This window comes from Haliotis rubra, unplaced genomic scaffold, assembly GCF_003918875.1.
Source record: "Haliotis rubra isolate DU_JTF1 unplaced genomic scaffold, ASM391887v1 Scf1514, whole genome shotgun sequence".
Taxonomy (NCBI): Eukaryota; Metazoa; Mollusca; class Gastropoda; order Lepetellida; family Haliotidae; genus Haliotis; species Haliotis rubra.
The window spans coordinates 29,180-86,578 of record NW_025765464.1 but is presented as its reverse complement, the minus strand read 5'-3'; the positions used below and the strand labels follow the sequence as shown (position 1 = coordinate 86,578).

The 57,399-nt window shown below is 41.2% G+C and overlaps 1 protein-coding gene across 1 annotated transcript; it reads right to left on the bottom strand.

Annotated features, from left to right (window-relative positions):
• Positions 1 to 22,511: 22,511 nt before the first annotated feature.
• On the bottom strand, positions 22,512 to 41,046 carry LOC124270412. The gene is made up of 4 exons (XM_046705452.1): positions 40,501 to 41,046; positions 36,812 to 36,880; positions 25,101 to 25,190; positions 22,512 to 22,900 (listed from the first exon to the last, which is right to left on the bottom strand). The coding sequence occupies exons 1-4, from the start codon at positions 40,963 to 40,965 to the stop codon at positions 22,769 to 22,771; spliced, it is 756 nt and encodes a 251-aa protein (XP_046561408.1). The 5' UTR covers positions 40,966 to 41,046; the 3' UTR covers positions 22,512 to 22,768.
• Positions 41,047 to 57,399: the final 16,353 nt, after the last annotated feature.

The window sequence follows — 57,399 nt, the reverse complement described above, 5'->3', positions numbered from 1 at the left end:
GGACAGGGGCCAGAGGGGTGGAGTCTTTGAAAGGTCGTGTTCCTCGAAATGCAGAGGTTGACGTCCATAATTTTGGCCTTCATATGTGTCACTTCTAAATGACTTTCGAAGACCTTAAATTTGACGATATATCAGCTGGGTTTATTTATCACGATCATTTCATTGCTAGTGAGTTAAACCAAATCGGTAATCGTTAAAAAACATCACTTCTAATTTTCCTCCTACTACAAGCCAACACGAAATGTTGTTTAACGTGGCGTAAAATAGGACACATTTATTGTTTCGTATTTACAGATCATAGGAACTATCATCGCCTATGCTATTGTCATCCAGCAACTCAGCGTCAACAAGTCGGGGACACAGACTCCCTGTGAAACATCACTGTTAGTTCCAGCATTGTTCTGGACACTGTCAGCCACGAATGATCCTTCTGATTGAATCTACTATCTTATCACTCGTTGCATTTACTGAAGTTGATAATTACGCAGCACCTCAATGGCAATGTGCACGTTTTTATATTTAAAAAAACACTCCTGTGTCTGAACAATCAATTCTACGAAATATATCAAATGGTGTATATGATTGCAAGGGCAGGTCTCCGAATACCAAACTGTCTATTTGGTGGTATGGCGGAGTTGTTTCCCTCAGCTCAGCGCTTAGTTTGAGTCTACACACACTCTCCTCATGTACCTACATGTGTTCACTGTTTCAGTACGAAACAATACTCTGTATACAGTGTTTATACAGCCATAAATACCTCGGACGAATTTCTGTCTGTATGAACAATACATCAGTCCGTGCTTTGTCTATTTCTGCGGTTTCGTGTCTTTGTCGAAGAAAAGAACTGTTGAACTGTAGTTGTAACGATGGAGATATATGGGAGAGTCTGTCTAAATAAACAAATACGGCCCGACATTTACGACTTCAAGATGCATGTCACATATGTTTACTCAGTTCGTTTCTGTTACGAACACATACGTTTTGTTGGACCAACTCACACCTGCACTTGTGATGTTTGTGATTAACAACTAGTTGACTTATAAGGCGCTGAATCCACGTACATGGGAGAACAACAATTGTAGCTTGTCTTACTTGAGATCAACATAAGCTCCATTGGGACTTTGCTTGGTCATCTTGTAACTAAAGGGGTAAGTAATTCATTAGTGAGTGAGTGTGGGGGGTTTAATCTGTAACAGTAATTTTCGGGTTCTGAATCTCCCATCTCACGAGCACGCATACCTTTTACAATGTGTAAGGAGTTCTTTGCTATCCAAAGTCTACAAAGTATATACGTTTAGGGACTCATTACTCATTGGATTCAGACAGAATTCATTAAATCAATTATCCAGCTAATTATCTTGTCATGTCGCGGTTGCATTGTTATACCTATGTTAAGTATTCTGAAATGTTTCGAAGGTCAACTCACAACTAGAATTAAAGTATTCTTTGAAACATGTCATCAAAGGGTGTACAGAAACAGAGACCCTGTACATAGAAACCATACCCAATATCTGGTCAGTGGTAAACATAAGTGTTTATGGTGTAAGAATTAAGAAAATGTTAACGCTCAATTTTCAGAACAGGCTGGTTTTTATAAAAAACGTGATTGGATATTGAAATAATCAACCGCAGTGTCTGAAAACCGTTGCGTCATGAGAACTGTAAATTTGTACTGAGTGAGTGAGTTTAGTTTTACGCCGCTTTTATGAATATTCCAACAATATTACGGCGGGGACACGAGAAATGGGCTTCACACATTGTACCCATGTGGGGAATCGAACCCGGACTTTCGGCGTGACGAGCGGACGCTTTAAACACTAGACAACCCCACCGCCCCCAACTTCGTACTGAGTAATGATTGCATTACACTTGTCTGGTTTCTTATCCAGGTACAGTCTGTTTGGGTCAAAGTGATACCGATGAATCACAATGTAACTCCAAACTGGTTCATGATCAAGCATTTATTTCAACGCAGAATATAATGAAAACATCAGACCAACTCTGGAAAAAAAGTTTCATAACGCTTGTCTCCAAAATATATACAAGATGCTTAACAAACTATCATCATTTTGTTTTGATTTTTAGTGTTAAGTTTTACGAGGGTAAGTAACATTAGTACAGTTGCAGGAATAGCCTCAAGGACGGGAAGCACGTGCAGTTTAGGATGTCAACATTTAGGGGTTGTATCAAAACTCTCCCGGACCGGAATCTATCAGTTTCTTGTTATATGGTTCCGTTTTGATACAAACTGACTATATCTAATCATTAGATAAAAAAACAATTTCATGTACTGTCAAAAGAAATCGCAAAAGATACTTTGGTTTGATTTTCCATTGCAATGATTCTCTTTCCTTTCGGAGCATTTTGATACATTATCAAAATGAAATTTTAACTCAAAAACTACATGTTAATCAAAGATTGTATTTTGTACTTCGAAAATGCTTAGAAATAGTTCGTAATATTTTAAATGCAAGTACAATGTATATTCCATGTTGTATCTGGAATGAAACACTTCTGTATTACAACTGCAGCGTTTTGGAACATAAATGTTTCTTTTCCTTTGCTTAGGGCACGGTTATCTTGTCAAGTGACAGAGGTGTCCTTCTGGCCAATCAACAAGGAAAAGGGACAGCACATTCCAGCCAACATCCTATTCTCGGCCGACCAACCTGACCATCAGACCATCAACAGATTCCTTTTTCTCTTGACCATGGGAAGTCGTTTCATTCCAGACTGAAGTCACCTGACCAACATATCCCCCTTATACTCGATGTGCCAACGGTTTTAGTAAGGACTGACTTGGAAACTCTCCTAAGCTGAGAGGAACCCCGCCCTATGTACTTCAGATATATCTAGGGATACATTGAGGACTGACCTGGAAGTACTGATCAGCATCTTGAACATCCGTGTCTTCTACATCAGTAACAGTTCAACATTGACAAACACGCCACATACGTTGTGTTTCCGATCGGCGTAGAACCGATTTGACAGACTAGGGACTAAGCACACAGTGTACAGCGATTGGGCCGCAAAGAAAAGTCTCCCTGTGGAAATAGAATTATTTTAGACTCAACAATAGACCCTCATCTATCAGGACAAATTAATCGAGGAAACATGAATAATCTACAAATGAGAAAATTCAAGGACTCTGTTTCTCTGAAAAGTGAACCCAGCTCTTGTATCAATGAGAAATACCTCAGGAATAATGATAAATTTGCAGTCTCTTTGCAAATGACAAATCTCTTTCTCAAGAACTTGAAAACAGCATATGATGAGCATGGCAGTTTAACTATGGTCGCCATCCTCAACTCCCAGCTTGCACACCTGAAGATTCACCAGGGTGAAAGAGTAGAAAACAGGCTAGTTATCCAGTGTGGAATTGTTTGTCGCAAACTGAAGAAACTCAAGGGAGGGAAACAGAGACAGAAATGTGAGAAAGACATATACACCATGGCCTTATTTGAAAGTGAATTAGTTAAAACCTCTGAGATCAATCATGTATGTGTGGCACCATTTGACAGAGGATTGGTAGAGATGGAAGTTCAGGCTGATGAACCTTAGTCTTCTTCAGCAGATGAGTTCATTAACCACACTTAATGCTGATAGTCTTAATGGTCATAGTCGAGGTTCACACACATTCAAGACAGGTCAGTGCATAGACAGCACTATTTGAGATAGTGTGGTATAACTCAAATTTAATCTTGTGCCTTAAGCATATTCATATATAACACTGTCAACTTGTTTAACAAATATGGTAGTGGACGAATTGATCTATTTATGAAAACCAACGGCAAATTATGAAGTTAAAATTTCTATTAATATGTCATATTTCCGGTTATGAGGAGTGTCCCTTGAATCCGACCAAATGAATTCGCATGCTGTACACATCAGGAAGTATGTATGTCCACTAGTGTTGGGAATTGGTTAAAATCTCACAATTGATGACTGGTTCATTACAACCGATCAATCATCGAATGTTAGGAACATACATTTTCTGGAATCTTTATGCTAAATTCAATCATGACTTGGAAAAAGCTTGTAGTACTTATGAAATGTAACAGACAAAACCAACCTTTTGTTAATGCAAACAAGTGTTCCAAAATTGTTTGTGTTCGATTATGAGAAAACATGATCGATTGCTTGGTCGTTTAGTCATTGCGACCAATCTTCGATTATTTCAATTAATCGGACCACCACTAATGTCCATATCAGGAAGTAGCCATACCCGTGAAGATGTCATGTTAAGTTGGTGCAGGCTATACTTGCCCTAATATGTTATGTTTCTATTAGGTTTTGGAATCTGAGAATACACAATGCCAGGTCAAATGCCAAAAATGTTATATTAAGTACGACACATTCTTAGTAAATAATAACTCCTAAATTCATGTGGGAGTCTAACCTGATCCAGGAATGAAACTAACATTCACAGAGACGGGGATCTGAGCGTCAGTCGACAAAGTCAGCTGTCTAACATCTCAATCATCAAGGCTGGGTTATATCATTAGCTTTGTGTGCTGGTGGTTTGGTGCCTGAATCTGAGAGTGCGGGTTAAATCTCATTTACCTGGAAAAGTACTTTAGTTCTTTAGAGAACTGTAGTAAATAGAGAACTATAACGAAAAAAACAAAACAAAAATTACGCAAATTATTTATGTTTACAAACCGATTTTTTCACATCTTGATTATCTTTATATTTTAATCAGACATTTGTATTCAAATCGGCATCAAACGTATATGCAGCGATCCTCTTTGCAACAATACAAGTTGAGTTTTAGAGTGATGGAGATTGATTGTGGATTCACTTGCCAATGAAGTTGTGTGTATTTAGTTAAATAAACGCCTCGAACGTTCTACCCACCAATGCAAGAACTGTGTGAGCAATAATATCCCCAAAACATTACATTGATTTACGATTTAATTGCAAAGTGTTATATCCCTCGGAAGAATCTATTCTGTGTCAGTCAATAATAACCAAACGACGTGCGACTGACAAAGAAATACGTTGAATAAATCGAAGAATTCACAACAATTTCACCAGAAGCGTATAAAGTTACAACGCACACGGTTCGTGTCTGTTTGCTAAAGCAAAGAAAATGTTCAAGTCGTGTATCCCATGTACATATAATCAATGAATATTGCGTGTCAATTCAAGTTGGAAAACCTTCAAATTATATTAGATTGTTAATATTGTCAGAACATGTTTTGTTTCAGTCATGCATTGGGATAATCTATCATAGGCATTGCGCTCTAGCTAGTGAGACGCTTATAGATCACGATATTTGCTTGCACGTTTTGGGTTCAGCAAGACATGTCTGTATTGTTCTGGTTCATCCTCCACATTGAACTGTGGCGTTAAACGACGAACATAGCAAGCTATAAACCAAGGCTGTCCTGAACACCGAACAACGGAGAATGTGAGGACTGTATGTACTTCGAATACACAATTTCATTCAAAAAGTGGTCAAATGTAACATGTTTTATGTAGGATTACACTTTCTCAGTAAAGTACAGATTCTAGTACTTTTTGATGAGTCAGGCACATAATCGCCAGCACACAAGTGGCTGAGCGGGTTAGACGGCTGGCTTTTTGTGCTTTCAGTTATGTGCCAGACTCTGAGGTTGTGGTTTTGAATGCTGGATGGGAGTCCAACCAAATGTACCAAAGTCTGTACTTTACTGAGAAAGTGCAATCCCGAATATAACATATGTTGCATGTACTTCAAAATGTGTCCTGTTTCAAGTGATGAAAGATGAAGTGACCAGTTCTATCAGTTATACTATGGTTACTTCATACGTTAAGTGTTACTATAGAACGACATGACCTGAAGACATTAAAGACGTTTTTAATAATCCATTGCTTGTTATTATTTTTTGCCAGCAACGTTGATGATATTTATAGTGGAAATCCAAAGTGCCAAAATCTTCACAATGTACTCAAGATATGCTATAGTAAGAGTATAAATAGCTCTCCGCAAGCGATTTTTTTCATGCTTGAAACAAATTTATATGGTCTTGCTTTAGCAACCATCTCATTCATCTCACTTGGCTCCGCCCGATCTGCATCTGCAAGACCATCTACATTCATTTCCATGCATGACGAAATCGCTTGTGGATACCTATTTATACCCCTTCTCTTATCACAGCATATTCTGAGCATATTGTCATAGAATCTCCATGAATGTCGCGAACGTGTTTAAAACATAATGTAAACGTTGTCAATCATAAGTGTCATCTGATTTCATTATACCACGCTCTCTTTGCAAATGTCCCAGTCTAAGTAAACTTAGGCTCAGTATTATTCATTACACTGCTATACTGAGTCTAATAAAACCTTATGGAAGGTCGCGTCAGGTAACCTTTTCAATTGACCAATCAGAACACAGCTTACAAAATCGCGAAAGTTGACATTCGAACATACCTTTTGAACTTTTACCTCGAAAAAAGTTTTGTATCCGAACGATTCCGAATGCTATTTTCTGTACGATCGCTTCCGAGTGATGCACATGGAGCACCCCACAACAGTGAGTAAACAGTCGTTGAAAATAGCGTTTTGTCAGTATTCAGGGATGTCAGCTTGCGGAAGTATTAGCTAATGATAACCAAGTCAACAGAAACCCAAAAGCGTACATTCTGCAGGTCATATATCTGTGTTTTATGCGGGTTTTCGTTTGTTGTGAGATCAGTGTTGGCGACCGGGTAAGAGAAAATCAATTTCGTAAGTCCCGCCGAACCCTAAATAGTAGCCGTTGTCTAATTGGTTAAATCCGTTCTGTCGTCTCGCATTTGATTGGACGGTCATAGGTCGCTCAAAGGTTACATGACGGGACCTTCAACAAGCTTTTGTTAGACTCAGTACAGCAGTGTAACGAATAATACTGAGCCTAAGTTTACTTAGACTGCAAATGTCCATCCATGATTTTAACATTAATGTAAATAATAAGATTACAGCATCATGGACAGTTACCTGTTTCTGACGTTCACCTGTTTGAGTCAACTTTAAGGGGCATATTCACTGTTGATAGCCATGTGCCCTATCAGCACTTGTCAGACATGATCTAATTACCGCCATGTATCACTACGCTATTTGCATCCTGGAGGATGTTACTACCGATACCATTCTGTACCAGGGATGTACAGGCTTATATCTTCACGTCACCAAGTGATATATTTATTCACTGTCATATAATCATTATGTACTTTGCGTAATAACAACGATGCTTGTCAGGGATTATTTTTTGTGTACACTCCTGCACAGTGATATTTATAAATTTTTTACCCTGATAAGCAACTGCCTACTACACTGGCTAATGACGTTTTCTTCTGATAACGTTCTTGCTATATAATTTCTTTCGTTTGAGGAACGAATATAATTGAAATTATTTTCTCCTTGCGTAGGAAAGTACTACTTGTTGATGTAAGAATGTCCGCTAGATGGCTCTGTTATGGGTTTATAAGAAAAAAGGCGGGAGTTCGAAGTGCATTCTCAGTTGCGGTGCGCTCGAGTCTAGTATTAACCTATCAGTTATAACATGGATCAAAACAAACCTATCTCTGACAAGCTAGACGAGATTTGGTTGAAGTTGGACCAATCTAAAGCAGAAATTGCTAAGTCTGTGGAAAATCGATTGGAGAGTTTTCGTGGCGAATTTCTAAAGACGTCTAAAGAACTCACGAAGTTGAAGTCTGCTAAGGACATAGTTTGGAAAAAAGAAGGTAATAAAATTCAACATAGTTTCAATTCTGAAACTTTGGATAGCTTGGAGCAGATTAAGTTTGCTCTTGAATACAATAAGTTGGATTACGCCTCAGATCTGGTAGATACAGAAGTACTACGTATTCAGCAGCGTAATAAACTGATAAGGATTGCCGACACTTCTGATGGTGGATGGGAAACTGTGAAAAATTATGTTTCCCGAGATCTTGCATCTGACTCAGACGACGACAAGCGAATTTCAAGGGCTGAGAGTAAAGCTGTTCGGAAATTCAAGGCAAGGAATGCGCGTTTCACACGGAGTCCCTACAGCAGGCCTCGAGGTGGTCGTGCAGCTTCTGCTACTGTTACTTCTGCTGAATCTGTACCTAGCGCCAATCAGCCCCTTTCGGAGAGTTCTTCCAGCGGGGCATGTTTCTCGTGTGGAAGCTTTGAACACTGGCGACGTCATTGTCCCTTTACAAGCGGACAGCAGCAATCATCCACAGCGGCGGGACGCACTTCAGGGAGTGGAGGACAATACTAGTGAGCACACCAAAGTTAAGTATGGTGTTTTTGATGAAGTAGGTCAGATCGCGCTGACTCATGATTATTTTGAATACGAGCAGGGCCATGCCGAAATCATAGTGAAGAATAGATTAAAGGACAGTGTACAATTTTGGAGAAATATAGGTTGCTCCAACTTTGTGCTTGACATTCTAGAAAATGGTTACAAGATTCCCTTTTATTCTACTCCACCTGATATGGATTTAAACAACAATAAGTCAGCAATAATGCATAAAGATTTTGTAGCAGGGGCTATAGCTGATTTGGTACGAAAAGGTTTGGTTGTTGAATGCTCTCAAAAACCTACAGTCGTAAACCCCCTCTCTGTTTCCGTTCAGTCTTCAGGTAAAAAGAGATTGATCCTGGATCTCTCGGTGGTGAATACACATATATGGAAGGAATCGGTCAAATATGAAGACTGGAGGACAGCTTTGTTATATATACAGAAAAATGATTGGATTGTTAAATTCGATATTCATTCTGCCTACCATCATTTAGATATACTTGAAGATCATGCTCAGTTTTGGGATTTGCATGGAAGGAAGGCACGGTTAGAAAGTTTTATAAGTTTCTTGTACTACCTTTTGGGTTGTCCTCAGCACCATATGTATTTACAAAGGTAATTCGGCAGTTAGTAAAGCATTGGAGGAGTAAGGGTTATAACATCGTTACCTTCTTAGATGATGGCCTCCTTGCCTGTGACTCTAAATACAATACCGCAGATGTTGCGAATATTGTAAAGCAGGATATCATTTCTTCGGGCTTCGCGCCTAAGGTAGAAAAATCACTGTAGAGCCGTGCCAATGTTTAGAATGGTTGGGGCTTATCATTGATACACGTTTAATGGCTTTGTCTATACCACAGAGGAAAGTGGACAAACTTATGCAGTGTGTTGAAGGATTGTTGTCGGTTAACGGGACTGTACCAGTTAGAAAAGTTGCTTCTGTAGTGGGGCAGATAATAAGCATGAGTATTTTGCTCGGATCTGTTGCTCAGCTTATGACGAGGTCGTTGTCCATGCAAAATGTTGATATTGTATCATGGAATGACAGTGTACTTCTCTCTGAACTAAGCATCCAACAGCTTCAGTTTTGGTTAAGCAACATAAGCAACTATACTGAGAAGTGTTTTGATAGAGCAGAATACTGTTACACGGATTGTATATAGTGATGCAAGTAATGTCGGGTATGGTGGATACTGTGTTCAATTTGGTGACGTTCAGTCACATGGTCAGTGGTCCTGATGAGGCTAAAGCGAGCTCTACCTATCGAGAGATAAAGGCTGTGTATATGGTTATGCAGAGTATTGTGTCCAAGTTGAAATCGCAGAGAGTCAAATGGTTTACCGACAACAAGAATGTTGACATTATTGTATCCAAAGGATCTATGAAGAAGCATTTGCAGAACATTGCTTTGAAGATATTCCACTTGTGTATTGAATGCCAGATTCACTTAGAAATGCAGTGGTTACCTCGCTCTGAGAACGAGAGAGCTGATTACCTCAGTAAAATCATAGACACAGACGATTGGGGTATAGCTGACTATGTTTTTCAACACCTTAGTTCCATGTAAATTTATGAGGTAAGACCTGTTTGCTACATATTATAACAACAAAGTCGCCAGGTTTTATTCAAGGTTTTGGAATCCGGGTTCTACGAGGAGTCGATGCATTTACTATGAGCTGGACGGAAGGAAATAACTGGATAGTACCGCCAGTGTATTTAGTGGCCAGGGTGTTAAAACATTTGGCTAGAGGCCACTGTAAAGCCACATTGATAGTACCTCAATGGTATTCTGCAAACGTTTGGCCTTTATTGTGTCCCGGGGGTTCGTTCATTTCACAAGTGAAGGACATTGTGTATTTACCCACTTGTAAAGAGGCATATGTGCCGAGTAGACAAGGAAATGGTTTGTTTGGTATGAGCAATTTAAATTTCCAAATGTTGGCGCTTTGTGTTCAATATTGAATTTTGTGTTTACAGATGTATTTTTGCACGTGTTTTCCGAGGAGATAGGGACGCTACCCCCGAGTGTGAGACAGCTAGCTGGAGATGTGCCGGTTCTTTTGTCTCATGCTAGAGCGTGGTCCACGTGCAAAAAGTACGAGTATGGATTCCGTGCATGGAAAGAATGGGCGATTACTAACGGTATGCCAACCGTGTTACCGTTAAGTCCCTTGCATAGTGCTGTATATCTTGTATCCGTGATACAAAGATCAGAATCTTATTCGCCGGTGCAAATGCCTTTTATAGCATTAGGCACTTTCATAATATTATTGGGCTATCGTCTCCTACTGATAATGCCCTAGTTGTTAATGTACTAGAAGCAGCCAAGCGAAAATTATCGAAACCCGTGAAGAAGAAGGAGCCTATCACGTTAGAATTGTTTGAAAAGATGTTTGATGATAAAATGCGTGAGCCTAGTGTATATAATTTGAGAACTGTATCTATGTGTCTTCTTGCTTTTGCTGGTTTCTTACGTTCCTCTGAATGACTGAATGTGAAAATATGACGATCTCATCTTCTATGATGCTTATATGACAGTTTTCATCGAGAGTTCAAAAACAGATGTGTATCGGGATGGAGCCTGGCTGGTTATTGGTAGAACCAATACAAAATGTGTCCTGTAAAGTGCTTGAAAGGTATTTGAAATATCTTCATTTTGCACAAACGCTGACTCTGATTCCTTTGTGTTTAGGAATATGTGCAAAACAAAAAGAAAGTTATTGTTTTAGATCAGATAACAAATCAATGTCATATACTCGGCTACGAGAAGTGTTTATTGAGGCCTTTAAACCATATGTGCCTGACATTAAATGCTATGGTTTGCACAGTTTGAGATCAGGTGGGGCGAGTGTTGCTGCAAATCGGGGAATTCCTGATAGGCTTTTCAAACGGCATGGACGGTGGAGGAGCGAAGGCTAAAGATGGTTATGTAAAGGACAGTGTAGAAATCAGATTGAAAGTGTCTCTTTCTTTGGGTCTTTAAGCCCCCGTTCTTTGGTCTCAAGAGTGCACCGCACATGACATACCATATAACTGTTGTGTTGTTTGTAGTACTGAGTGGAGAGTAGGAGAAATATAATTTCTTTCGTTTGAGGAACGAATAAGATTGAAATTATTTTCTCCTTGCGTAGGAAAGTACTACTTGTTGATGTAAGAATGTCCGCTAGATGGCTCTGTTATGGGTTTATAAGGAAAGGCGGGAGTTCGAAGTGCATTCTCAGTTGCGGTGCGCTCGAGTCTAGTATTAACCTGTGGTCGGTTTATGGTATGTTTTTTATCATCTGAATGAAATGTGTTCATTTGTGTTCAGTGATTTTGCTTTCACTGTTTGATGTTGTGTACAGGCATATTGTACGTGTCAACGAGCCATGTTAATACGTGTGAGAATGTGTATATTGTATGTGCTGACGAGCCATGATAATACGTGTGAGTACTGGCATATTGTGCGTGCTGACGAGCCATGATAATACGTGTGAGAATATGTATATTGTATGTGCTGATGAGCCATGATAATACGTGTGAGAATATGTATATTGTATGTGCTGACGAGCCATGATAATACGTGTGAGTACTGGCATATTGTATGTGCTGACGAGCCATGATAATACGTGTGAGAATATGTATATTGTATGTGCTGATGAGCCATGATAATACGTGTGAGAATATGTATATTGTATGTGCTGACGAGCCATGATAATACGTGTGAGTATTGGCATATTGTGCGTGCTGACGAGCCATGATAATACGTGTGAGTATTGGCATATTGTGCGTGCTGTCGAGCCATGATAATACGTGTGAGTATTGGCATATTGTATGTGCTGACGAGCCATGATAATACGTGTGAGTATTGGCATATTGTGCGTGCTGACGAGCCATGATAATACGTGTGAGTATTGGCATATTGTGCGTGCTGTCGAGCCGTGATAATACGTGTGAGAATATGTATATTGTATGTGCTGACGAGCCATGATAATACGTGTGAGTATTGGCATATTGTGCGTGCTGACGAGCCATGATAATACGTGTGAGTATTGGCATATTGTGCGTGCTGTCGAGCCGTGATAATACGTGTGAGTATTGGCATATTGTGCGTGCTGACGAGCCATGATAATACGTGTGAGTATTGGCATATTGTGAGCGCTGACGAGATAAAACGTCGAGCATTTGTATAAGGTGTGAGCTGATAATACGTGATCCTGTTTGTATATCACACGAATGACAGTGTCATAAGTTGTATATATTACAATGATCATTATGATATGTTGATTGAGTTTGTATGATGTAGAGTTAATGTTGATGGCAATGATGATGATGATGATGATGATGATGATGATGGAGTTAAGTGGAAATAAACAAGAGTGCACCGCACATGACAAACCATATAACTGTTGTGTTGTTTGTAGTACTGAGTGGAGAGTAGGAGAACAGGAGTGTTTTAAAGGATATTTCTTTTTGTCATTCCTATTTCATTTTCGCTTGGTCTAAATATATGACTGTCATTATAATTGGTATATCAGATGATAGCACAAATTCATGTATCCATCAGATGTTAGCACAAACTTCATGTATCCGTCAGATGTTAGCACAAATTTCATGTATCAATCAGATGTTAGCACAAATGTCATGTATCCATCATATTCAATCTCTTTGGACACTTTGTATAATATATATTGTACTATTACAAACACTACAGTACAGTATGGGTTCAGTGATATATGTTAAACAGAACACAGAGTCGCAATAAAATCTAAAGTGTCTGTGTGTGCGGATATTCATTTCGGTGCACCCCAGGGCTCCGTTTTGGGGCCTGTTTTGTACTGTCTGTATTCGAAGCCGAGATCAATATCTGCCAACAACATGATCTCTCCTATATGGTTTATGCAGATGATCAGCAGATGTACAGAGTGGTTCAACCTGGGATTTCTTGGACGCACACTTCGAGAGCATTGGAAGCCTGTGTGTCAGATGTCATCGACTGGACAAGCAACAATATCCTTAAAGTCAATCAGGAAACACTGAATTTATTATTTTCAGTTCCAAGAAAGTTGACACCAGTGACATGCAAGTACAAGTTGGAGACAGCTCTGTTAAATCATTCTGATTCTGTGAAGAATCTTGGTGTTCACTTCGACCACAAACTGACAATGGAGAGACAAGTCAATGTCATCGCCAAGTCATGCTACTTCCAGATCAGAAGTATTTCAGCCATACCCAGATACATCACTGTTGTAAGACTCTAGTACACGCTTTAGTAACATCTAGACTGGATTATGGAAATGGTATTCTCTATGGACTACCTGAAACGATCACCAGTCGTCTACAGAAGGTGCAGAACTTTGCAGCTAGACTAATTACCAAAACTGGCCGACGTGAGGAGATTATGCCTGTGAAAGAGAAGCTACACTGGCTCCCAGTAAGACAGAGATGCTAGTATAAGATCCTGATGTATGCTTATAAATGTATCCACGGTTTGGCCCCATACTATCTTCAGGAACTTGTTGTGCCATATCATCCAGCAAGGTCACTCAGATCAGAATCTGAATCCCGTCTCTGTCAACCAAAGACACGTACAGTAACGCATGGCCACAGCTGTTTTGACAGCATTTCAGCTAATCTTTGGAACAGTCTACCAATTAGCCTACGAAATTCATCCTCACTGGACATTTTTAAGAAAGCTCTTAAAACTCATCTTTTGAAAAGCTGCTTATTCCACATAATGTATCACTGGTTTTATCACTGTGTACAATTTTACTCCCTCTTGTATGTGTTTAACCATCCTTTTCATATTTTATCTTTTAGCATCACTTGTATACCACCTGTATATCACCATACAGTATTTTATATGTGAAGCGCCTTAGAGTGCTTTTAAATAAGCAAATAGGGCGCTATAGAAATCTTGTGTATTAGTATTATTATTTAAAATACCAGTTGATAAAGAAACTGAATCTTTGGACATTTCAAAAGACGTCGGCCACTGACACTACGCTGGTGTAAAAAAATGTCCGTTTAATTCCATCAAATTGTATCGATGGCCTGATTATTTCTACTGTGTTCAGATTGTATTCGGACATACAGAGCAACGTAAGAACAATTAGTAATCACTTACTTCTGTTATAAATGCAGTGTTTCTGGTATGAAAGCCATCAAACCTGTGTTCTGATTGGCTGAGAAAGGTCACATGACCTGTTAATGATGCCTATAAATTCTATCACTGGTCGAGGTCTGGGACATTCAATTCATACTCTTTCTCTAGACTCCTGCTCTTACTTTCCCTGGTACCTCTACCAACCTTCTATTTATCATTATAACTGCCATAACATGAGGTCAAATTGAGAATTACTTTCTTGATAACATTAACATACTGAACATCATTGAAAACGCACCAGTCTACAATTGTCCATATTTTCATCAAGATGGATTTCAGCATGTCAATGATCAATGAATATAACTAACATGAGGTCGAAGGGCATGTCCAGTTGAAACAAATGCTTTAGGGAATGTGCACTAGGCATGATTCAGGTTGGCACAAGCAGCAGGGATATTGCTCAACAACTTGGACTTGGCCCCTCCACCATCGTTAGGCTTCATAGAAGACATCAGTAGAAAGGCAGCACCCATGACATAATGTATCATTGGTTTTATCAATGGCCTTGGCAACAACGTGTTACGACGCTCCATCAGGATCGCCATATTGACCTTGTCCATATCAGTGATTGAACACTGCCGATTGCAAGGACTGCTGCACTAGTTCAAGGTTGACTTGGGGGTCATCAGCGCTGACTCCATGCTCGACGTCCTTACGTTGGACCAATTCTGACTGACAGACACCGTAATGAGCGTATACAATGGGCTAGCCGGCATTTTCAGTAAAGGTTACAACAATGGCATGGTGTGGTAGTCACTGACGAGTCACGTCTTCATCTACGTAATGCTGACGGCCGAGTACGTGGTTTTTTTTGGCGTAGACGTGGTGAACGTTATGCTGATGAGTGTGTGGTTCAGACAGACCTTTGGGTGGTGGGAATGTCATGGTCTTGGGTGGAATAAAGTACAATCACAGGACTGCTTTCATGTCTGTCAAGGGAGAGTTAATGTCCTTTATTACTGTGAGCAGATTCTTCAGAATCACATCGTATCTGTCTTCAATCACCACCAAGATGTCCATACTTTTTAACAGGACAACGCACGGGCACACACAACAAGACTTTCCATGCAGTATCTGGCCCAGCAACACATCCAGGTTATTCATGGGCCAGCACAGTCGCCAGATGTATCCCCCATGAAGCACTTGTGGGACGAAATTGGTCAAAGTCTTTCGCGGCGACAGCTGATGTGAAACATCCGGGAACTTGAGGCTGCACTACTGCAGAAGTTGAATGCCATCCTCAAGAACTCTATTCGGATGCTTATTGACTCAATGAGGAGACGTTGAACTGCATGTGTCAATGCAAATGGCGGTCACACGCGATATTGACTTTTCTATTTGACCCCACGTGTGTATGATCCTTTCTGACTGTGGAACATTTCAATGAATGAACGTCTTTTCTGTGTTGTTGTTTTTGTCAGTCGTCCATCTGTTATTATCCACTCAAAAAATGTCAATTCCTTACACGTGCCTTTAATAATCTGAACTTTTATAAGTGCTGCGTCTTCAGTGATGTTCAGGATATATAGAGTATCATTTCCCGAAAAGAATCAGCCTTGTACTTAAGTCTATCTATAGTCCAAGTAATGTATACATAAAGTGTGTATACATCAATGCAAACTTATCTTTCTATACTTTTTTGTCATTTCCATGTGTAATTTGTCTTCACACGTGCATCCAAAGAGTGTTACAAATTTGTCCAATATTTCCCCTTCAAAGTATCGTCAATGTTGCTGGCAAAAGCGTAATTACGTGGTGATGATGTAGAACAGGTCATCGATGTCTTCAGGTCAAGTCGGTTGGTTGTTGTTAAGGCCGCACTCAGCAATATTCCAGCTTCATCATTTATCAAGCATACATCACATAACGGGCAGAACTGGTCACTTCATCTATAACCACTCTCTTAAAACAGGAAACTTTTTGGAGCACAAATAGTCCTCACATTCTTCGTGGTTCAATGTTTAGGACATCTTGGTTTATATTGTTTTTGTTTTGTTTGTCTATAAACGCGGCACATGTACGTGTCGTATGTACAAGACAAACAGGCAAACCTGAGCCCAATACATGGAAGCATATAGTATGTATCAACAGTGGTCTATACGCATCTCACTAGCTACTGCGTAATGCCCATGATACATTACCCCCCAATGCATGACGGAAGCAAAACATGTTCCGACAGTCTTAATTGATTGGCAATCGACTATGTAATCGTACAGAAACACGCTAATATAATCTGAAGGGTTTCCTTGTTTGGTTTTACACGTAATATTCATTGATTAAATGCACACGTGATACACTGATTTCACGTTTCCCTTGTTTAGCAAACAGACACGAACTGTACACGTTGTAACTGTAGACACTCCAGGCGAAATTGTTGTGAATTCTTCGATTCATTCAACACATTTCCTTGTGAGTCGAAATTGTTGTGAATTCTTCGATTCATTCAACACATTTCCTTGTGAGTCTCACGTAAATGTCGTTGGGTGGTTATTGACTGACACAGAGTATATTGTTCCGACAAATATAACACGTAGCAATTAAACCGCAAATCAATGTAATGTTGTTCGGATATTTCGGCAAACGAAGTTCTTGTATTGTGTATAGAACAATGGCATTACGTTCGAGTTGCACGTTCTTATCGTTAGTCTGCCCCAGGTGTGATACATGTATTTAACTAAATACACTGAAATAACAAACGGCACCGTTTGTTGCAAGTTAATATCACAATCAATCTCCATCACCCAAATTCCACTGACCAGTTTGAAGAATATGCCTTACCTATTTCTCCATTCCAGCCAATATGTTGGTACAGGAAAGTGATGTGTTTGCCGTCATCAATCCTGCCCATGACCCGGCACTCCTCCTCGACCACCTCAACAGCTAACATGACCAAATTCAATTACTACGGAGACCGAACAACAACATACCTTGCCTTTTCTCGATGTTTCACTCCATAACTCACCTGACAAGATCACTACATCCATCGACAGAAAGACAACCCGCATCGACCATACATCCACTACCTGTCCAACCACACACACACACACACACACACACACACACACAGATTAAACGCCCTTTTAATATCAACTGTAAAAAGAAGCGCCAAATCCATCTGTAACCCCGCCCAGCTATGTGCTCAGATAGATCACCTCAAGAGAACTTTCATCACCCTCAATGGCTATCCCAAACACCGTGTAGAACAGACTATAGCTAAAGCTCTCAACCAGCAAAACCAACGCCCACCAAAAATGAATCATCGCCAATCGGTATTCCCTACCGCCAGATTAGTCATTACATCAGCCGACTTCTCAGAAAAACTGTAATCACAGACGTGACATTTTATTCAGACGTGACTTTGAAGGCCATCCTAAAACCAAATGGACGAGGTGCCAGCAATCAGACTACGCACAATCCCCGAGGCTGCATATACCAACTAAACTGCAACTGTGGCAGTAGCTACATTGGAGAGACATCACCAAGACCCAAAGAACACAAAACATCTGTTGAAAAAGTTGACCACTAATCTGCCCTTTCAGAGCATATAACTAACAACCCCACCCACTCCATTGACTGGCAACAGACTAGCATCTTGGCTACCAATGTTCACGATTGGCGAAAACGGAAAATACGAGAAGCCACCAACATCAGGAGATAAACCCCAGAGATTAATAGAGATCAAGGTGTATACCTCCCTACTGCCTGGAACATCATAAAAACCGAATGACACTCGCCTCTATTGTCACTAATTGGCTGTATATCACTCTGCTGTGTTCACATCTCCTTATCCTCATTATTTGTGTCAACTGGCTTTACCTTATCCCAATTATAGTTTTTATAACTGCTTTTTTATCTGCCCTCATTGATTGATTGTTTGTACATGTACATCTCTGGCTTCCTGTGAGATGCTGGTGATCTATAGCCCTGTTTTATATTGTATTGTCGTCTATAGTGATATATTTTTATGATAGCGTACTAGTTTTAAATTAAGAGCTGTGATATTCTAGTAGTTTTACTGTCCTTCGATGACAGGTTTTTATTTTCTCAATTTATTTTTAATTGATATGAATTACATTGTTCTCGTCACGATATGGCTGAGATAATGCCGACGTGACGTTAAATCTCACTCACAAACCCTGGCTTCCTGTATATATAGCATATATAACATGTTTTCTACACCTGTCTTTAATCACCTGAAAAAGGGGCAAGAAGTGGCCCAGAAACGTTGCGTTATATAATAAATAAGAAGTATCTATATACTTGTCTTATAAGGGTCGTATACTTTTGATCCATATTCTAATACAAACCTGTTTAGGTACAAATATGATGTTTAAAGAAAATCTAGATGTGATGTTTGGAAAATCGGTTCCCAAAGCATAAATAATTTGCGAAAAAATAGGAAAAGAAATGGGTCCTTGCTGATGTTCTCTATTAACAACGTTTCCCATGGGAAAAATCCAATTGGTATTTAGAAGATATTAGCTACTCTGTTTTCAATTTTGCGGTCCTTTATCGTTGATTTAAGACCGCTAAATTAAACATTTAAACATTTAGCGGTCTTAAATCAACGATAAAGGACCGAAAAATTGAAAACAGAGTAGTTTTATCTTCATTCTAGCACGACTGATAAGCGTTTTAAAACCGAACTGTTTGGCGCGCAAGAACACAAGGCGTGAAGAGGCCTTTTTCCTGGAAATCGCTTGGAATCGTCCCGTTGAATGACAGGTTGTGTAATGAACAAAATAAGACATTTTCAACAACATAAATGCTTTATTTCAGGAACCAGTATGCTTGTATTTATAACAAGTAGCATACTTTATACTGTGAGCAAGTACAATTATTTTATTTTTCTCAAGCGAATTATTGACCGCCCCTACTGTATCACAATCGATTTGCCCCATTTCAAGCCGTGAACTCGCTAAGTTTAGTCGCCGCTAACTTTATTCACGGGAATCATTGTTGATAACCACCCTACTATTCCCTTTTTGCAAAAGATCTGAAATGCCACGTTTTATGTGGGATACATGGGCAGTGGAAGCGGAAGGACTGGGTATTACGGCCGGGTCGGAAGCGGTCAGGTTAGGACATGTGGGCCGACGTGTGTTGTCGACGTCATGCCAGCTAGATCTGACCCGGTTCGAATATACTGCCGCTTTTGCGCTACTGACGGATTTTCCAGCATTGTAGTTTCTTCACTGGGAATAGGGTCAAGAAATTTGTCTTCAAACCATTCGCTTTTCACATCAAAAACAGCAAAGTTGCTGCCGAGGTAGAAATTGCCGATGTCCGCATGTTTGTTTACAAACAATAGGGTCAGCGAGTTCGTTGTATTCATACGCGGTGAATCGGTCACTTTAATTATCGGTATTAAACTGCCATTTAAGTACGATTTTGATGTGCTTTCAGCCAATCAGAATCGAGTATCACACAATGTCGTGCTAGAATTGCAGTTCATCAGTAAAGTACACATTCAGATAGTTTTGTTGAGGAACTGATGACTCAGCTGGTTACAGAGTAGATAGCTGACTTTGTCGGCTGGCCTCTCGTGACCGACTCTGAGACTGCTGGTTCCAATCCTGGACTGAACACCCAAAGGCCATGCTCATTAAATGAGGTTTTTGAAGTTCCCGAGAAAGAGATTTGGTACTTGCAAAGAGCTGGGTTCACTTTTCAGAGAAACAGAGTCTTTGAATTTCCTCACTTGTAGGTTATTCATGTTGTCTGGCATTCGGATCCTAAAAGAAAAGTAAATATCAAAACCACAAAGAAACCAAGAAGTTAGCTTGATGAATGTTCATTTATGGCATGGCTGGATTAATTCGTCCGGATGGATGAAGGTCAGTTGTTCGGTCTAGAACAGTTCATCTCCAAAGAAAATCTAATCTTGGCGGCCCACTCGTTAAGCACTGTGTACTTAGTCATTTCCGTCAAGTCGGGTTTAGCGCCGACACAACGTGTGCCAGTTTGTCAGTGTTGAACAGCTACTGAAGTATAAGACAAGGCTGTTCAAGGTGCCAAGCAAAATCTATCTGCAAGTCCTTAATAGAACCCTATTAACCCCTGAGACCTCAGCCCAGTTGAGCCTCGCAGTCAGTCCTGACTAAAACCCTTGACACAATGAAAGTACAGATGAAATATGTACATGTAGGCAAATGCCACGAGAAAAGGGCATTTGTTGATGGTCTGAGATGTCAGGATAGGATGCTGGCTGGAAAGTGCTGTTCCGATTCCCAGGTTGACTGGCCTAAAGGACAACCATGTCGCCTGACAGGATACCCGTAGCTTAAACAAAAGAGACACAATGTTGCACTTCAGTGTTACATTCCTGATATAACATGGTTTATACATCGTTTATGCATTGAACGAAATATTTCTAAGCATTTGGTACTTGCATAACCAATGTTTGTTTGAATTCATTTGGTTTACAAAATCTTTCTTATTTAGTACAATTACATTTTGACAATGTATCCAAATACCCCTAAAGAACAAAATCCATTTTACATTTTCCTTGGAAGTACCTGACAATCTTCTGCTAACCAAGGGATCAGCTATCTAGATAACATAAACAGACAAGTCTAATGTAATAATCACTTAGTCCAAATCCATGCGCAAATTTAAATCTGCTGGCATGACTCAACTGTATTATGACATTTAGGCTGATTATCGCAATATCCAATCAGGGTTGTTTCGAGACAATCAATCAGTCTGTTCTGAAAACTGAACGTTTACATTTTCTGCATTTTCACACCATAATCATACCACTGAACAGTTGATGTCAGCCTTTGCATAGTCTCTACTTCTCTAATCGTTTTGATCACCTCTGTTACAGAAAACTCTGATGCAGGTTGACATCGGAATTTTAAAAAAGAAACAGTTCCATTGAAATTGAAAAGACATATTAGTGAGATGGGGGTCAATAATACAAACAGTAACTGGGTTAAACGTAGTCGTGCTTCGTTTGGAGCTTAAACATTACAGTAGGGGATGTAAGGAAGGGAAATAATACTACAGTGACTGTGAGACAGGTTATGTCGTACTAGGTAGTATCTATTTCAATTCTGCATGATCGATGCTGGCACTAACTAGTGTGTGTCTGTGTGTGTGATCGAGGTGAGATTTGACAATCATGATGCAATCCTTACTATTTGTTAAGTCAATTACCCCATACCATAATTATCAGTCACATTTGAACCGTTTCATAATTTGCTTGTTATTTCTGAATTATATACAATTATAATCAGCTATGTGTCGTTAGCTTTTGAATGATATCCAATAAGAGTACTGCAGTAAACCCTTACCAAATAGACCCGTGAAGATCCGGGGTAGAATAGGTCTTCAGCAACCCATGCTTGCCAGAAAAGGCGACTATGCTTGTCGTAAGAGGCGACTAACGGGATCGGGTGGTCAGGCTCGCTGACTTGGTTGACACATGTCATCGGTTCCCAATTGTGCAGATCGATGCCCATGTTGTTGATCACCGGATTGTCTGGTCCAGACTCGATTATTTACAGACCGCCGCCATATAGCTGGAACATTGCTGAGTGCGGCGTATAACTAAACTCACTCACTCACCTTACCAAATATATAAGAAAAATATCATATACCCTGTAAGACGTGTTCGGGAGTTACCCATACTGACAAGACGATGGATGTCTTCTTACCTCTGTGATTACAAGACGACTCAGCAAAGTCCGGATGAAGCTGATCTAAAAAAAGACAAACCTTTTACTGGGGATACCTTGGTGCACGCGCTTCCAGTTATTGTTCTTCCATATGCGTAGAATCTAGTTGTTATCACACATATCACAAGTACGGAGGTGAGATCGCCAAACAAAACGAATGTGCCCGTAAAATAAACACACTGAATAGATATATGTTTATCCTTGAGTCGTAGATGTCGGGCCTTATTTGTTACTTAAGCAGATTCCTCCACATCTCTCCAATGTTACAACTACAGTTCTGTCGACAATACATTTGAACAGAAACAGCTTCTAAATGCCAATCAACGAAGAAACAATACATTTTTTTCGCCAAAACCACGAAACCAGAAAAGGAGAAAACATGGACTGATGCATTGTTTATTCAGAAACAGTGAACGAAGTATTTATGTTTGTAAAAACACTGTACACAGAGTATTGTTTCCTACTGAAACAGTGAACACATATAGGTCCCTGAGGAGAATGTGTGTAGATTCAAACTGTGCGCTGAGCTAAGGGAAACATTGGCGCCATTACACCAGACAGTTTTTGTATTGTACGGTTGTTATTTCAGACACAGAAAGGCGTTTTAAAATGCTTGATGCGATGCAGTAGAGTTATGTTCTATTCACGTCCCCGAGGGATATCGCTGTGTTAAGAACGGGATCATTCCTGGCTGACAGTGTCCAGGACAGTGTTGGAGCTAACAGTGACGTTTGACACGGAGCCTGTGTCCCCGACTTTGTTGACGCCGAGTTGCTGGATGACAATAGCATAGGCGACGATGGTTCCTATGATCTGTAAAATAATAACGAAGCAATAAACATAGTGAATGAGTTATATTCTACGCCGCTTTTAACAACATTTCTTGCCGTGTTGGCTTGTTGTGGGAGGAAAGAAGAAAATATGTTATTATACGATTTTTAGAATTTGGTGTAACTCAATACTGATGATCGTAATAGAAACACAACAACTGATGCATTGGCAAATTTAGCTATACGGTATGATAAATACCTACAATAAGTTGAACAGTGTAATGTGTGCAATAGCCGCCAGCTAAAACATAGCTCTGGTTCTGAAGGATTCGGTCTGTGTATTCCTTGCCTTAATAACATCGATCATGTTTAGAAAAAAAATCAAAGCGATTAACTCATTCATTCATTCGACTGCACATTTAATTCCATTGCTGAATACTGTATAGCCAAGACATCTGTTGCAATTATTTATATATCGTTTATCACCATTCCTAATCCACATCAACACGGCATGGCACATTGACTTATCATCCATTCCGTGGCCCTCAGACACTTTCATTAATTACTGTTTATATTCTGACATATATAGCCTGTAACCAATATCCCTTGGTCTCTGTCAATAATCGCGCTCACACGTCCCAACGTCAAGGGCCAACATCACTGTCATTTTATCTGTTCCCTGTTGTCCATTTCAATATGTGTGTTTACAATGACATTGTTAGTCAGACCGGTATTCCGACTGCTTGTGTGTGGAGGACCACGAGCAGGAAACGGTTGAGCTGGAACTCCGGCCGCCTCGTGTTTGTTCTGGAAAGTGACAGCGATGGTGTCCTTGTTCCCAAAGGGTTCTTTGTCGACAAAGACTCTTTGACAATTAGTTAGGGTACGTTATCTGTGCAGGCTCTGTGCAAATCTCAGTGCACAAAGTTATCTAAAATATACAGGTTGAATTTTCCAAAACATTCAACCCAATCACGAAGAAATCAATAGAAACCGCATCCAACTGCACCTAGTCTTTTTTTGAACCGCATTTTAAAAATACCTCATATCACCTAGTCATTTGGTTTGAACCGATGCTCATTTTTAAAATACTGTCATGTCGACTTCATTTCAAAGGGTGACCATTCAAATTATGCTGGAAGTGGTGCAGATGTACAGAATAATCGTCTTCGTAATAAATATGTTTAAGTTCCTAGTTCCATCAGACTGTTTCCAAAACAGAGAAAAACACAGTTATGACTCCATCCTAAATTAATGCCGGCATGCCAATAGGTCTGTCAGTAATAAAGTAGATGCAAATAAGGGAAACTTATGACACACGCACTAATCACACAACCAGCGTCATAAGCGAAGTCACCTGGGAATGTCAGAAGGATGTATTTCACTTATATGGGGAAAACGTAACAATCAATACGTGGCATCTGGTATGGAGATGACCAGACATTACCAGGAATGGGAATTACTGGGAAGCACAGTCTGTGTACTTTATCGAAGACACTATCAGACATGATAGAAAAAACAATATATAAAAGGGAATAAACACTCAAATCCGAATGAAATTCCAATCCTGCTGTGACACAGTTTTGGTGCTTGGGAAAAGTATATTTCGCGCGGTAACCGTTCTCGTTGATTGAAATGTGGGACTCAGTGAGTGAGTGAGTGAGTGAGTGGAAATGCTCCGTTTAAAATTACGGATCTGTGAGTGAGTGAGTGTGTATGGTTTTACGCCGCTTTTAAGCAATATTCCAGCAATATCACGGCGGGGTACACCAGAAATGAGTTTCACACATTGTGCCCATGTGGGGAATCGAACCCGGGTCTTCGGCGTGACGAGCCAACGCTTTAACCATTAGGCTACCCCACCGCCCCTACGGATCTGTGGTACACGGTTGTTAATAAAGTGCATTTTACATTTGAGAAATTCGTAGAACCCTTCGATAGAGTGTCTGGTACTGACAAACAATGCGTCATAACTGGAGGTTGACTAAGGGATCTTTAGTTCGAATTCCAGACATCCCACGACTAAGATCTGCAATACCACACCCTGACTAAACGGTTTTGCAGTGCGACCTTCATAATTTTGAATACATCTGTGTTGGTATCTCAAACGTGTTTTGTCTTCTTAATGTAATGTTTATAGGTATATTCCTCTTATAAGGATATTTACCATCCCAATACACAATCGAGGGGCTACATTTTATGTCCCTATATCCACATATGAGGAGTGTGTTCACGAAACTTACTGTGATGAGCGCTGGCCTGTTGACTGTAAACAACCCCATGGCTGTTATGCCAATCCTGCGCCCAGACACCTGGCCAAGGAACACTAAAAGCTGCAATGGTTACATCGTTATTAGAAAAAGCAAAATGAAACGAAATCAGTAATCAAAGAGTAGGTAACTGAAGCTGATAATCCTCACCTTGACCAACATTCCATTGACATTACGTTGAATCAGTTTAATGTGAGAGGAACGCCCTCCTCTGTGGTTATTTACCAAACAAGAGCAAATAATGATCAGCTCGACCTGTCTGGGATAACAACCCTCAGGTTCAGAAGAGTCTAATGGGCTCAAAGAGTAAAGTTTAGTGGCATGGATGACTTTGTTACAGAGCTGATCAAAACTAAAAGATGAATCATATATGTATCCACATATGTATGTCAGATACTATTTGAAGCAAGAGTACTGTAAGTCCCCATGGTCCCTAGCATGGTGATCTTACTTCAGTTGTTGGCAATATATAGCCTGTTTTATATTGTATTGTTATCTATAATTATGTTTTAGTGTTAATTACTAATTTTAAATTGAAATCTGTGATATACTAGTTGTTTTACTGTCCTTTGCTGACAGTTTTTTTATAATGTACCTTTATTTATTGTAAAATTAGAACTTGTTTGTAGTCACGATATGTCTGAAATATTGCCGATGTGACTTAAAATCTTAACTCACTCACTCACTCAGATGCGATTATCTTATGGCAGACAGCATTAAATTGTTCTTGATAGAACAAAGTATCATTTGAACATGGAATAGACACATATTTGGTCTATTTTCCTGAAGGCATTGGCTCATTAATACATTACACAAAGGCCAGAAAGACGCCATCTGGAGTGTGTTTCTTGTGGTTATAAAACGGTCCTATTTTCAATAATATGCAAGAATAAACTACACAGACATACATGAATTCCACTGAATCGCGAGAACGTTATCAATGAATTGCAATCAAAAGAGTAATCCGTCATTATGTAACCTTTGGTCCACCACAATGCAATAGCCAAGCACTGTGATGGAAAGTACAAACGAAAATCAAAAGGTATGAAACATATTAATATGACAAATACTGGGAGAGAGATATGTAAGTTGTTTAAACCAGTAGTATACAAAATTGGGCTACGGGACCAGGTCCCCCCCCCAAGGGCTCAGTTTAAAAATTGAGCCCTTTGGAAGTCCCTAATCCTGTAGCCCCATTATGGATACTACTACTGAGGTGCATGCAAAATTTGATGAAAATCGGTCGAATAGTTTCTGAAATATTGACTTTTAAGTGAGCATGGGTGGGTCGGTCAGGAAAAAGGCTCGGGTCGCCTCGGGGGTGGTTGCTCCTCGGAGCGCTGTGGGCGGACGAGTCGCTGTGCGTGTGCATGTGTCTCTCTCGGCTTGGTGTACGGGTGGCTGGCTGGCTGGCTGGCATTAAGCAGAAAAATAGGCATGCAAGACTGATAACAAATCATGACGAGATGTATCATGACGGGATGTATCGAGGCGCCGGCAGGTAGACTTGCCAGATGGTTTGTTTTTTAAGCCAAGCTTTGGCTTTCTCTTCCGAGACTCGTGCGGCTTTGGCGAGTTTCGGGATGGCATCCGCGCCTTTCCAGTACCAACGCGGGCTGTAATATATTTTCTCCATGATATATGTACACGTGTGCGTATGCGTTCAATTATTCGAAACATGTTTGTGTCCGTACGCGTAAGTGGTGACTACGTCGATGGCGATCCATCGTTTCGTGTCCATGGGAGACAGGAAGGTCTTGTTGATTCCCAGTCCATATATCCTGTGTCCGTCGCTTCTCAGCATGTTCATTTGGTGTTTGAACGTTTTATTCTTGAACAGGTCTTCCTTGAATCTGGCGTGCTTGATGTGTTTTTTCACCATGTGTTTTTTCACGCCTTTCGCCTTCGGATTTCGTCGTCGTTGGTTTTCTTGATGGAATGCATCTTGGGTCTCAAGCCGACGTATTCGGCAATCGGCGTTGCCAGCGCATTCGTCCTTCATCTTGCCGAGCACTTTTTTGTTGACTTGGCTGTGCATAGGGTGATCTTTAGAGTAGTCACTGGTGTCGTACAGGTGCATGTGTTTCTTCATGTCCTCGTGCACGTCCTCGGTGTGAATTTCCATCAGCAGGGAATCTGTGTCCGTGTACAGCACTTCGCACCTGTCGCCCTACTGCTTTTTCAGCTCGTTGTAGTAGAAAGTGTTTGGATTAGTCGAGGATGCTCATCCCCATGTAAACGGGCCGGTTGAATCCACGGAGTGTAATGGGTATTATTTTTGTGGTGCTTGGCTAAACCACCTTTTCTACCGACGGCGACTTCTTTAGGATTCTTGGTGGTGACTAGTTGTATCGGTGTCGTCGTCGCTTCCTCCGTCAGTGTTTCCTCCTCCTGTTGCACATCCATGTTGTATATTATTATCATTATTATTTTTTTCTTCTTTAAAATGACAATGCTTTGCCGTGATGATCGACGTGGTCACCAGGGCCAAACACATGACGTATCTGTGGTAGAGCACGCAGCTGACGGCGCTCAAAGCGTGGTCGATGAACGGATCTTTCTCGAGATCTTCCCACAGGTAAAGTCGACGTTCCGGTGGAATGGGAAGGAAGTACGACGCTACGCCGGTGTAGACCTGCGTTATGACAGACCCTATGGTTTTCGTCATTTCGGCGCCGAGTCTGGCTTCGTATCTCACGTACAGCTTGTCGATTTCTTCGGCTGGCATTTTGTGAATTTATCGCGAGTGTGGTCGCCCCCACCCAAGTATTGTTTGGCTTTGCCGCTGACCGCGACCACCACCAGTCTCTCTCGCTGGTCGTTTTTATCATTATTATCATCATCCAACATTTGTTTGAGCAGTTCATCGCACTCCATCTTATGATGTAACAAACGATTTTTAAGTCTAATAAAATCAAATGCGATGTACCAGAAACACAGCGAGATGAAAGTCAAGTTGCACACAACGATAGTTTTGAACATCGTTTTTGCTTGAGTTATGCTAGAATTTGATGGAATTTTGCTAGAATCCTGCTTAAGCTATCAGACTTTATACGCAACAGGTTGGTCGGTTTTCAACAGGAGTTTGGCGTGTTTCGTTTGGGCGAGCTGTTTCTTCACTCGTTCTCCTTCTTGTTTGGTTGGGATCACGTCGTTTTCTCGCAAGCAGTCCTCGAACGAATCCCTGTCCATGCAGTGAAACAGTGCGACCCATCGCGTCTGTTCCCGTAAATCTTTCTGAGTCAGAACCCAAACGCTATGCTTCCTGTGTCGACCCGAGAAGGCCAGGTACAACAGCACGTCTCGTTTTTTAACCATCTCCTTGTTGGCACTGCAGTCGTCCAGGATGAACAGCATCGATTCTCCTTTCAGCTTGTCATGGTAAGCGCGCAACCAGTCCTGCAGACGAATTCCAGGATCGATTTTGTGCACGTTCTGGTCCGTCATCACCCACGGTCTCTCTGTGTACGCTATGTTCACCCGTAAAGTGGGGCGGAGAACCTTTCAGCATGTCCAGCACGAATGCTGTCTTGCCGCACCCTGTCTGACCGCACACGATGGCGCAGTGGGGATCGCGATGTAAATCAATAAATGGCTTGCACGAATCTTCCATTGTCTATATTGAGTTGCGCATCCATAATCACGTACAAATATGAGTCGTGTAGTCTGTCGTCGTCCATGGATCGCATGTCCAGCCACAGCGCGTAATGCTTATCCAGGTACTTACGTCACGTCACGTAGGTGACGAGTGTCGAGTGTCGCTTGTTGGCCGTCAGTTTTTTATCTCGTCCCACTGTTGATGAGCTCGCATGCCTTGGCTGAACAGCTGGTTGGGCACACCTTCGACAGTCACTTCCACTTTCGTGATCTCTGGATTTCAAGTGAGTTCGCTGTTTCTTCGAAACGGAACGTACTCCACCACGGGAGTGATAAAGATGCCTTTCATCGATCGAGCCCGCACGTTCAGGCTGATGTTCCACAGCGTGTTGCTCTTGTCCTTGACGGTCATCCGGTGTCGCAACACGCAGTCGTACAGGATGGACAGCTTTCCCGAGTGCTGTTGGCGAATATGCCTGGCCAGTTCCCATGCTCATGACCATGTCGAACTCCGGCGAGATGTTGTCAATGATGATACGTCATTATTCCGACAAGGTCCTTCATACGCCATGTCATTGCGTTCGTTCGTGGCACCTCCTTCCCGCTGATTTTGATGGTGGTTTTCTTGAAGATGGCACGACCCAGGTTGTTCACGATCATGCATTTGTTCATGCATGGACTCCAACCTGATCTGAAAAGCCAGTTGAGTCGTGCCGGGGACGGTGATGTCGTTCGTGCTTAGTTTGGGGAATCAAACCAGCAGCGTTTGGTTTTGATCGATCGTGCTCGGATTGTTGGTGATCGTCACCGACTGACGCACGGCTTTGACACTCAGGGGTTCTCTTGATCTTCGGAAAGTATCTAGCTTTCGCCCGTATTGCAACATTGTTTATATTGAAACTATGTATATTATAAGTTTAATATAAAAAAATGGCTGACGATATTCCCCATGGACGATTTCGACGTACACCAGCTGAACGACAATGATGCAGCAGCCATGCACACCTCGTTCATGGGGGACACCGTGCGCAACGAGCTTTTAAAGCAGCCTGTGGACGAGTATTACGAGGCCCTAAAGCGTGATAAAAATTTTGTCGAACCATTGTGTCGATACTATCCGAAGTTCAAAATCGACAACGAAGGGACACTGTGATTGAAAGCTCATCCGGAGGTCGATCTCATGAACAAACACACAAGAAAACTACTCACCCTGTCGCCAGTCGCCGTAGCGGTAGTCACACGATGAACTAAACCTGCGAGATTACGTCGGCGCACGACTCAAACAACTTCTGTTGAAGGTTATCGGGGATATGCAAAGCGTAAGGACCGAATTCTAAATCGAAAAAATATTGGTCACGTACTCGAACGAAGCCTTGCACGGTTTCGCATTTCCTGTTAGGGAAATTCGGGGTCTAGGCGAAGCCTTGAAATGTGCGCTAAGAACTCGTGAACAACATGGCTAAACTGAACTAAACTAAACTAATCGCTCGTGAGTAAAGAAAACTCGTGGACGCCGAAGCCACGAAAAACATCATCGAGAAAAGATCACGTAACCATCGACCGAGTCTTGAACGAGGAGAGCACGTTGGCCGACAGGATCCAAATTCTGTTCCGGGCACAAGGAATCACCATCGCCAGTGTTCTTACAGCTTTGGGCTTGGTCGTATCGCTGATGGGCGGTGGTGGTACACCACCAAGCCCAACACCAACAAGCCCATCATCAGACGATGACGTCAGAGACTGGATCAAAAAACATTTGAAATCTCTCGGCGAGGCCCTGGCTAAACTGGCCGGCAAAGCCGCTGAAGCGCTGCCTGGCATCTTGGGCAGCATCGTTTACTGGTTGTTAGGCTTCTTGTCGAAAACTGTCACGTGGCTTGGTCAAAACCAGTGCGTTTTAGTCGTCGCTGTGTAGGGTCTAGTGTATGTCGCAGCTAAGCAATTTTTAACCAAATAAGGCACAGCCAACCACAAGCGCTGTTTTGCGATCGACGTGCCACTGATTGTTTGCCTACATGTGATGGGGCAGCTGCTGCTGTTGGTTGCATGGTGGTGCTACTTCTTCCGGTGTCGGTGCCACAATGCCCGTTTTGTACAGCGACACGACTCGACTCACGTTATTGACGTCCTGGTTCAAACCAAATTTTGATCAGCTGTCGTGATGAAGATTTGATTGTTGTAGCCCACCACTCTGTTCACCCTCAGTCGCATGTCGCTCGGAGCCATGTACAGTCTCGCGCCGAAACACATAGTCGACTTTCGACCGGGTGTATTCTAGCCGTTTTGATAGCGTTCGATGGCACTCGGTAGATCGACCGGTCTAGCAATGGCATCATCGACGTTAGCCTCGAACTGTTTCTGTGCGTCGTAAGCCGACCCTTCACGACCCACGATGCTGGAATGCATTTGCGTTTGCGCGTCCAGGATAGCCCACATGTATGTTCAGATCGAATCGTTCAATCTGACAACTCCGACACGAGTAAACCCTTTCGAAGTGTCCAGCATGAACATTTTCCAATCATCCGCGGGTCCCTGCTCAAACCTCCAAACGCGATAATCCTTGCTGTCGTTGAAAGCCATGTAATCGTCGTTCCACTCGTTCGTCGTGACGTAATGATACGACTTGTAACCCCAATCTTTCACTAGCTGTTTGCTGGCTTACACGAGACATGTTGTGAATGATGGGAATGCGCAAACCGTGGTTCAGACCCGGCAAATCCCAATCGACCGTCTTCGGATCTAGTTCGAAGTCACCGCAAATGCCATCGTACGCACGTCGATCGTATGGATTGTTTACGGCATTCCAGGCCTTGTCCTGCGGAATCGGGACGCTGATTTCTTTCAGGATACGTCTGATCTGGTAGTAAACATGAAACGAGAATACAGACCGACTCAGCGCATCACGACGAGTGTCATTCAACGTCACGCCGCACACAGTTGTCGCGCACCACACGGCGAAAATGAATTGATTCTGCCAGAACTGCATCGGGTTGTTAAACCAAGCGTGTACCGTTTTCACATTCGGGACCAAAACCCATAATTTTTAAATACGTCGATGAACCGAACGATGAAATGTCAACCATCCTTTGCATCGACCACAATACTCGGTTGTGTGAGATCGGTAGCACTTATATTATCACTTTTAGAATAAAACACACCCGGTTTGTACATATTGAATTGTTATATATTTGTATACATATCTACTTTTCAATATGTACGTGACGCTTCTGGGAATCATGAGCGGCGAGTCCGTTCAACTGCAGCACGCGATCGATAACACGTCCGGTCAGCTCGAAGTTGCGCCTCTGCGATATCACCTACTACCCGCGATGGACCAACAACAATGGCAGAAACAACAGGCTGTTTGTCAATAACGCCCGCAACCAAATAAAGGATGAGTTCGTATAACGGATGGCTACTATAGCGTGTGCTCGCTCAATGAAGAAATCTTCAAACCCATGGGAGCCGAACTCAAAATGAACGACTCGAACGGCATGGTCGTTTAGCCAACAATGGAAAAAACGACTTGAAACTCAGTCGGCCATTGGCTAAAACGCTCGAGTTTACGTTGAACGACATACAACCGGAAACCATCGTGCGAAATTACCCGATCTCATTCCGTACTGCGAAGAGTGCATTCATCTCGATCAGCTGAAATCGACGGACAACGTTCAAGGTGAACAACCTTCCACACTGCTGAGAGCCGTGCCGGTGAAAATGGAAAAGTACAATGACGGCAGAACAGAATCGTTTTCATCGCGGCAGTACAAATTAATCCGAGGCAACATCACAGAATTGAAAATTTCGGTTTTAGATATTAAACATGATCCAATAAGTATAGGATATCTCAGCGATACGATGCACATACGGCAATGATTGAGTCTCATGGTCCAGGAACACGCGTTCAAAAATGCGCCAACATAGCGATCTCAGACTCGGGGACAGGCGCGGATTCGATGAACCCGGAGTTCAAATCGAAATCCACGCTATACATCCAAGTCTAACTCGCGTAACGTCATTGAAATCGTGAAAGGGATCAAACTCCGCTGGGCCAAACAACAACAATACCAAGATTGCTCCATTTACGTGCGGGTGAACGTTAATGCCTAAACCAGTCTGCAAGGAGTCACCGTGACCGTGGAAAACACAATATCGCTCGCCGAAATTCAAACTCGACAACATACATCTCATGGGTTTGAAGTGCACGTCCGAGGAATTATCCAATAACCAGTTGAAACCATTTAGTAATACATTATATATAAACGAGCTGAACCATCATCCCAATGTCACGCTAGCCGATCTCGGAGACACGAGGGGATTCGATCTGCCTGGCGGGGAAAACACGCTTACAAGATAACGTGTACAAACGACGAGAATCATCATCGAATCTCAGTTAAACTGGATTATTAACCTGGTCCTGACCTACCCCTATCTTATCATAGATAATAATGATGGTGGCGTCTCGCTAAAACATAACGGGATACTGCTGGGGAGGTTTGATCCTGGAAGAAGAACGTGGATGAGCATAGCACCATTACCAGATCAAACGGCTAACATGTTAGTCCCCGATCCCCAATGAGAAAAAAGCAGCGTTATTTTTACTAAAATATACTGATGTGCCAGACTCGTGGATCAGTATGATACAAGGTTCTACTCTTATTATCGAAGTATTTCTTGTAGATGCCATGGAGTAGATATAAACCTTCTGCATGGGTTAAAAATACGCTGGCATGATCGCCATCAACAAAAACGTTGTCGTATTTGTATAAAACCAGGAAGAATCCCCACCGCAAACCTAGATATTATGATATTTCAAAAGTATTTTATTGAACTCCAGACCATTTATATATACGAAAACTTGTACCTCATCAGCTTAAAGTATATTCATCAAACATTGACTGAGGACCAATTAAATATTATTTTATAAAAAGAGTATATATACAGAATGGGACTGTACCCAGTCGTGGATGAAGTGGCGAATACACTGGAAACCGTAGACGGGTTTCGTTTGTGACAGTGGGTGAGATCAAACAACAACTAGAACGTGAAAGCGATACTCGGTCGGCATTACAGAAAAAATATCACATGGCCGTCAATTCCGTGGACGGTGTTGACAGCGCTTTGATTTCAGTCAGCATGGGATTAGGCGTAGCAGGTGTCGGGTTATTATCCACCATCGTGGCCACACCCGTGGTGCTAGGCATCGAAAACACAGCCGGAGTGACAGGGTTGATGGGATTGACCCTAAAGTACGTGTCTCGCAGAGACTGCAACGTAAAGCATTGAAACACGACGAAATCAGAAGTCTAGCCGAAGCGAAGTTAACCACGATAGAAGATCATATTTCCACCACGCTCACCGACTCTAAAATCTCTGAGGAAGAGTTTCGTTTGGTGCTATCAGAAATCGCAAAATATCACAGAATGAAACAAGAGATTCAGACCAAGTCTCGTAAAAACGCCATCATTTGCGAAGACGAGAAAAAAAATTCATAGAAGGGAAGCAACAGGCCCACCAAGCCTTCATTACGAAAACCAAACAAATCATAGGAGATTCACAATAAACTGTTTCACGGACATCAACATAACGTAGCCAGCCATCTCAGCGAGCTGTAGGTAAATAGCCGAGCCGAGACACACACACACACTGTGTCTCACCCACAGCGCTCGCTCAATGCTACCGAGACGGCAGCGAGTCGACCCGGGGGAACTGCCGAGAGATGCGGTATGATTTAGTGGAAATCAACATAACGTTGCCAGCCAGTCGGTCGGCTGTACAAGCCGAGCCGAGCCACACACTGCGACTCACCCACAGCGCTCGCTCGGTGATACCGAGATGAAGACCTGGGGAGGAATTGCTGAGAGATGCGTTTCACTAGTCAGCCGGCCGTGCATCATCATAGCCGAGCCGAGAGACACACGCACACACACACACTTATACTCGTCCACGGTGCTCGCTCAAAGCAACCCCCGAGACGGTAGCGAGACGGTATGACTGCCGAGACCAGCGTTTCATTCAGCTAAAAACACCTCTCGCCTCGATAATATATAACACATACGACAATACGTTGGATTTTTAGCCTTTCGCCAGACTGACCCCATGCTCACTAAAAAGTGATTATTTCCTAAACTATTTGACCGATTTTTCATGCATCTCGGCAGATGGTTACACTTATAGCAAAACGGCATTGGGAACACTCTCGATGACTTCATTAGATTAATTAAGACCTAATTACGACAAAAAGTTGGACATTTTGCCTTTTCCCAACCGACCCATGCTCACTTCAAAGTCAATATTTCAGAAACTATTCAACCGATTTTCATCAAATTTTGCATGCACCTCAGTAGTAGTATCCATAATGGGGCTACGGGAGTAGGGACCTCCCCTTGGGGGGTACCTGGTCCCGTAGCCCCATTGTGTATACTACTAAACCTTTGTGAAAACCTTTCTTGTGGATGAAATATACTAGCCACATAAAGAAACTGTGCATTGTCAAAATATTATCCCAGTTGATAAGTACGAGAACAATGTCAAAGGTACATATAAACTTTAATGGAGGGATCATGAGACCATAACAAGTCGGGAGAAATTCAGTTGAAAAGTCAATCACAATGACGTCACGAGTCCACAAGCGGGACAGGGGTCAAACGACCATGTCACAAGCTCAATAACGGGTATGTCCACCATCGGCATTGAGAACAGCAGTGCATGGACGATGCATAGAGCCTATCAAACGTGCAAGGAAGGCTTGTGGGATGTCACGCCAGATTCTCGCAACTTCTGTTGCAAGGTCAAGGACGTTATCTGGCGGATGAGGAAGACGGCGTAGACGTCGATCCATCTCGTCCCAAACATGCTCTATAGGGGAGAGATCTGGCGAATTTGCAGGCCAAGGCAGTAAGTCAACGTTCTGGTGTTGCAAGAAATCCATAGCAACCCTTGCAGTATGAGGGCGGGCATTGTCCTGTTGGAATGTTATCCCAGGGCCATGACGTTGCAGAAAAGGAATTGCCACAGGTCGAAGAATCTGATCCCTGTAGCCCACACCAGTTAAGTTGCCCTGAACAATCACCAAAGGAGTTCTTTGGCGTGCTGTTATTCCACCCCAAATCATCACGGAACCACCACCAAAGCGATTCCTCTCCAAGACACAGGCCTGTGCATAACGTTCTCCCACGCGCCTATAGGTCCGTTGACGTCCATCACTGTGACAGTATTGTGTGGCATTCATTTGCTCTGTTTCTCTTTCCCGGAATGCACATGCAACAACGTATTGCACGTCTCAAGGACGAACCCACTGACGTCACGGAACGTGGCACGAGCATACATGTCACTAATCTCTGAGTTTAAATCCTTATGTATCTACACAGGTTTGATAAATTTAGATTTTAAATTTTTGTATGCACAGTTTCTTTACGTGCCTAGTATATATTTAAATAAATTACAGTGTACCCTGTTTATAATGCCACCCTGGATATAATGCCATGGTTTTACCAGAACGGATTTCCCGCCTATAAAATATCCTGGTTATAATGCCACCCTGGATATAATGCCATGTTTTTACCAGAACGGTCCTGAGAGGGTACGTAAGTCCCAAAACATTCAAAGTAAATTTTAACTTTCCGTTTTTTACTCTTAGAATATGTGTAATTTTAATGTATGGCCAGATATATCTAAATTGCTAAAAGCTGAGGGGATGATGTAAATCCAGCTAGGGCCCATGCAGGAAGCAAATGTACTGTCTGTCCCAATGGTCCCTAGTATGGTGATCTACTTTCAGTTGTTGGCACTCTATAGGCTGTTTTTATATTGTATTGTCATTTATAGGTAAAATATTTCAGATTTAATTACTAGTCTTAAATTTATTCCTGTGATAATTTAGGTATTTTACTGTCCTTCGTTGACAGGTCTTTTATATTGTCATTGTGTTTATTGATAATTTATAACTTTTAAGTCACAATATGGCTGAAATATTGCCGATGTGACTATAAATTTTAACTCACTCACTCATTTAACCAGAACGGATTTCCTGCCTATATAATACCCTGGCTATAATGCCACCCTGGATATAATGCCATTATACTCACGCTACGATAGTCCTCTTGACTGAGTTTCGCCACACCGATCCTTGGAAGAATATCCCGTGGGCGGTGAGCCTAATAACAGAAACAAACTTAATTGAATGTTAACAATCAAGTTCTCCAGAATATGTTCCAGAATGATTACAAATTCAAATGCCATTCGCGAAAAGATATCGTTTCTGCATATAGAGCTGTCATTATTGACTGCTGTCCCTATGCATTGACGGTAATATTTGTTTTAGACGAAATCATAAAAGTCGATGTCAAATTATGAAATGGATTCAGACTGTGATGGCTCAGTGGCTGATAATTAAAATATGAAGCCCGTTTCATCTTCTGATGAGGCTCTCAAAATTTGACCCAATGTTTTCAGCTCGTCTTCTTCTAGCTGAAAACGTACATTTTCTCGTCATTCTTTGCCATGCTATTTCATTTCGATGATATAATTCCTTAGTTTTGGGGACCATTTCATTGTAAAGTATGCTATATCTGGGATATATTCTCAGTAAATTACAGATTCATGCACACGTTGACACTGAGGTCCATCTGAGATTCGAACCCACACTGTCAGAGGGTTCATATAACATATGTTACATTTGACCACTTTCTAAAATGCAATTTGTATGCAACTTCCGTGCATGGATAAAGCGAGAAGCCATGATTTATCATGTAATCGTTCGTTGCTATGCTGTTTCAATTCGGATATTTTGCATAAAATCCCTTGCAAATATAATGGAATTCCAAAATAACCGTTCAGGTAATACCATGTAGCATGGTATCCGAATAGTATGTGTATTATACAAACTCACGTAAATAACTCTACCATGGCCAATAAAAGACAACTACGACAACATAGTGAAGGAGGAGGGTTAAATCCACGTATGTCAGTACAGTGGAAGCTGTCTATACCGGCACACGTCGGGACTGAATAAATAATCCGCTTTTGACAGCGTCCCGGAATGTAGAGCTGACATGGTTACCTACGGCTAGAACTAAACCAGTTTTATCACTCTCATATACATTGTTGTATAAGGTGGTTCTCTCAACTCCCTAATTACATGTACAAGTACACCCATACTGAACTAAGATTAAATTATCTTTGTCGGCAACCATGTAGTTTCAACACAGGATTACTGACTCCTTGCCACGCGCCGGATTAGACAGAGCTGATTACTGTATAAACACATATTCGGCTCATTTCATGCCGAGATCCGGAATTGACAGCTGCCGGATTGCAGAGTTTTTAAATGATGATAAATGTACTAGCCATGGACAGGACTGAGACTTTACGCCGATGTTGACAACTTGCCGGATTGGACAGCTGCCGGTTTTGACAGCTGCCACTGTTTGTTTCAAATGTCAGACATTGGAGGAGCCCAGGAACCCGATGATGTCAGCAATTTAAGGGTCGTAATGTGACCAAACATGAAACACTACCACTGGATTCTGGCTTTGGGAACGTATCTCTGAACAGTTGGATATGAACATCATCAGTTGGATTCCGCTCATATTACCCACAGTGAGGCGTAAATAGCTTTGCAAACATGGAGGCATTTTCGAGCATAATTAGTTATTGGTCTATAACATGCGCGAAATTGCTTGAAAATGTTCATATTTCCCCACCGTAGAAAGGTGCAAATATTTAATAGCTATCGATCGGTTATCATGTCAGACTTCCGTTGTCAAGTTGTGTTATAATCGATAAATTGTATGATTATTTTACGCGGCTTTGTTTATTTTTTCGGCTCAGGTTGTAAGTAGTGTAAGAGCATGGAAGCTTTTTTCTACTTCTGCGTGCGGATGTGGGGCTTGACGTCGCTGTTGGCAATATTGGTATGGACAATGTTGTTTTGAGACGTTGATAATAGGTTCCGTATTGTGATCGATGAGAGAAGTGTCTGGCTACAAAGCAACGTGACAATTCAAAGCGGTTCCTCGAATTACATGCAAAAAGAAACAGAAGTTTTCAAAACTGAAACAAATCTCTGCACTGAAGCACTGTCTAATACACGATACCAACTGTGCATTACTGTTAAATAGTGATGGTACCATGTGTTCGCCAAAAGGTCAATATCCTACCCAAACGAATTGATCACAAACACATGCACAGCCGAGTAAATTGTGCACATGTAAAATCGAGTGAGTGTGCATACGGTACATGTCAAATTAAGAGAGATGCATCAGATATTAGTTTTGTCGCTTATACGACATACATACAATGTCTGCTATAGAACTTTCTGAAAGTTTAACAAAGGTCTGGATAGTTGTAACCTTGATTAAGATACCTTTAGCAAGAATTGCCCCTTTTGGAAAGGTTCGGAACAAAAGAATGGTTGATTGAACCAAAATAATGAGTGAGTGAGTGAGTGAGTGAGTGGGTAAGTGAATATGTTTGTTGCTGTGTTGTTGTATGTTAATATCTTGAAGGCGGTTGCCTTAAAACGTGGCATCAGAAACATCGGAGGTTGACGTGTAAGAAATAGTTATCCACTTCTCTCTCTGGCCAGATCATCTTCAAGATTGTGATGATGAATTTCAGAGCAAATGTGTCTCATATTCCTTCATTTTTTCCCTATGGGGAATCAACACTGTATCCACACGGAAACTGAACCCATCCAAGTAATTAATGGCCAGAGAATCTTCAAGATTGTGATCATGAATTTCACAGCAGATGTGCAACGCATTTTATTCTCTTGTTGCTCTATGGAGATTAAAACTGTATCCATATTGGGAATTCAACCCTTCCCCCTAATTAATTGTCTAAGATTACTGATATGAATTTCACAGTACATGTACATATGTAACATATGTTTTCATTTGTTGCTCTATGGGGATTAAAACTTTATCCATATGGGGATTTGAACCCTTCCCAGTGATTAATGTTCTAAGATCATGATCATGAATTTCACAGCACATATAACCGGTTTACCGGTATTTACCGGTTCAGACATGAAAACGATACCTATCGCGATACGCTGATCGAAAACCGGTATTTTGACATGCATTCGGAAAACTTCGTAACACTCGGAAATCTTCGGATATTTCCGTTTTTTTAATTGTTCTTTTCCCTGTTTCATTTGTGCCAAATGTTACTTACATTTTTATTTTATCATGATTTCCCTGATGTATTTATACAGCTGTGTTCCCTCCTTCCATAAGCAGGGGCGGTGGGGTAGCCTAGTGGTTAAAGCGTTAGATCGTCACGCCGAAGACCACGGTTCAATTCTCCACATGGGCAAACCGTGTGAAGACAATTTCTGGTGTCCCCCATCGTGATATTGCTGGAATATTGCTAAAAGTCGTCTTAAAACCAAACTCACTCACTCCATAAAGCAACGGAATATCATCATCATCATCAGGAGGATCTGTCTTATGTATTATAACCATTGATAGTTTGAGTAGTCGAAGAGATAACTACTTGCAACAGTTATTAATATTACATTTGTCGTTTACTGCCGCACTCGGCAGTACACAATCTGTATGAAGGCGGTCTGCAAAAAAGGTCAGTATAAGACAGTCAAGTGATCGACACAAAGATCATCATCAGCATTCTTCAGCAGTAATAACGATTTGTTTACTGCAAATTTGACAGTTCATAATGTGTCTGGGGTGCTCGGTCAACTATTATCGGTTTAAACGCCAGCCCTTAGATTTACTGGGTTATGGTTAACTTTGTTTATTATTTTGAATCTCACCTGATGATTAAGCATAACTCCAAACACGGACGTGATTACAGCCTGTCCGAATGTTGAGACTGAGACAGCGATGAGAGTAGGAATCCCTTCACTTGGAAAATACCCCTGAGTAAAGCAGGATATACAGAAACAAACCAGAAGCATTGACCCCAAGTATATTCCAAACACAAGATATGAGATGACACGATCTGCCGTCCATGTAGCCTGGCACACCTTGTCATGCTGCCGGCGTAGTCTCTCCACCTCACCATCCTTCCAACTTCCGTCCTCATCTGCAGACAAAGTTTGCAGTTTCTCACATATATCCTCAAACTCTCTCTTCAACATATAGCACACAACGCTAAGAAACACTGAACATAGAAGAGCATGTATGTATGTCAGAATAGTAAAGTATGCATAAACGTATTTTAATACCTCCCACATAGTCGCATGTGGTTCTGCTGGAGAAAGTCTTATCTTAGTCATCAATGATGGTTCATGTCCATTCTCCTGATGGACGGATAATAGGGAATATATGGGGAATATGACTGAAACTGATAAACAGAGGTTCACGAACAGTGCAAACTGTTGTAGCACTAACGGAAACGTTGGCACCATTGTGATTTGCTCAAAACTCCTTGCAATCGCCGGGTAATGTTTTTGATTAAGTAGCATGAGGAAGGTGAATCCCCAAGAAGAGCGCAAGTAGGTGAGAATCATTAACAGTATCAACCACATTTTATGAGCATGTTCCCATTCCGCCAGAAGCATTGGAACCAGGCGTAGTCCGTTACCCCAGGCACACACTAAGAACACAAAGCAGTTGATGTTGGATACTGATATTGCCACCCTGAGCAACAATTTTCGGGATTCCGTTTTCTGAAAGTTGCATGCTTCGCAGTAAAGTCCAAACACCCGCAAATAGGTCTCCAGAGTTTTGAAGATGCAGCGAACTTTGTCCTTTGGAGAAGTGATTGTGACTTCAGCCTCTCTTGCCTTTCGATGACGGGTCATATTGCCTGACAACATTTCACGCAATTTCGTGGCCATGTTAACTCGTGAATGGAATGTACTGATCCATATTTGTGAGTAAATATGCCAGTGTCAGCATGCAAGGGAATTGCCGTCTTATTAATTTGCAGATAGCGTGCAGTACACCGCTCCATGACAGTTCTTCCCTCGGGCAAAATTGATGACTTGCTGATACGGGCAAAGCAGCACTGTTCTATTGTACAACACGGTCAATTGCGCCATTTCACAGTCAAAGCACAACTGCACCTGCTTCTCAAGAAACGTACATATTCAACACATGTGATCATTTCCATGGTTGTTTCAGTATCGGAAGGATTACTCATACACCTGTGCTGTCCTTGTTTCGGCGCGAGCAACTGTGAAAGCCGTGCGGACATGTCGCTGGAATGAATAATTGATTACGCTTCCACGACCGAGAGGTGAGATGGGGATATGCAAACAGAGAAAGCCATTTACGACAAATCCCAGAATTTTTCATGAAAACATATTTTTTTAGAAATAGGCATCGTGATAAGCAGAGAACACTTAACCCACAGGACAATGACCTACTGGGCAGTTCATAACTACAGTCAAACTTCTTACAAATGCATTTGTGAGTATTTAAATTGAGCCATATGGCAGCATTATGAAGCGTCTGAAGATATTTGGTGTGATAGAAGGTATCGCGGGCTCTTGAAGGTATAGGACAACTTTAAAGTGTTTTTGTTTTTCGAGGACTGTTCACATACATTTTATATAGCTAAGATAGACATATAGGTGGTGGTGATAATTATCAATCTGTTTCATATTCGTTTTTTTAAAAACAAACTCCTCGATCCCAGTTCACTGCAGAACTTACACATGGGAACTGTTTGTGTTACCCTGAACAATACAGACGATTCTCATTTTCTTTACTTGAAAACAAAGTACCCTTTCTAAAATATCTGTCGACCAAAGACAATAAAATAGGTAGGTATTTCACAGTTTTAGAATAATACCAAACTGACGAAAATTAAGACAGGAAGATACTTAATCCAACAGATTCATAATCGATTCTTTTCAGTTAAAACCAGGCTATAACCCACTAACAACCAAATTTGTACCACCTTACTGGGAATCAAGGGGTGACATGGATGAACTGAAACCATGATCTGAAAATGTGAATGTATGTCCGCTAAATCTGTGCCAAGGATGAAAAGCCTGTAATATAATTTGCGTGATCCCTTGTTATTGTTGTTCTCTTGTAGTCAGCCATGGATGATTATAATCGACGACTTCATTTTTGGGCTACTCAGTTCCACTAGGTTCTCTTGGCGGATCAAAATCACAGGAATACAGAAAAAAACATATACGGTCGGTTTCCAGTCATCTCCACCCTGAAGTGGCTGCATCCAAATTTTACTCCTCCTAAAGTCGGGCTTTGCGCTTGGAAATTGAGTGGGTGAGTGAGTTTAGTGTTACGCCGCACCCAGCAATATTCCAGCTATATGGCAGCGGTCTGTAAATAATCGAGTCTGGGCAAGATAATCCAGTGATCAACAGCATGGGCCTCAGTCTACGCAATTGGGAACCGATGAGATGTGTCTGACCACCCAACCCCGTTAGTCGCCTCTTACAACAAGCATGGGTTACTAAATATCAATTTTAACCCGGATCTAACACAAAGACAAATTATACTTTTGGACAAGGAACAAGTCAAACCACTCCGTTGAGGTTATTGGGAGAGAATGAAAATATTGGGTGTTCCTATGTTTGTTTGAATGCGTATGTTTTGAGAAGTATTGATTTAGTAATTCTATTCAAAACTGACAGCATTCAGCATACAGTACCTATTATAACTTGCAATCTTTGAGCAGAAGCTTGATAACGGTGTTAGTACCTACGCCGAAACGTCGTACTCATTGCAATAAAAAAGTTTACTATCCATATAAATTGGTTTTCCTTAATCTTTGAGGCTCCGTTTATCCAGACTTGAATCTTCCAAGGATGGAAGTACTATACATCCATGGGCTCAGCATTCAGTACAGCGTTGGAGCAAGGCTATATCGTGCCAAATGGTCTCATGCGTTTTTCTGAGGATATTTTGTCAACAAAACCATACATCATGAGGTTATCAATTCACCACGTTGAAGAGGCTCCGCGTCCACAACGAAATCAATTGATATTCCAAGGTATCGAGTTGTTAGAACAATTTACTGGAACTTGATATCTGCATAACGTTGGGTGCACGTACTGCACGTACTACTGTTCTTCTTTGATCCTAGCACGTTCATGTATCTAAAATCTATCATACAAATAAACATTAAATTATAAACCGTGCACATTGGTAGAGGATAAAAATCACAGATGTTTTGGTCAGTCAGTTCATGAAATGTCTGAAATTTGGCCCTGTGAGTTACACTATCTGACTGAAATGACTGTTCGTTGGTGATACTTCATATATGATATATATAGAATCTCACCCAAAGTGTCTTCTGATATCAATTATATCAACACGAGTTGATAAAGTTACAAGTATCCGAGGCTTGCCGAGGATATTTTTACTTTTATCAACGAGTGTTGATATATTTGACCCGCCGTGATGTTGATGGAATATTGCTAAAAGCGGCGTAAAACGAAAACTCAGGCAGTCAGTGATATATTTGATATCAGAAGACACGAGGGTGAGATTCTATTTATTATCAAAACTCACTCTTCATTAATTTTCAATGAAAAATGTACATCTCTGAACATGGTACTGCCATTAGACTTGCAGTGCAGCGATGTTGATTGTGACGTCATCAAGTACATGACGTCATAGCATTGTCAGGGCATTGTACAAAATCTACTGTCAAAGCGATATCTCCTAGGAGATATCGTTTGATCTCACACAAGCGATATCTCCTGTGGAACACAGTTTTGGATGATAAAACAAAATATGCATATTATTATTTTTTATTTCATATACATGTAATCAGATAAGAATCATCATTCATAGCACATACACAGAAGGGCAGGTCTTGGTACATACAATCATTACTTGTTACAGTTTAAGCTATTATGGCAAAGACTTTTTACAATTAGGCTTGGCCCTAATACACTTGCACCTATTTGTCTGGCACCTTTTAAGTCCTGAACAGCCACACTTGACAAAACCCTGCCCACCTATTTGGATGACATGGAAACTGCTTCTCGTAAGGAAACACGAGAGTCTTTGTTAATGTCTGTGGTCGTCAAAAGACGCTCAGGGCAAATGTCCTGTACAGTGTAACTGTATTCCGTTGCAGATTTTTGTTATATATGAATTTCCTTATCTTTGTGATTGTTGTACTGTTTTATTTACACTTGCGTCGTTTGGAAGGAGTCATTATCTAGGTAATATGAATGTTTTTTATTTGTTTTTTATTGCCGATGTGACGTTAAATATTAACTCACTTACTATTTGTTTTTAATCCGATTTGAAATTGAGTGTTGAAATAAACATAAACCACACCCACCCAGACATTTAGATATACACACGTATGTACAGCAACTACGCTTGTGTCAATACTGGATGACTGAGGGCACTTGCAGCTGCACACTTAACTGACGCTGGTATTTGTTAATTCAGTATCGATCTGGGCAATTCGTGGAATTAACAGTGACGATGAAACTTATGTCAAAGGACACGGTAAACACCATATTTTGGTTTGTTTGCTGACGTTAATTGCTATGCATTTGGATAATGGACTTCAAAATCCTTTAAGAGACGAGCCCACCGTCGGCAAGAGATTGACAAATATTCCCATAAACAGTACGTGCTGGGATAGGTTTTACAAGTGATTCCACTCCTGATGGCATCGTGTCCCGCATGTGCTTATATTCTTCAAACCCACACATGGCAGTGTATGTATGTTTGTGTTTTGCATGATTTATATGGAGATATAATCTTGTTTTTTCTTGTCTTGTCTGTAAGTAAGGGACCGGACGTAAACATGGTGGCTGTTCAGTTCCAATGTGTGGAAGATTTAACATGGGTTATATTTGGGATTTCACTTTCTCAATAAAGTACAGATTCTAGTACATTTGTTAGGTGGATTCGAACCCACACCCTCAGAGTTAGGCACTGGTCGCCAGCATACAAAGTCAGCCATCTAACCCACTAAGCCACCACGGCTTCTAAAAAATTGGTAATCGGTCAACTGGTTGTCGAGATCATGTACTTGGTGTACCCTTCTGACAAATGTTAATTGGCACGGCTCACATGGCCGAGAGATAAATGAATATACAATGCCATCTAGAAAGTGGTCATCGAAGGAGTACACTTTCTCGGTAAAGTACAGATTATAGTACATTGTTAGGTTGAGGGCTAAGACGGTTTATGTGTGCCACTTTTAATGAGTCTTAAAAGCATGATACACGGGTCTGTATATTAGTGGATTTACTGTTGACAAATAAATCAAGGTACTCTATTATATGGTCTCTGGGTAAACATTAAGAGTTTTAATGATAATTTCTAAAATATAATAAATATCAAACTGGGGTCCAGCCCGCTTATCTAGACTTGCCTCTTCGAAGGATAGAATTACTATACATCCATGGGTTCAGCATTCAGTACAGCCTTGGAGCAAGGCTATATAGTGCCAAATGTTTTCATGCGTTTTCTGAGGGTATTTTGTCGACGAGACCATACATCATGAGGTTATCAAGTCACCAATATCAAAATGATAGCGAAGCCAAGAACTCAGCCTACTGAATGTTCATGTATGGCATGGATCGATTAATTCGTCCTGATGGATGAGGGTCCGCATGCGAGTCTAGAACAATTCTGTCTCCACAGGGAGGCTTATCTTGGCGACCTACTCGTTATGCACTGTGTACTTAGTCCCTTCTGTCAAGTCAGGTTAACGCCGACCGGAAGCATGATAATATGTGGCGTGTTTGGCAATGTTGAACAGCCAGAGGATGTTCACGATGCCGAGCAGACGTTTTCGGTCAGTCCTCAATACAACTCGAGATACTTCTAAAGTAAAGCAACACTCAGTCGAAATGAAGGAAGTCTCTGCGTTCCTTGTCACAGTTGAGTAATCTGAAATGCGTGGGCACCGGGAAATCCTATCCTGCGAAATATGTAGTGGTTGTGTTAGTGTACATCTAGACTAACAATTAGTCTCTGAATATATATAATGTTCAAAGCAACAAATGTAAGTCCCCATGTTACCTAGTATGATGATCTACCTTCAGTTGTTGGCGATCAAAGGCGAATTTTTACATAGTATTGTCCAAAAGTACTTTTCTACTTTAAAAGATATGTGGTATCTAGTTTTAATACATTTTGTGATAATCTAGTAATTTTACTCTCTTTCGTTGACAGGGTTTTATACATTATATGTATGTATTATGAATTTAGAACTAATTTTAGTCACGATATGGCTGAAATATTGCCAATGTGACTTTAAATCATAACTCACTCACTCACTCAAAGCAACAAATAAACACATTTAAATTGAAAACATTCAGAGACTAATAGCATTGGGACTACACCAGCTGGGATCATTATCAATTAGAAGTCGCATCACATAACCATCATATAACGGTAGGCATATTTATTGGTCCTCGTGTTAAGCCCTGCTGTCATCACCTCATCACCAGTCAACTGACTGACTGACTTGAGTTTGGTTTTACGCCGCTTTTAGCAATATTCCAGCAACATGAAGACTGGGGCACTTCTGGTAGGAACAAGTCACCAAATTTCAAGATGTCCCATTAAGAACCTAACCATCGCCGATGCAGTTGTTCCTATAAGCTCATCTGTCAAAGATCTAGCCATATACTTTGATACATCACTGTCAATGGAAACGCAGGTGAACATCATCTGTAAGACTTCCCCATCTTCGCCCATCAGCAACATCCGTCAATATCTTACAGCTGAAGCCACCCATGCCTTAGTTCGGGCGCTTGTGATTTCAGGCTCGGCCACTGCAACAGCTTGTTGTTTGGGATCAGTCAGAGGCTATTGGATAAGTTACAGAAGGTGCAGAACACGGCCGCACGTATTATCAGCCGCATTCCCAAACATGTATGATATCACACCTGATTAAACAGTTGCACTGGCTCCCCATCAAGGCAAGAAGCGACTACAAAATCCTCTGTTGACCTACATGGCCGTCACGGACTTGCTCCCCATATCACTCTGACCTGCTTACTCCTTACTCAAACAAGCGCTGCCTTCGATCATCCAATCAGGAGTTTCTGTTCGTGCCAAACTTCAAGCTTAAAACTTTTGGAAACCGGACTTTTAACCATATGCAGCCCCAACCTTGTGGAATTCAATTTGTCTCGTACAATCTGAAAGTTTCTGATAGTATTGCCACATTCAAGTCAGGACTCAAAACATACCTGTTTTCAATGTATTATTAGGATCTATTTTGGAAGTGTACATATTGCTGTATAAATGTGGGAGACTCTTTTTAATCTGTCATTGTTGCGCCTTGAGCATATCTGCTGACGTGGAAAAGGCGCATGAAGAAATCTGCATTTTATTATTTGTTTAACATCACGGCGTGGGGTCTTACACCATGAAATGGGCTTCACCATGGCATTGTTAAGTGGGGGAGGTTGTGGGGTTAATTCGAACCCGGACCCGTCTTTGGCGTGACGAGCCAACGCTTTAATATTGTTATTAGGGCTACTTCTTACTGACGTTTCAAAGCAACAGTTATTTGTTCAACTGACTCTTCAGGTGGAACATTGTAACCACCGACCCATGTATTACTGTCTAAATACCACGAACTTACCTACCCGTGAAGATACGGGTTACAGTTGGTCTTCAACAACCCTGATTGTCATAAGAGGCAACTAACGGGATTGCGTGGACCGGCTCGCTGACTCATTTGACACGTATTCGTATCTCAGTTGCGTACATCGATGTCCATGATGTTGACCACATGATTGAATTGTCCAGACCCGATTATTTACAGATATATTTCCATATAGCTAGAATACTGTTGAGTGCGGCGCTAAACTACCAACAAACAACAAACTTACCATTAAATATGATGGTGTAAGTAAATCAATCAGAGTATCTTTGAATACGACATCTGCACTGTCACATGGCTGAGCAAGATGCTGTCTTTTCCCATGCAAGGTGACGCAAGAATAGCATAACCTTTGTCAACTCTTTCCTGTTTGATTTGATGGCGAGACCATTCCTTATAAACCTCTCTAAGCCAACCCTGTCGTAGCTCTTATTTTACAGATTTCGTGTGTACTTTTGCCATGATTTCTATAGCATGTTTGTTATTTAAGTCACTCGACTCAATTATTGATAACGGATGGATATCAGCCGGGAGAAGGTATTATATGGATGTTTCAGTGTTGTGACGTTCAACGTTAGAGGGACGCAACTCTGTCTGGACTAAAGCCAGTCAGGACGTCTTGTGGGTGTGGGTGTGGGGGTGCTGATATTCTGTATCATGTATTTACATAAGTATCCGCAATTATATTTTAAGATTTGCCCACATTATTGTATTATAGGCTGGAGGTGCCGATTACACATTGTCCAGTCTTATCTTGTGTCAACGTAAAATGTTTTATTTCATAGAACACCATAAGCATTATGCCAAGAATACATTTAGGGGTAACCAGCCATAACAAAAGTGACATAGGTAAATCCTTTTCGATGTCTTCATTACGCCCTATTTCTGCAATTCCAAATAGCATGTGCACATGTATCAAATAATCTTTCACGATGCTGTAACTGAGAAACAGTGCTTTTTTATCAATTTGATCTTCTGTTTTGGGTGAGTGAGTGTATCGTCACATCATCTGTATTGTGGATCCGGGCTATCCTTGATGACGTTGCCAGATGTCAGCACCATCTGGAGCCATGCCCCTGGATTTAACCAGCGCATCAGTGAGCGAGGAGGCAACGTTTCCCACCGCTATAAGCAACATTCCAGGAACATGAACGCAATAAATAGACTTCACACCTTATACCCATGTGGAGAATATAGACCGGGTTTTCGAGCTAAATCTCCAACGACATGGTTACACAAAGCCCTGTATCACTTCAGTCTGTTCTCGAGTATCAATATAATGAAATCAGAACTCTTAGCTTATTCCTTTGCATTGTCCGACTGGGTTAAATACTTCTACAATGCTTTGTAAATATGCATGTTTGAATATTGTTGAATATATCTGCATGATTCTTTTATAGGTTTGACTTGATATAACTTTTGTAACTGATATTAATATCAAGACAGACAAGTGTTTGTCATCACATCCACTTTAGATAACCATCAGTAAGTGGGTACCCAGAAGGACGTATGCCGTAAACCATGGAAGAAGTGGAAGTTACGTGGTCCCCAATAGACGAGGTCGAGTTGAAGATTTATCGGCATTTTAGCCGATGCTGAAGTACCCATTCAAACTGTGAAGAACTCCTGTTTATTAATCTCTGTACCACGTGGACTAAACTTTAATGTAGCTTTTCTAACAGACAAGGTGTGACTGCAAAATGTGACCCTGTCACCTTCACTCACTCATTCACTCACTCACTCACTCACTCACTCACTCACTCACTCACTCACATACTCACTCACTCACTCACTCACTCACTCACTCACTCACTCACTCACTCACTCACCACTTGTTAATCTGAGACATAACACGTCTCATTACCCTTAAGATAAATTTGTCGAATTCTGATTGGTCAAAATGCATACCAACCCATGTACACCCCATCTAATCTGTCATGTGACATACTACACGAGTTGTACGAATGACCTTGGCCTTAGATGGAATGTGGCTGCAAAACGGCTGATCGCTTCGTACAGAAAGTACACAATGACCTTCATGCTTCAAAGAAGAACAATAGTTCACTGCAATGACACTGGAGCACTACAGTGATTGTCGATCATTCTACAGTGACCCGCATTCAATTATATTCTAAACTTCCCGGCCTCGCGTAAGTCGAGCCGACTGACGCTACTTGACAACACGCAATAGCGGCCACCCCGAAATAGTTTGTTTACCCACCGATAAGAGGTTTTATGAGAGTTGATATTTGAACTTTATGTTACACGGTATCGTGACACTCGTGTTGTATTGCAGGATAAAGCATTGCTAAAGTGTCAACGGTGTTATATACGTTCAAAACTTTGTATTATCTTAACATTAGTCACTTGTCAGGAATTCATTGTCACCTAATATAAACATTGGTTGAAAAGTTGCTTTATTCTTTATGGGTTTTTTTTTTAGTGAAGTTGTAACTTCTAATCTTCTGGAACAAGTATATATTAATCCAATATGACATTGAACTTTATGGGAGGTGTGAAGACTATATAAGTGGGTATGCGCATGCTTCTCTCGTCTCATATTGCATGAATACCAGATCTTTTTTCACAATAAATTCGTTCTTATTTGTGGGCTGAACTTGTACGGGTTCGAGCTGAAATGGGGTTTAACGTCGAACCTAAGAATATTTCGCTCATATGACGACGTGCATGTGTGGCTGCTTGTACTATCTCATATTTTAGCTAGTTTTATAGTGCTAGCTCACTGAGATACCATGCCGCAGTTAAGCATGTATACCCTACTCAGACACATTATACTGAGTCCGAGCCGACCAGTCCTTGTTGTACCCATTAATGCCGAGCGCCAGGCAGGGACCAACAAGTACCATTTTTTAACGTCTTTTGGTATGAGAGCCAGGCAGGTACCAACAAGTGCCATATTTTAAGGTCTTATGGTATGACGCGGCTGGGGATCGAACCCGCGACCTTCCGCTCTCCGGGCGGATCACGAATTGGTACACGATAAGCTTAATGTGTTGATAAAAATGCTGAGAAAGTATTAAGAGTATGTTCAAAGGCGTCATGTTATGATGCAGTAAGAAATCATGATTATTCAGGCAATTCCAGGTACAGGGGATCGGCGTCCTAGATATGACTCTATCCACCGTCCAAGTACTGTGCGAGTTAAAGCCAGGCTTAACGTCACCTTCAGCGACATGGCAGGATTCCTGGTCTCAGTTCTCTATATGTCCTAGAAAATGTGTCGCAAGAGTTCATTTTGGTCGTGAACTCAGCATACATCATAAACAAACAGGACATTCAATACGTCATTGGTCATACAATATTTAATGCTGATTTGAAACAAACACAACACAAATTCTTAACATTGGTTGTTTTCGTTGTTGAAGATGTTGCTGTTTTGAGCTGATTGTAATCTTCAGGGTAAAAGTTAGAACCCTGGTAATCCGACTCAACGCTCACGGACAATCAGACAATCACACTTTTCACTCAATACGACAATTCGGATTCACCGTAATACTATTATAGGTATATCCACGTTCATCATGTGTCGCCATACAATAAAATCATAGTTTTATTCTGACAATATGATTATCAGTAATAACCTTACAAATAAAACAATATTCCAATTTACAGGCTCATGGTATTAACTTCATAATTACACCTTGAGAACATTAACGTACTCCCCTGGGATAATTACTTAAGTATAACGCCGATTCCCTAGTCGTTTGTAACATAAAATTGATTATCTCATGTCGTATAAAGCAATTCTAATCATGGGGAGACATGTGCGTATTGATCTGTATTGGCCTGTTTGTGTAATACAGGTCAGGTGTCTACCTCATTTATATTTTACATGAACCTAATGAATGAATTAAAAGGCCAACGACAGTTATAGTACATCCTACTACAATAAGGAGGTCATGGGCTCCTCAGCAATTCGCTGTTTAAATTAAAATGCTCCTCGTTCATTCTGAGGATAAAGTATTCTCTGTAATGTCGATAGACTAATGCTTAGTCTCTGAATATGTTTAATTTTGATAGTAACAAACAAGCCCAAAAGGGGCCCTAGGGAGACCAGAGATTCAGAGGAAATCTAGACTTGCTTTATTTAGGCTTAAGCACTGCAGAGAGGACTTTGCAGTAGGGAAAATAATGTGGTTCAGGGACTGTGAGACGGACTATAATGTCGACGGTGGTGTGTGTTGTACACTAGTGGCAACATTACATCAATAACAACAGTATCAACATCACAACACGGGGACGGTGGGGTAGCCTAGTGGTTAAAGCGTTGGCTCGTCACGCCGAAGACGCGGGTTCGAATCCCCACATGGGTACATTGTGTGAAGCCAATTTCTAGTGTACCCCGCCGTGATGTTGCTGGAATATTGCTAAAAGCGGCGTAAAACCAAACTCAGTCAGTCACAACACGTGGTCGTGGTACACGGAGTATGAGTATTGAGCCGTGAGGTGGGGCACCTACTGGACAGTCACGATTGCACACTGATGGTCAGTTTTGAAAGTTGAACGACCCATGGCAAAGCTTTGATTGCATTCCCAAAATTACCTAAAGCAGGCATTTTGGTTCCTGTGTTGCATAGAGATGTACATTATTCGAGTACTGTCATCAAACACTGTCCTGTATATGAATGATGTCCTTATACATGTAAATACACGTATCTAACCCGTAATGAAGGGATTAATGCCAGTCAATTCAATGCAAGTATTTAGCCGATACCCCCAACTTCTGCTAGAAGAATACGTCACTCCCGCATTAAATGTTTCCCGTTAAGTTTCGTGTAGTTGTTCATTAGAAATACACACTTCATGTTCTTGAAAACATTGATCGTGATCATTCAGGAAATACAATATATAGTTCCTGCTCGTGAAAGACACAGAAATCCTAGAAAACTCTCTTTGGCGAGACTTCGTTTTTTTAGATTTTGTCGATGAGCAAAACAAGCTCTTGGTCCACAGCTGTTTACAAGAACCAGCGTGAACATGCCTTCTTCCTGCGAACTGACGATGGTGCCAATTACGACCAGTATAACTCTGGCTGGTATTTGGACTTAATAAGTGATCGTGTGTACAGTTGTGTCGAAACAATGAAGCCACAATCTCAGGTCGTTCCCAATTCCATTCCAAAGAGTTAAGATCTTCTCAGAGAAGCACATTAAAGTCGCTGTCTGTTCAATGCCTCATGAGGTAGGAACTTTCTAGATACAAACATACATTTTGAAAATATATGGTACTTGGCAATAGTTACGTTAGACCATTGGACATGTACACATCGATTATCTTTCAATATCTATATATTGCTATAGTATCAACAGGTTTTGCTGGCAGTTAACACATTTCTTCTCACACAAACATATACTGGTACATCACCGTCAATTATATGTTTGTGCAACATTGATACATGTTATGTTAAATGCTGCTGGAAAGCTTCAGATACACCAGAGCACGGAGTTTTGGGGACACCGTGTGTTGCAGAGGAATAATCAAATAAAGGGTGGACTGTGGTAGACTTTGACACTATGCTCGGGTAGATTACTAACTTGGATAATTGGTCAACCCGCCACCTGCAGCCGGTCACATGTACTGTACCTCACGAGCAAACCCTCCGACCTGACTGTTTCACAACCATTCGGAATATCCCTATCCGTTGGTTCCATCAACAAGAGATTTGCTTTACGTTTGTTACAATCCACTTATTCAGGACTGAGACAAGATCAAGGCGCTCCCTCGCCTGTTGCGGGTATTTTCGGGAACTTTGTCACCACAAGGGGCGACTCTCTTATCAACGAACTGGGGCGGGAAGATGGCATGAGATTGCTGGGCGACCCAGACAACAACATGGTTTGGCGTGGGGTCAAGGTCATCTGATGAATGTATGGCATCGGCGACAATGCCACATAGGATTCGAGGGATGGCGTTGGCGCCAAGTGAGAAGCAGGAACAGGGGAGGTAATCATGTACGAAGGACGGTGGTATCGTTTCGAAGGTTTGTAATCCGGCGAAAATGATGGTCCTGGATTAACCTTGGGAAGGATAACTGTTTCCTTACGTTTGAAAGTCCTTTTACTCGCTGGTCTATAGAAAGACGTCCTCGGTGTTGCGGATGACTCCTTTCTTGCTTCCCTTCCGTGTAGGATGAGGTCGTTTAATTTCTTCCCATTTACAGACAATTCTAATTTTTCCCCGCTTTGCAGAATAGCTGATTTTTCCCGTGTCTCTGATTTCAGCTGTTGATGACGGAACCGTCGCACACTACCTGTTGCTACCTCCCGTGTCTCTGAGTTCAGCTGTTGATGGGGGAACCGTCGCACACTACCTGTTGCTACCCGTCCTTGGGCTGGTGGATGTTGAACAACCTCGGGAAGCACGTGTCTCTGTACTGCACTATTCCTTTTTATTCCCGAGTTATCCTTAGGTACACTAACAGTTGCATCCACAACCTTGACATCCACTGGCACCCTTGCCTCAATTCGAGGCGCATATCCAGGCGGTTGCATGATCTGCGCAGGCGCGCGGTAAACCGGAAGTTGATGTTTTATCACAGGAAGTTTGGGAGCAACATCTTCATTCCGATGCTTTTTGTCAGTCACATAATTTCGATCGGAGTTGGTTCGTGTGATAGTAGGTAAATTGTCTGTTTTGTTTTCAATCTTCACTCTGTGTAGTTTTAAGCGGGCTATGGGCTGCTTATTCCAGTTAACGTCTCTATAAGCAGCGACAGGTTCTGGTTTAACCTTTGGCAACAGCTTAAAGGGGACGTAGGGAACTTGAGGGTTTCTGTAAATACTTGCAGCGGCTTGAGACACAGCCGTAGCCGATTGTTTGTTCATCTGTGGTAGTTTTTGCTGTGTGTTTCGATGTCTGTGTTTCCTAGAAGAATGTTCCTGATCTCTTTGAGGCCTCTTAGTCCTATCACTGTGAATATCTGGGTAGCGAATCGGCACCTTGAGAGTGTTCCCACTTAAATGGGGGACCGGTGGATCGTTTGTCTCATTATCCGACGCATTTGACACTTCAAAAGATATCTCTCTTTGAATACTGGGATCTTCGATGAGATTACTGTTGCCATTTTGAGCAGATCTCGCTCGTATAAATTCGTCATGATCCGCGAGAATGCTTTGGGAGAGTACATGTATTTCGGCCGATATTCGGCCAACATTGTTCATATGATCCCGAGTCGTTGAAATAAGACGCCGAGATCTTGTCAGGAACTTTAAATGTGGATCCGTTGGATCTGTAATTGAAGATAAAGATAATGTGAATATAAAAATAAAGTGAATGTCGGTATGTGCTGACCGTCTGGATCTGATTCCACAAATAGGTACACCATGTTTAGGTGTGTCTATTATGTTTGTGGCAATACTATTACAATTATGGACTAAGTCTTGTATTTTGGGGGGATCGGCATGGAAACGAGTATGTGTAATTATAAAAGAACCATGTACGTCTTATAAACATAGGTATTATGTGCCAATTTGACTGGTTTTATTTTATAAATCAAGAATTATAAATTTAAAATACATTGACGGGAATTTGTCCTCTGCAAATTGTTTTAACCATATTTGATATGTTCTTTTTACCATTGTGACATATCAAGCGGAATCTATTGAATAATTTAACTAATTTAATTTAATAATTTAATCCTGGTATGATAATATGTTAACACCGGTATGAGAATGAATTTGATACTAGAAAAGGTTACATAAACGCCATGTTTTTATTGCACAGTTTATTTTCACTTAGGACAGTAGGTCTTCGCGTTTCTACAAATAATTACAACAAGCACACCTGGAAAGACATGGAATCAAGTGACTGTCCTTTAATACATCTCTATAGCATGTTTAACATATCCTACTGTTGTGGACCCGTGAAGATCCGGGGTAGAATAGGTCTTCAGCAACCCATGTGCTTGCCATAAAAAGGCGACTATCTTGTCGTAAGAGGCGACTATCGGGATCGGGTGGTCAGGCTCGCTGACTTGGTTGACACATGTCATCGGTTCCCAATTGCACAGATCGATGCTCATGCTGTTGATCACTGGATTGTCTGGTCCAGACTCGATTATTTACAGACCGCCGCCATATAGCTGGAATATTGCTGAGTGCGGCGTAAAACTAAACTTACTCACTCACTCCTACTTTTGTGTGTCGGGTGTCGGAAAAACTATTTCCTGCAGGAAACAAAAAATTCAACTAAAGTGTGTCGCCGATTGCTGCTACTCTTCAGTGTAGTATTATTTCAGTATTCGTGCTACCATATACGAGATACTCTAACGACAGCACTTTTCAGACTTTGAAGTATTCCATAGCTTATCTGCTTAAAGACACACACAAAGGTAACCCCATTGTTGTGACCATATGTAACCATGGCAATGGGAATTATTCCCAGCCAGCACTGACCTCTTTGAGTTACATTTCTCAGAAGGTTTATCGATACATACAGTGTATGCTACTCATGTTGATTTCATTCATGTACATAAGTATTATTGACATTTGAAGCATACGAGATCACTGATTGAAGTAATCAATAGAGCAGACGGTAAACTACTCTCGACATTATTATCGATACTTAAACAATGGTTTATAGGATCTGGGTAAATATGTTGCCATGGAAACTAATGCACTAACCAGCTGTGTTGATTACTCAAGTACTTATTAAGTAATACGTGAGCACTAGTAGTTGTCAAGGTAATCCGCCTTACAATATGCGGCTGTTATTTCTATTCCCCTTTAAATATATGACTACGATTTCTCCCAAATCACAATGATATGGTTTTATTGTTACAATACATATATCAAAGCAAAAGTCCTTCAAATACATATGGCTTCTGATATTGCTGCAAGGTTCAGCCTTCTTGGTGTTCGTAAATCTCTTGATCTTATATAATTAGCATATTTGAGGTAAATTATAAGAATTAAGAAAAAAAAAATAGATATAATTTTCAAAGATATTTTGTTCAGTTACTTTAGATGATTGTATCCGGTCTTATCATCCATCTATAGGTGTTCAATAACTTATATATAGATAGTAAATCACAATATATTGATTGATCAGATAAAACCCATTACCCCAGCCTATTTAGATGTGAGAGTGTGGTTAATTATCACGATTTGTGTGT

What these genes read in the sequence shown, in the direction of transcription:
- LOC124270412 (XM_046705452.1), bottom strand. Translation starts at nt 40,965, where the DNA reads ATGACTAAGATAAGACTTTCTCCAGCAGAACCACATGCGACTATGTGG. An exon ending in GAGTTATGCTTAATCATCAG is followed by an intron (nt 36,881 to 40,500) that starts GTGAGATTCAAA and finishes TTCTGTTATTAG; the next exon opens with GCTCACCGCCCACGGGATAT. An exon ending in ACAGGCCAGCGCTCATCACA is followed by an intron (nt 22,901 to 25,100) that starts GTAAGTTTCGTG and finishes ATTATTTTACAG; the next exon opens with ATCATAGGAACCATCGTCGC.